General features: G+C 34.7%; 1 protein-coding gene across 1 annotated transcript; it reads right to left on the bottom strand.

Annotated features, from left to right (window-relative positions):
• Nucleotides 1-39302: 39302 nt before the first annotated feature.
• Nucleotides 39303-71336, bottom strand: LOC149561353 (GDT1-like protein 4). The gene is made up of 6 exons (XM_089827804.1): nucleotides 71190-71336; nucleotides 70963-71061; nucleotides 70725-70797; nucleotides 70073-70158; nucleotides 53294-53352; nucleotides 39303-39495 (listed from the first exon to the last, which is right to left on the bottom strand). The coding sequence occupies exons 1-6, from the start codon at nucleotides 71334-71336 to the stop codon at nucleotides 39303-39305; spliced, it is 657 nt and encodes a 218-aa protein (XP_089683930.1).
• Nucleotides 71337-72089: the final 753 nt, after the last annotated feature.

The following is a 72089-nucleotide window of genomic DNA, read 5'->3' as shown; positions in this document are numbered from 1 at the left end:
AGATATTAAACCATTTGATCTTTTTTTTGGAGGAGGCAATTGGAAGGATTGTAAGAATAAACCTCTTGGAGGTTGGATCTAGGGTATTCAATCTAATTTTCTATTATAATTAGACATGTATGCCAAAAGTTTTTAATTTTCATGTTACAAACCAAATTGATTAACACTTTGGTCTTGTGATAATGAAAATATTTGTTGTAGCATGTTGAAAGTCTATTCTTTTGTATGAAGTTTCTTATTCAACTATGTTGATTCATGTCGCATGGCTTGGGTCATCTCCTCAGGGGAAATTCATGCCACGACTATATAAATTTTATACATAAGATTAGTATTATGTGGAATGTAGTGGAAGAATAGAGCATGTGACTTAATGTGCATTAGGTGAGACATGAGAATGTGTCAACATGATAGTAATCTAGAAATATCCCATCATTCGGCTTTACCATGCAACTAGTTTTTGCTAACATGGAGTCACCATTATATACCATGATAGTACACCATTGAGTGTGTGGAAGTTAATTTCATTTAAACAATAATGATCCCTTGAAATTTAGATTTATAACTTCAAATAATAAGTTATTCAGCTAGAACAAAAATGCCAAAAGTAGATTTTTATATTGATTTGTAATGTGAAGACATAGAAGCCACTAACATGAAGTAAGAAAACAATATTTGAAAAAAGAAAACTAGAAACAAAGTTTGCATGAGCTCAAATGGACCTCTTGAAGTTTCAACATTATGAGATGCTTAACAAAAATATGCTACAAAATGTTGTTAATCTTAGATTGGTTTTGACATATGAATGACAATACACTTAAGTCATTTATCAGATAGAACCTAGTTCATGCCAAACAAGTAATGTATGGAAAGCATAAATTTTCAAATAGTATATGTCGAGCGAGATATACAGTATGTGTTGAGTAACTAGTAAGTGTTGAGTCACTCAAGTGCCAAGCATACACTTGATGCCGAGTGATTTAGATGTCGAGTGATCAATAGATGTCGAGTCATTCAGAGGCCCCAGTTATAGCATTGAAGATGAAAGGATGCCAAACATTAGAGACTTCAAGTGCCGAGTAAAATAGTATAAGACATAGTTGTTTGTAGTGGCACAAACTTCTATGTAAACCATTTTTGAGCTGACTTAATGATTGTTTTGAGATTCTAGGTGATGATTTTTAGTTTCTGGATTTAATTGTGTGTAGTTTTTTACCATCAAAGTTTTGGATCATACTACATGATCCATCATCAGGATGCCAGAGAAAAGAAGAACAAAAAATGATGGATCATTTTTTTCTCTTCTTTTTCTTTGGCATCCCGATGATGGATCATGTATTATGATCTAAAACATTGATGGTAAAAAACTACACACAATCAAATCCAAAAACTAAAACTCGTATTCATGGATTGTGGAAATCTCATAGATCTTATTCTAGATGATAATAAAAAATCTATATTAAGGATCCCTATGTAGTGCATGCAACCAATCAGTGAAAGGGATGGATTAAGTGGCAAAATGGGTGAATCACAATTGTTGATTCATGCCTAACCCTAAGTCACCTAGGTCTTCTTAAGGAAGGAAAACCCTAAATCATTGTATGTGCAGAGAGAGAAGTTTGCATGTGCAAAAAGAGTATTCATGGTGGCTAAGGAGTTGTGAATTGATATATACATTGTAGAATCAGTTAAAGGAGAATAAAGAAAATAAGTTAGAGGAAAGAAGTGACACATATGATCAGAGAGGATCCAGGAAACATGAAAAGAGGTGACATGTTATCTAGTAGTAGAGTGCTAACCGCATGATCATTGTTGAGACATTCTAACAAGTGAATCAATTAAATATCTTGATAGAGTAGTCTTAATAGGCTACTGTAAATCCTTTAATAGGGTTCTTACTTCATTGTAAGTTTAAGTTATTTAATCAAGAACACTTCTAACTGGGTGTTGCAATCCTTTAACAGGGTAAGATCTAACAATCTTGTAAGCCTTTAACAAGGCAGACCTTTCACAAGGTAGATCATAATTTATGATCAAACATTATAACCTTCATTGGATACACTTTACAACTATAGTAGTGAAGATTTGTGGCATCATCCCCAACCTAGTTTAACCTTCTCATTGGAGGGTTTTTAGGTAACCAAGTATCTTGTGTCATATATGTGTTGAATGTTATTTTCTTTCATGCTATGGATGAATATGTTTAGTTAGCTATTTCAGTTTACATGCAAATTGTGAGATGGATGTGTGCTGAATGATTTTATGGTTAAAGTTTTGAAGGATTGATTCACACCCTCCCCCTTCTCAAAATTTACTTTTCCTAATATATTTCCAACAATTTTCTTCAAAGCCTAGTTCTTTGGGAAGGAAAGCTTTGCAATTTTGAGGAAAGATATTGAACATGGAAGTCTACAAGTTGGGAAAGACTATTGAGAATCAGAGGATTGAAATCCAACTTTCCCTACTTTAGATGAATAAATCAAGAGATGAGCTGAAGCACTCATTGAAGAGAAGGAAAGAGATAGCTATTGAAAAGAATGACACACATTACCAAGAGGAAGACACGATTGAATTGTTTTCAGATGGAAACAAAAGTGAATTTGATGCAGCAGTCGCAGATCTGATGGAAAAGAATGGTGCCCTAACTAAAGAGGTCATAAATCTTAAGATATAACAAGAGGTCTAATCAATGTTGCTATGTGAGGTGACCAAGTAGAAACATAAAGTTAAGGAAGACAAAGTCATGATTGAAGATGAAAAAGGGATACTGACAAATAGACAAGGAAGAGAAGACATCAAAGGTGAATAGGATTGCTCACATGCATCTAGAAATAATGAATCAAATGATGATTATTAATCACGAATTGAATGGAAAGGATATTGAGATAACAACTTTGAAGTTGTAGAATGAACAACTGAAAAATTATCTAAGAAGAGAAAAAGATTTTGCTAAAAGTTTCAACAAACCTAGTGAAGTCATCAAGTATTTTGAGCAATTGATGAGATCTCCTAGATCTAACAGTAATACTATTGAATTGGGTTACACTAGCACTGAAGAAGGAGAATCATCTAAAAGTGGTGAACAAAGAAGCAACAAAGGTAAGAACTACAAACCTACTTGTCATAATTGTGGAAAGATAGGTCATGCAACAAATGTTTACAGAAGCAAAAATGCAAATCAGAACCCTAAGAAGAAATTCATGGGTAATTGTCATAAGTGCAACAATCAAGGACATCATGCACATGAATGCAAGACCAAGACATCAAGCACACAAAGATTTGAAGATTACTACTACAAATATAAAAATAATGGACATAAAGCATATGAATGCAGATCCAAACCTAGCTAGTCATCAAACAAGCAAGCTAAGGTAAACCATACTAATAGATCCTATAGTTGGGATTCCAATACAAGGTATAGTTGTCACTAGTGTCAAGAGTATGGACATGTGGCTAAAAATTGTATTAGAACACATTTTAGAAGTGACTATAGTAGATGGTTAAGTCAAAATATATGTTTTAGCTGTTTGAAGACTAGCCACATTAGCAGAAATTGTCTGACAATGTCAAAAGCACCTAGTAGTGAACTCAATAAAGGAAAAGGAAAGATTGATGTTGAATAAGTCAAAGTTTAGATGAATAAGACATGGAAGAAAAAGGAATATTGCAGCAAATCAAGCTCATATGGGATTACTTCATCCAATGGATTAGGTGATCACACCACCCCCAACTAGAAAATCAAGAGGTATGTGTGGGACTGATATTTCAAAGCTCAATTATACATCAATTCCAAGAATTTGGTTCTAAGAAGATCATATATGCATGAAGTAAGATGCAAAGTATTGGTTAGAACTTAGAAGAAATCTATAAGTTACATTGTTGCTACCAAATGAAAGTTTAGGTGTTGCCAAGCTATCAAAGGTGAGTGTGTTGGCCAAGCTCATTGTGGTTGTCGAGCATGGTAGAAATTACATGGAATATGAGTGAGTCAAAATTTCTATTAGAGTCAAGCTTACAGCTTTGTAAGCACTAAGAATTTATTGCGAAGTTTCAAAGGCTATATGGTCAATATTTGACTCATTTGCAATTATTCAAGATTGAAGAGAGCATTAAGAGAATAAGGTGAATTGGAGAAATTGATTCAAGTGTTTGCATACTAAATTCAACTACTACTCGACACCAAACATCAAAATTTTCAAGGTATTTATCGTGTGCTGAGCCACGCTGTTTGAATTTACGCAAACCCTAGATAGTTTTTATGGTGTCTACCTCTCTTGCTATTGTGGTTAAGAAAGGAAAAGAAGTTTTAAATGTTCAATTGATTAGTGATGAGATTAAATGACCACATTTTTGGGAAATTCTTGATATTGCTGATGCAGGAGCATCCAGAGGTATAAGGGTAATCCTGTGTCACCCAAAAAAAATGTACTTAGACTTAGTTTCTGTTTCATGTCTTTACATTTTTGGATACCCATTTGGGTCAAATAAAGGTTCCAACTCTCACAGTTCCACTATCAGTGTGTTTGAAAATCCCAAAAAAATAGGAGCATGCAATTTGGCCATCATTTTGGTGACCTAGAAGGTGTGAATTGGCCAAATGAACATAATTGTGATTTAGAGCATTCTAGAAAAAGAATCAGGTCAAAAGGCCCCACAGTTTGAAAGTTATTGCAGTTTTTAGAGTTTTGGAAACCTCCTAAGAATGCTTCAAAGTCAGGTTTGGGGCATTAAATGACTTCGAAAAGGGTCAAAAAAATGGGGGATGAGCGAAGCTCCTCCATAGGGCTATAGAGCGCTTCGAGAGCTTTCCAAAAATGTAAACGGTTCATCAATCAGAGCTACGGTTCAAAAGTTATTCCTCCCGAAAGTTTGGCTACCGTTTCTAGATTCTTCTAGATTTGCACCGACTTCTAACACAGCTTCTGGAACCTTCTATTTTGTCAGTGGATGCCTACTAGCATTTTCTAGAATGTACTCCTAGTCCTTAACCCTCTGGGGTCTATTTAAGGAGATTTTTGGCATTGTAAAAGGCAGTTCGGAGTGGAGTTTGAGAGGAGGTGCTAAAAGGAGAAATATTCTCCAGATTTATGCTATTGTAAACCCTTAGGGCATGTTCTGAAGTTTATTTTCTCTATACTATTTGTACTAGCTTATTTTCTTAGTTAATATAATTTTCCTTTTCTGTTGTGTCCATTCTATTCTTGGGTTGTGTCCCCATCAAGTGGTATTAGAGTGGGTTTTCCTGAGTGTGTAGACAGAGCACCGACTGTGAGGCAGTTTGCACCAGGACTGTGTGGTTGTGGGTTCGAGTTAGAAGATGCCTCCATGAAGAGAGCATGGCAGAAGGGCTAGAGCTATTGGTCTTGAGGAGGTTAGAGCCCTCCAGAGGCAGGTACAAGCATTGCAAGAGGAGCTTCATAGAGGAGCAAATGTTGCCGCAGGTGACAATAGTGAGGATGACAATGAAGAGGAAGTAATGGGACCAGAAGAGGAAGTTGACGGGGAAGTTCTGAATCCTGTAGAGGAAAGGCTTTTTAGGGCCATTACTAAGTTTGGGAAAAGACCTACAATTGAAGTGGGTATATTTTTAGGAAATCTGAAACCAGATGAGTTGATCGATTGGATCAATGAGCTGGAAGAATACTTTGAGTATGAGGATATAAGGGACCCAGATAGGGTTAAGTTTGCAAAGGCCAAACTGAAAGGCCATGCCAAAATCTGGTGGCAAGAGGTTCAACTAGAAAGACTTAGAAGAGGAAAGGAGAAGATCACAAGATGGGATCGCGTGGTGGACAAATTGAAGAAGCAGTTCATTCCTGTGGACTACGAGCTTGATATGTTTAAGAAGATGCATGGGTTAAAGCAAGCAGGAAGATCAGTCCAAGAATATACAAAGGAGTTTTATCGACTCTTGATTAGAGCAGGGCATCCAGAAGAAAATAAGGAGAAGGTTGCTTGTTATATCAGTGGGTTGCGACCTAGCATCCAGGAGGAATTAAGTCTGGTAAGAATGACCAGCGTTGAAGAGGCATACCAGTTTGGCCTACAAGTTGAAGAGAAGCTGAATAAAAGGTTTTAAGGAAGACAAAGAGGGCACGGTCAAGGAGGAAGGAGAAGCAGTAGATCATCTGGAGGCCGCAATGAAACCCAAAAGAAAAATGAAGATGTGGGTACTAGCAGAAACTAGAGGAATGAGGGTTTCAACCGCTCCCATGATCAAGACTTTGGAAATCAAAGAGGAAGAGGTAGAGGACGTGGACAAAGAAGAGGAGGCTTTCATGGTACCTGTTTCCATTGTAATGAAGAAGGTCATCGTGTCTTTGAATAACCTCAATGACAAGGAAGGACATATAGGAGAACTGAGGGCCAAGCTAGGGTTTCTCATGTGGATGAGAATGCACAATCATCATATTCAAAGGATGTAGAAAGAGGAGAGACCTTGGTAAATGAAAGAGTCCTACTAAGCGGTGAAAATGAACCAGGATAGCGGAGGAGTTTGTTTCGTACTAGATGCAAGTGTGAGGATAAATGTTGTGATGTGATCATTGATGGTGGTAGCACTGATAACTTGGTATCAGAAGAGATGGTCTCTAAGCTGAAGCTCAAGAGGGAGAAACATCCCCAGCCCTATCAGATTTCTTGGGTAAAAGATGATCATAAGGTCTTGGTAAGTGAACAATGTTTAGTAAAATTCAAAATTGGGAGTTACCATGATGAAGTTCTCTGTGATGTTATTTCGATGGATGTTTGCCATCTATTATTGGGTAGACCATGGTAGTTTGATAGACATGTAGTGGATGATGGACATGCAAACACATACTCTCTGACAAAGGATGGAGTTCGCCACAAATTGAAGCCCATGAAAAAGGAAGGTGAAAAGGTATGTAGCAATGCTAGGATTTGTCTTGTTGATGGAAGGAAGTTTTTAGATGGCATGAAACATCAGCATATGTGCTATGCTTTGATTCCTAGGAAAGATAAAGAAGGTAGTAGTGAAATACCATTTGAAGTTTCAAATTTACTAGGGGAATTTGGAGATATTATCTCTGATAATGTTCCAGATGGATTGCCACCAGTAAGGCAAATCAGTCATCAGATAGATCTGATTCCAGGAGCTAGTTTTCCTAACAAGGCTCCTCACAGGATGACTCCTACTGAAACAAAGGAGCTAAATAGACAGGTTCAGGAGTTATTGAGGAAGGGCTTGATTCGAGAGAGCCTGTGTCCATGTGCAGTACCTGCAGTACTTGCACCAAAGAAGGATGGAGAGTGGAGGATGTGTACAGATTCTCGAGCTATAAATAGGATAACCATCAAGTATCAGTTTCCTTTACTAAGGATGGATGATCTTATGGACTGCTTGAGTGGAGCTCAGTACTTCACAAAGATAGATCTGAAGAGTGGCTATCATCAGATACAGATTTGAGAAGGAGATGAGTGGAAAACAGCCTTCAAGACCAAGGAGGGTCTTTATGAGTGGTTTGTCATGCCCTTTGGATTGACGAACGCCCCAAGAACCTTCATGCGGCTCATGAATGAGGTACCTAAGAAGTTCTTGGGAAAATTTGTTATTGTTTATTTGGATGATATTTTAATTTTCAGCAAGACTTTGGAAGAACATTTATTGCATATTCGTAGTGTCCTTGAAAGGATAAGGGAAGAGAAACTGTTAATTAATCTAAAGAAGTGTGTCTTTGCAAAAAGGGAGTTAGTCTATTTGGGGTTTGTTATATCACCTGAAGATCTCAAAATGGATCCAAAGAAGGTAAAAGCCATCTTGGAATGGCCTACTCCAAGGACTGCTACTGAGGTAAGATCATTTCATGGTTTGGTTAGTTTTTATAGAAAGTTTATTAAGAATTTCAATGGCATATGTGCACCCCTAACTGATACAATAAGAGGGGATAGAAAAGAGTTCAAATGGACTGCAGCAGCTGCGAGAAGTTTTGAATTGCTAAAGAAGAAGGTGATTGAATAGCCTGTGTTGGCACTTCCAGATTTTAGAAAAGTATTCCAGGTGGATTGTGATGCTAGTGGTAGCACTATTGGGGCTGTATTAAGCCAAGAAGGTAAGCCTATTGCATATTTTAGTGAAAAATTAAATGATGCAAAGAAGAAGTATTCTATTTATGATCAAGAGTTCTATGCAATAGTTCAGGCCTTAAAGAAATGGAGGCATTATTTATTGCCAAAGGAATTTTTTTTGTATACTGATCATCAGGCATTACAATACCTAAATAGCCAAGGTAAATTGAATCAGAGGCATATGAAGTGGGTAGAATTCTTGCAGAGTTATACATTTGTGTTGAAGCATAGAAGTGGAAAATCTAACAGGGTTGCAGATGCACTAAGTAGGAGACAGTTGTTGCTTACAACAATGCAGGTTGAAGTAGTTGGGTTTGATGAACTCAAGAATTTGTACCCTGAGGATCTTGATTTTGCTGAAGCATGGAAACCTTGTAAAGAACCTATTGCTGTAGATAGAACCAAGTGGTTAGACTATTTGATTCAGGATGGCATGTTGTTCAAAGGTAGTCAATTGTGCATTCCAAAGAGTTCCATGAGGGAAAATCTGATTAAGGAGAAACATAGTGGAGGGATGGCAAGACATTTTGGTCAAGATAAGACCATTTCCATTCTTAGAGAACATTATTTTTGGCCTCAAATTACACAGGATGTGAAGAAGTTTGTACAAAGTTGTCAGGTTTGTCAAGTTTCCAAGGGGTTTAGTCAAAATACTGGCCTATATCAGCCATTGCCTATTCCATCAAAGCCATGGGAGGACATAAGTATGGATTTTGTTCTTGGATTGCCAAGGACACAAAGGGGTAATGACTCAGTATTCGTGGTGGTTGATAGGTTCTCCAAAATGGCACATTTCATTCCATGCCACAAAACTCATGATGCTATCCATATTGCAGACTTGTTTTTCAAAGAGGTGGTAAGACTACATGGTCTTCCAAGGAGTACAGTTTCTGAGAGAGATACTAAATTTGTGGGGTATTTCTGGAGGACATTGTGGAAGAAGTTGAGAACAGACTTGAAATTCAGTTCCACACATCACCCATAGACTGATGGCCAAACAGAAGTGGTAAATAGAGGTCTGGGCAATTTGCTAAGATGTTTAGTTGGAGAAAAGCCCAAGGGATGGGATTTGATTCTACCACAGGAAGAGTTTTCTTATAATAACTCTATAAATAGGAGTACTGGAAAATCACCATTTCAATTTGTATATGGGAATGCCCAAGGACTGCACCAGAATTGAGGAAGATAGAACAAGGGGAGAGGACAAGTGCTGAAGCTGAGGAATTTGCTGAACACATCAAGCGTCTACATGAGGAGGTTCAAGCACACATTATCAAGATGAATCAAGAGTATAAAGCTAGGGCTGATCAAAGGAGAAGACATAAGGAATTCCAAGTAGGGGATCTAGTCATGGTGCACTTACAAAAAGAAAGATTTCCAGTTGGTACTTACAACAAGCTGAAAATGAAGAAATTTGGCCCCTGCAAAGTTTTGAAGAAACATGACTCAGGAAATGCATATGAGGTGGAGCTTCCAGATGGTATTCACATTTCTCCCATTTTCAACATTGTAGATTTAACAGAGTATCATGATGATGGTGCAGATGAGGAGCTGGTTTTAGAGCCATGTCCAATTCCTGCTTCTAAGAAGGAGGAGATAGAAGACATTCTAGATCATCGTGTGGGTAGGAGTACCAGAAACAGGCAGTATGAAGAGTATTTGGTCAAATGGAAAGGATGGCCGATCAAGGACTCAACTTGGATTTCAACAGCTGCGGTTTCCCATTTGGGATTTCCTCTACCATCCATAAAGTGACAGGGTCACTTTTCAATCTACCCTGGGTGTCTGATGCAGGAGCATCCAGAGGTATAAGGGCAATCCTGTGTCACCCAAAAAAAAATTTACTTAGACTTAGTTTTTGTTTCATGTCTTTACATTTTTGGATACCCATTTGGGTCAAATAAAGGTTCCAACTCTCATAGTTCCACTATCAGTGTGTTTGAAAATCTCAAAAAAATAGGAGCATGCAATTTGGCCATCATTTTGGTGACCTAGAAGGTGTGAATTGGCCAGATGAACATAATTGTGATTTAGAGCATTCCAGAAAAAGAATCAGGTCAAAAGGCCCCACGGTTTGAAAGTTATTGCAATTTTTTGAGTTTTGGAGACCTCCTAAGAATGCTTCAAAGTCAGGTTTGGGGCATTAAATGAACTCAAAAAGGGTCAAAAAATGGGGGACGAGAAAATCTGGTCCATAGGGCTATAGAGCACTTCGAGAGCTTTTCGAAAATGTAAACGGTTTGTCAATCGGAGCTACGGTTCAAAAGTTATGCCTCCCGAAAGTTCGGCTACCGTTTCTGGATTCTTCTAGATTTGCACCGACTTCTAACACAGCTTCTGGAAGCTTCTGTTTTGTTGGTGGATGCATATTAGCATTTTCTAGAATGTACTCCTAGTCCTTAACCCTTTGGGGTCTATTTAAGGAGATTTTTGGCATTGTAAAAGGCAGTTCAGAGTGGAGTTTGAGAGGAGGTGCTAAAAGGAGAAATATTCTCCAAATTTATGCTATTGTAAGCCCTTAGGGCATGTTCTAAAGTTTATTTTCTCTGTCCTATTTGTACTAGCTTATTTTCTCAGTTAATATAATTTTCCTTTTCTATTGTGTCCATTCTGTTCTTGGGTTGTGTCCCCATCAATTGCATATAAAGGAAACCTGTCTGGTGGATTCTCTATGATACCACCACAAGTTTAAATGATACAAGATGTAAGTTGTTGCTATACTTGTAAGGTAGGAAGTACAGGAGACATGGAAATTAGACTTGTATGGAAAATTGTGTGAAAATAGAGTGCTAAAAGAGAAAAAAAATTGTAGAGAGCAAAGGGTTAACTCGTGCCCTAGATTTTCCTGACATATTCAAGACAGAGTAGATTAAGATAGTTCTCGGAAAAATACATGACAAATCTATATGGTTAGAAGACCCTATCAAGATCACAAAGAGAATTATTCAAAGGGTAACAAGGTATCCTACCCTAGATAGAACAAAGACTATGAGGAGTGATGCAAAAGAGGCAATTAAGAAGAATACAGGGGCAATGTGGAATAAGAGAGGGATGACTATAGAATATCATTGATCCCCTAATTGTATTTGCAGTTAGAGTCATTGCACACAAGTTCTTTCAATATAGAAGATTGAATAGTGTACCATGTATAGCTATGGATTTAGGTTATAAGATAGTAAATGTAACACTACCACTAACAAAACCAATAATTTGAATCCAATAACAAGTACAAAGAATGCAATATTTTTTTCACTTAATACAAGTACAATAACATAGATTGAATCACTCTCAATCTGAAAACCTCAAAATACAAGTAATTATCATCCAAATATGATTCCATAAAGATTATAATACATATTGTGTTCAGAACAATAATGAAGTACAATCTCATCCTTAAATGCCTATGTCCAAAATATGGACCTTACAAGCAAATAAATAATGATTCAAGAAGAACTTCAATAAACATCTTTAGCTACTTGTAATCTCGAAGCACCTCGAAACACACAGAATGCAACACAAAACAAAAGAGGGCTCAGTACACACTGAGTTGAAAAGCGTAATCCACCTGCATGCATGTTAGACCAAACATATACAAAACCATAATGTAGATATCTAATTCACTTTAACATAGTGCAGTTTCAAAATTAATATGCAAGAAGTAAACCTTTAGTCATTATTGCAAAATTAAACTCGTACTAAGAATAACACGTAAATGAAACATATATATACTGAGGTGTCATCATTATGGCACTAAGATACTGCATCCATGTATGGTATGCTCATAGTCAACACATAACGGGTTTCTCTACTATACTTGTCATTGACAGAATAGAGATATGCCTTGTTCTCCGTACTTAACCATATAGGTTTTTTCCATAGGTAAGGCCAACTATCTTTTGTATGTAATTAACCCACCCAATTCATTTTATAATTATCACTAAATTAATTAACTAAATAGGATAAACCAAATTCAGCCACCTCGATATACGTTCATCACAGCTATCCTTAAAATACACATCAAACAGATTTTCTAAGAATGTTCATGCTATAGAATATAACTCAGTTTTCAACAGGATACTACATCCTTTAATCTATTCGAACACATCTTAACTTTGCCTATTTCCAAGGTAAATTTAGACTACTATAACAATAGAAACAAATACTATAATAATAGAACCCGTAAATACAATTAAACTGACATTCTAACTTAATGATATTTACTGATCCTAGTACTATACTATTTATCCCTGTTGTCATAACAATCTTTACTTATCCTTTGAAAGAGAAAGATAGTAAGATCAAGTACAAAAGATCCTTTCATTTAAAAAAAAAGAATTTCATCAACATATTTCATAATCGAAACTTAAAATGAAATCAACTTTCCATTTCAATAGAATCTGGAAAATAGCTCTGATTCTCAATCAAACAGAGTATAACTTTTAAAATATATATATAATAAAAAAAAATTTCCTTTTTATTTCAACATTATGACTGTATTGTAATACTTCAAAACAACATTCTAACACCATTGACAGTTTTCTTACATGTTCGAATCCCATCATTGTTTGAACAAAAAGACCAATAACAATATTGTCATACGTTTTTGACTATAAATTCAAATCAATATGACTTCTTTTTCTAATCATAGTCAAATTTCTAAGTTTATAAAAACTTTTACTACAGAGTCTTTATTCTATGTAACTATCAACTAAGACCATGTTTTCCAAATATGAGAATGTTCTCTTTTGATACTTACAACTCCATTATTCAGCAATACGTGTTGTTTTCTTAATAACTAATTTATTTTTTTTGTCTTTTTCAATACTATCCATTTTACTATATATATAAGAATAAAATAAAAGTAACCAAAGAATTGTTAATATTCAATTAAACAAAATCTACTGTTATATCAAAGTAAATCGATTATTGGCATATTATCATTAGTTCTCGAATAATCACAGTCAACTTAAAGTTTTCCCATTATCATAGGACAGTCATATATGGTCATGAACCATTTTATATCTTATTTTATATAGAAAGTGTTTGGTTGTCAGCTAATGATTCAAGAACAGAAAAATAATGAAGGTATGCTATTTCGACAGCAAGTTCAAACATTTTAAATCGATAGTCCCTTACAAACTATCACAACCAAATCACAAGTTTCCTTATTCCAAAGATAGACTATAAATGTTTATTTAAAACATCACATATCGAGTGAGAATGGACTGTTTATCAAAAACCCAAGAACTCGCAAATATATGCAAATTGTTTACCAAAATAACAACGTCAAATCCTCACTACCGACTGTCAATAATCTATTGGTTAATGCAACCAAAATTGATACTATACTGTCAACCATCAGAAGTATGAACTATGAAAATAAAATGATTGAAACCTAAGATATTTTGAATTTTCCAAATCTAACAATCCCATGTAGCATCTTATACTTTACTTCATGCAAACTGTTTGACGAAATGACTATGCCCCAAGTTTCATTGACAACCCTTAGAATTAAGACTTAACCCTCAGTCATGAAATGTCATACAATGTCAAACATAACAAATTTATAAATACAGTATCTACATATAATCTAACAGCATATCCAAAACATATCACCAAGCCTCCCATTTAAGTATGGGTACACACAGAGTTGTACAATAACATAGAGCCCAACTTTGTCTATGCCCATGCTTAAATGACAGATTCTTCTACATCTAAACTGAGAACCATACGTTTACAAACAAATCAAAATGTAATTATAAATAGAGAGTGAGAAGGGTAAGAAATTGCCCCTACTTGCAATTTAGTAGAGGGTAAATGAACTCTCCAGCCACTCACTGCCAAAGACCAAAACCCAAACCAAAAACCACTTTTCCAAATTGCCCAAATTGCAAAGCTAGAAGAACTTGCTTGTAACAGAGGTTATGATGATCAATAACAAAATCTGAGAGAAGTACATCAAAAGGACTGGCTATGAGCAACACCTCAATGCTTGGCCTCAAAAACTTGAAATCATTTTCAACAAACTCTTCCATGAACCCAATTCCACAGCAACAAGGGTCACAAGTGTTCCTCAATCAGAGCAGTGCGGCCAAATCTTTGGCCCTATCTCAATAGGTAACCAAACTAACAACACGAAATGGTCAACTATACTTACAATGCCATAAAACCTCATTACTCTGCATTCAATGAACTGTCACTCAAAACAGAGCCATGTATACAACAGTCACCAAACCACTGCCATATTTGTCTACAAAAATGCAATAATATTGAACCATCTTCAAATCATTTGAAACTCATTAGTGTTTTAGGGAAATGAAATCTTCATTTCCAAACATTATATATGAATAAAATGATAGCCTCATAAATCATAACAGCCACAGGTATAACTATTCTTACCAATTCAATTTGCTTCACTTCACACTTTAATTCATGTGAATATATGTGTGAATTTTCAAAATAACCACATAATATATATAAATATATTTGTGGATTAATATTCACACATATGTTTATATATTTACGCAAATCGAATACATAAACGAGTGAAATGAATTTCTCAAAAATAATATTTTTTTAAACAAAACACCAATAAAAATAAGAAATTCTCAATCTTAAGAGTACCAGAATGTATTTACCATACACATTAAATGTGTTTAATTCACATCAATAAAATAAAGGATTAATATCTATGCAAACACCCACACAAATACATATATACACTTGAGAGTTTTACAAACATCCAAGTAAACATCATAGTCACAATAAAATATAACTACTGAAGAATGTAGAATTCAAGTATACCAACACATAATTCTAAATCAAATAATCCAAATCTGATTTTAGTAATCATAGCAATAACTAGAAAATCCTGCAATTACAATCCTACAACAAGAATTCCTTGCAAACCTCCATACATATCAAAACCTGATTTAGTTCTAAGATCAAATCATGCACTACTAAATTGACAATACAACTAGACCTGATTAACTAAAATCTTGAGTAAAATCAAACTGTACTTCAAAAGTAGTATGTAAACAAAATATAACTCCTAATCTGAAACTAATATGTTTGATCATAAACAAAATAGTGTTCAGTGTTTACAATATCCCAGCAAGAGAGCTAGTGTCAAATGCAAAAACCTAAAGCAAATAAGGAGAAACAGAAAGTAGTAAGGTCAGGCATGACATCCTCCCCCACTAGTTCCTGACTTCCTCCTGGAAGTCAGCAAATAAGTATGGATGCACTGCTCTCATTATTTCAGTGTCTTCCCAAGTGGCAGATGTTTCATCATTGGGGTCCCATAGGACCTTTACCTATCTTATTTCTCTTCGTCTTAAACTCATAGTTCTACTTTGCATGATCTACACTGGTTCTAGCATGATTTTCCCATCCATAATCTGCAAATGTTTCCAATCAAGCACGTAAGCAATGTCAGGTATATACTTACGTAATACAAAAACATGAAATACGTTATAAATGCATGAAAGACTTGGTGGTAAGGAAAGTTTGTAGGCAACAGGTCCAATCCATTCTAGAATTTCAAATGGACCTACAAATTGTGGTGCTAACTTGGATCCCTTTCCATAATGAATTAGACTTTTACGCGGCCTAACACGGAGAAACACTTTATCACCAACCAAGAATTGATGATCAATTCTATGCTTATTAGCATATTTCTTCTGTCTATATTGAGTAGTAATAAGGTGCTCTCTAATCCTCTTAACCTACTATTCTAAATCTAGCAACATACCAGGTCCTAAAAGAGTCCTATCTTCCAAATTGTCCCAGCTGAGAGGTGTCCTACAAGGTCTACCATACAAAGCTTGAAATGGTGCCATACCTATGGAACTGTGATATCCATTATTATATGAAAATTCTACCAAATGTAGATACTCCTCCCACTTATTCTGTCTGTCCATTACGTACATCCTAAGCATGTCTTCCAGAATCTGGTTGACACATTTAGTTTGCCCATCTGTCTCTGGGTGATAAGCTGAACTAAAATTCAGCTGAGTACCTAACTCTCACTGCATGGATTTCCAAAGCGATGAAGTAAACACTGGATCCCTATCAAAAATAATCTTTTTAGGAATTCTATGTAACTTAACTATCTATTCCATATATACTTTGGCAACCGTTGTTGCATTATAGGATGATCTAACCGGAATAAAATGAGAAACCTTCGAAAATTGGTCTACTACCACCATAATAGCATCGTGCCTATGAGCTGTAATAGGAAATCTAGTTATAAAATCTATAGAAATGGTGTCCCATTTCCATTCTAGAATACTATGTGGCTGCAATAGTCCCGTAGGGTGCTGATGTTCAGCTTTAACTCACTGACACTCCAAACATCGAGCCACAAAATTTGCTATGTCTCTCTTCATTCCAAGCCAATAATAATGCTGCTTAAGGTCAGCAAGCATTTTCTTGACACTCAGATGAGCTGAATATGGTGCTTTGTGAGCCTCCAACATAACTAGATTTCTCAAATCACCCAACTCAGGAACGAAAACACTCCCTCTATACAACAAAAAACCTTTAGGATTCACTGAATTCCCCTCAAATCACCCTTCTAAGATGCTTCCACTATCAATAACAGCCTTAACATCCTGAAACCAATGATCTGCAGAAAGATTCTAAAGAATCTTATCCTTAAGATCCACTGTTAGGATCAAAGAAGATAATTCATGTCTTCTTCTACTAAGCGCATCAGCAACCACTTTCTCCTTCCCTTGCACCTACTTAATCTCAAAGTCATATTCACACAGGAACTCCATCCATCTTTACTACCTAGTGTTGAGGTCTGGTTGTGTGAAAAGATACTGAAGGCTATGATGATCAGAATGTAACTCAAATCATTGACCCAAAAGAAAATGTTGCCACTTAGTCAAAGCATGCATAATCGCAGCAAGTTCGAGATCATGAGTAGGGTAATTCACCTCATGACTCTTTAGCTTTCTAGAATCATAAGCTATAACACATCCCTCTTGCATCAACACTACCCCTATGCCATCCAAGGATGCATCAGTGCAAACCACAAACTCCTTAGCTCAATCATGGACTGCCAAAACTGGTGCACTGGTCAAACATTCCTTAAGTTTTTGAAATGCTTCCTTGCACTCCTCTATCCACACAAATTTTTTCCCTTTTTTCTGAAGAGATGTGATAGGATGAGCTATTCTAGAGAAATTTGACACAAATCTACGATAATAGCTTGCTAAACCCATGAAACTTTGAACCTCAAACACATTCGTAAGTGATGACCAATCAACAATAGCCTGAGTTTTGGATGGATCCATAGAAATTCCATCACCTGAAATGATATGTCCTAAGTAGAAAATCTCCAATTTGAAGAATTTACACTTCTCAAGATTGGCATACAGTCTGTTCCTATGAAGGCATTCCAAAACTTGGCCTAAATATTGCTCATGCTCCTCAATAGAGTAAGAATACACCAAAATGTCATCGAGAAATACCACTACAAACTTGTCAAGGTAAGTTCTAAATACACCATTCATAAGGCTCATGAAGACAGAAGGTGCATTTGTTAACCCAAAAGGTACTACTGTGAATTCGTAGTGTCCATACCTAGTGCGAAAAGTTGTCTTATGAATGTCAGCTTCCTGGATTCTAAGTTGATGATACCTAGACTTCAGATCAATCTTAGAAAAGACTCAGGAACCCTTGACTTGGTCAAACAAGTCATCAATTCTAGGTAAAGGATACCTATTCTTAACAGTGACCTTGTTCAACTATCTATAGTCTATGCAAAGTCTTAAAGAACCATCTTTCTTCTTGACAAAAATTATCGGAGCACCCCAAGGCGAAACACTAGGACAAATCAAACCTTTCTCCAAAAGCTCCTCCAACTAAAATTTAAGTTCAACCAACTCTTGAGCTGTCATTCTGTATGGAGTCTTGGAAATTGGTTCTGTTCCTAGCACTAAATTGATTCGAAAATCAATTTCTCTTCTCAGAGGTATTCTCGAAATCTCTTCAACAAATACATCCAAAAAATTTTGCAAGGCTGGATGATCATGAGAAGAAACTTTATCCATGGAATCATTTAAGTTGTTTACCGATATGGCAAACAAATTGTAGCCTTTTCGAGCACACCTTGCCAATTTCTTGGCAGAAATAGTTCGCAAAGAGATGGGTCTCTTGATTCCCACAATAATTCTAGCTAATCCAAGATCATCTACACAACTGGTTGTCTTATCCTTGCAATCCAAAATGGCTTGATGTTGTTCTAACCAATCCATATCCAAAACTATGTCATACGATCCTAAAGGTATAACCCTAAGGTTCACTGAAGTAGTGAAAGATTTCATATAAATCTTACAGTCAAGAGCAACAATATCAACATTCACCTTGGATCCTGATGCTAACTCCACTTGTCATCTGTCCCTTTCCCTAACCATAAGAATTCTACTATTTTCAACTAAAGTAGAAGAAATAAATGAGTCTATAGCTCCAGAGTCAAATAAAATAGATACTTTCATACCTTGAGTATTACCCTGAGCTTCAATAACTATATTCTGGTGTTCGACTTGCTTCTGATCTAGGGTTGCAAAGATATAGTGGTTCCTGGAAAAATCACCAACTATTGCTTCAAACCTAGCTAGCTTAGGTCCAACCTTCAGCTTGTCCCAGTTAGGGCACTGAGACTGGTAATGACCCAACTGACCACAATGAAAACACTCAATAGATTTCTTGAATCCCATGTTCTGACTAGAAGGATTAGGAAATGGCTTATTACTTTGCACACTCTAAGGTGGTTGAGATAGTTTAGGCTGTTTTGAACCCTTAGAGTTCTTACCAAACTTTCTCTTCTTGAATTTCCCACTTGAAAATCCTGATTTTGAACTGCCCTGTGGAGGCTTTTGGTTCCTACTGACATCCGAAGTAGGTGGATTCATGCTAGTTTTGTATGAAGCCCCATGATATCTAGACTTCATCTCAATCAGCTTTGCTCGCTCCAAAGCTTCCTGCATAGTCAAAGGTCGAAAAGTTCTCACGTATTCCCCAATCTTGGGCATAAGTCCTCTGATGAAGTGTTGTATCATGGCCTTATCATTTTCAGCCCACCCAAAAAACTTCCTAAGCTCGTAGAACCTACATTCATAAGCTTCCACTATAGAGCCAGACTGCATAATCTGAAAGAACTCCTCTACACAGGCCTGACGCCAATATTCTGACATGAACCTCTCCTTAAAACCCTCAACAAAGAGTTCCCAAGTAACTAGAGAGATATCAATGCCCAGCTTCTCCAACTCCTGCTCCCACCACAAGGAACCAAATCCTCTCAAATGCATAACTATCCATCTTACCTTCACGTTACTCAAGTAACGGTGTAAGACAAAGCATCGCTCAATGTTCAACAGCCAAGCTTCTGTCATTGTACCCTATTCCGTAACATAAAATAACAGTCCTTTCATCTTGGAAAGATCCTTGAGCTAAGCTATTGCCACTAGATCTTACTCAACAGGAAGGTTAATACCTAGCACAAGAGGTCTCCTATCATTCGCTCCCCCACTAGGAATCTGGTTATTAGCCACAATATTATCGAGACGTTCTAGTATCCTCTGAAGTACCATAGCTTGATCTGCCTAATTATCTTGGTTGTTTCCAACCCCAGCATTCTGATCAAATTGATCATTCCCAGCAAAATTCTGGTCCCTAGGACCTCTACCATGGCCCCTGCCCCTGCCTCTGCCTCTGCCTCTGCTAGCAAGGTTATCCTCAAGAATACTGCATCCTCGAGTTCCTCTAGTGACGGGAGGCATGATAGCAACCTACAAACAACAACTATTAATACGCATTAATGATGGGTTAAACCCTATAACCCAAGAGTCCTGGTTATTCTATCCCTAGGCTCTGATACCAAATGTAACACTACCACTAACAAAACCAATAATTTGAATCCAGTAACAAGTACAAAGAATGCAATATTTTATTATTATTATTTTTTCACTTAATACAAGTACAATAACACAGATTGAATCACTCTCAATCTGAAAACCTCAAAATACAATTAATTATCATCCAAATATGATTCCATAAAGATTCTAATACACATTGTGTTCAGAACAATGATGAAGTACAATCTCATCCTTAAATGCCTATGTCCAAAATATGGACCTTACAAGTAAATAAATAATGATTCAAGAAGAACTTCAATAAACATCTTTAGCTACTTGTAATCTCGAAGCACTTGGAAACACACAGAATGCAACACAAAACAAAAGAGTGCTCAGTACACACTGAGTTGAAAAGCGTAATCCACCTGCATGCATGTTAGACCAAACATATACAAAACCATAATGCAGATATCTAATTCACTTTAACATAGTGCATTTCCAAAATTAATATGCAAGAAGTAAACCTTTACTCATTATTGCTAAATTAACCTTGCACTAAGAATAACACGTAAATGAAACATATATATACTGAAGTGTCATCGTTATGGCACTAAGATACTGCATCCATGTATGGTATGCTCATAGTCAACACATAACGGGTTTCTCTACTATACTTGTCATTGACAGAATAGAGATATGCCTTGTTCTCCATACTTAACCATATAGGTTTAAGTCATAGGTAAGGCCAACTATCTTTTGTATGTAATTAACCCAACCAATTCATTTTATAATTATCACTGAATTAATTAACTGAATAGGATAAACCAAATTTAGCCACCCCGATATACGTTCATCATAGCTATCCTTAAAATACACATCAAACAAATTTTCTAAGAATGTTCATGCTACAGAATATAACTCAGTTTTCAACATGATACTACATCCTTTAATCTATTCAAACACATCTTAACTTTGCCTATTTCCAAGGTAAATTTAGACTACTATAACAATAGAAACAAATACTATTATAATAGAACCCATAAATACAATTAAACTGACATTCTAACTTAATGATATTTACTAATCCTAGCACTATACTATTTATCCCTGCTGTCATAACAATCTTTACTTATCCTTTGAAATAGCAAGATAGTAAGATGAAGTACAAAAGATAATTTAATTTTTTTAAAAATAATTTCATCAACATATTTCATAATCGAAACTTAAAATGAAATCAATTTTCCATTTCAATAGAATCCGAAAAATAGCTCCGATTCTCAATAAAACAGAGTATAACTTTTAAAATATATATATAATAAAAAAAAAATTCCTTTTTATTTCAACATTATGACTATATTGTAATATGAAATGTCCCTTTCTTTGATTCTATATGATATTTCAAGCCTCTGATCAGATCTTTAAGATCAAACAACCAATATTTCAAAGATCCACCAATTTCTCAATAAACCCCAAATCGGGTATGTCGAAAATAGTGCCAAAAACTTCATAGCTTCACATATTATTAATAAATCTGAAAATGGGCATCTTTATAGAAATTTCAGCAGCATAAAAGCCTACAAAAATTACATTTCAAGATCTATATAACATTTACACAATAGCTCCCAAATGGACGACCAAAACAATGCTCATCGAGCTCCCGAAAACAACACAAAATAGCCAAAAACACCACAAAAGCACTGATAATCTATCATAGAAGTATAATCATAACCAAGTAAATATATTCAGCTCTATTTTAACATCTAAAAGTCTGAAATACAGCAGCAACCCAAACTGATATGAAATACTCAACCGAAAACACCAAACTCTTACAAAAACACACTCAAAAAACCAAAAATCTGCACTGTTCAGCACAAAGGCAAACTCTGCATGAGCATGCACATGTAATGGCTTCAAAATCCCATCCTTAGCCTTCCTGAAAACCTACAAACTCCCATTCTTGGGTCTCCTTCTCCACAGGTTTGGCAACCTCTGAAGAATAACAAAGAAATGAGCAAAAATCAAGTTCTGGAATGAGCCCAAAATGCCTCCAAACCCCTTAAAAGAGGGCATAACCCTAACTCACATCCAAGAGGAGTTAATAAAACATATTTTAATAATAATTTTCATTTATTAGTCCATTAGCTTCCAAATATTATCCCCTTTTTTCTGAAACTTCACCTTTTTGGGCCTACCTGCCTTAGAAAAGATTATTATTTTTAATTATTTGAAAAGGGGACATGACAAGTCCTCCCCTCCCAAATATTTCTTGTCCTCAAGCAATGGCTGAACAATAAATTAATCAATCCACCTAGATCCCAAATGTAGTCATGAACTATACTACTGCCAATTAACACATGCTCCTACAATATCCTCTGCAATATGACCAAGAGGAATCCATAATCAAACTGACAATTATAGCTCAACCAAACTCCAAAATCACCACTGCCATAGTTAGAAACCCTTGAGACACAAACTCTTTGAACATCAGAACCCAAGTAAAATGGACAAGTCAAACTGCCAACACAGTAAATACCATCAACGTATCCCACTGGCCTATATGGAATGTACAATCCAACTCTGCAACAATGGTGAACGCTCTCGAATGAAACTATAACAAGTATGGAGAATCCACACAGTGTACAACTCCTGCAGTCAACACAACTCTGCAAATCACTGGCCACTGTCTCATAACCATAACTCCCATGCATTGTTGATGGTGAAAAGAAATTACAAGATAAAGAGCAAGAAATGGAACCCAAACCAAATTTTCCATGAACAAGTGATATAGCCCACTGTGACTAACCACCAGCTAAGTCAGGAGATGTCATAGCCAAAGGAGTAGAATCAATAAAAACACCTATTGAAGCATCACTCCAAAACTCTTGCTCTAAGTCATGTATTATCAAGTTGTCAACTGTAGAACCTATCACCATGTTGTACCCATCACAACTCTCATCTCGAGGCATTAAACTATCCCATAACTGATGATAAGCACTAGGAACCAAAGTACATATCTATATCATCATCTCATCAACATGGTCATCAAAGGTAAATTGATGAGCATACCTCACAATGCAATGCTGATAGAATGTGCCAACCTTAGTCAGTGGCTCAGACTACAATCCAGATGTAACTAACTGCAATCGATCACTAACCAAGTTGGAACTGACTACTACCTCTAAAGACATCGCCAAGGGAGTAGTATTACTAGTAGTAACCATTCCATCTATTAGCTCACCAACATCACACATGGTCTTTGATATAGCATCTCTAGTCTTCGTGCCATTAGTGCTAGAGCTCACCACCATGTCAAGCATACCACAAGAATCTACTGCAGCACCCAACTCAACTGAACCTGACTCTAGTGGGGATGAACCGGATATGCCAATGTTAGTATCAAGGATGGATGCATCCCCATCTCCACTATCTTTGACAATCTTGACCATAGACATCCTCAGATCATCAGACACCACAGCTTGTGACTGTACAAAATCTAGTAAAGACTGTAGTTGCTTTGACTCCATGGTCACCTTAGCCAAATGAAACTGTGACTCCTTGAAAGCCAACTGTGTACTCTCAAGAATCTCAGAAGTCACCTCGAGTTGCTGAGTAAGCTCACTCACCTCATCTTCCTTGGCCAATAATGTGTCATATGTTGTACTCCCCCACTCCATAAGATAATCTCTGTCAGCTACCAACTACATATAATTCTATCTCAAAATCCGAATAGCCTCCCATAAAGAGTGGATCTCTGTCAAGGAAAGATACTTGCCTTCCTGCTCATCACTAGTAGGAGAACCCCATCCATAAACTACTAACAACTGACGAGTAGCATTGAAATGCTGGCAAGTGATAGTAATGTCTCACTCACTAACTCTCAACTGATTAGACACATGATGGCACTGGCTAGATTGTCTCCTACAAACCTCCTCTGATGCACTATCTAAAGGAGTATCCTCATAGTTACTAGTCTCTAGAGTATTACCATCCATATCCTTTGAATCAACTCCAAAACTCATATCAACATACGGAGTATCAAAAATTGTAGCATTTTTGTCCAACTCCTCTGTACCAAAAGAAACTGCCAAGGAAACTAAGTCTTCAAAACTGCCCACTGCATCCTCCTGGATGTCATCAATGCCAATATGATCCTCAAACTCATCTGTACACACTGCCAAATATGAAATATCATCAACACCAGCAAGTATGGTTGACTAGATATATGAACAAAGCCCAACACCGGTGTATAAAAACTAATACCAACATTGGACAAGCTGTTGGCACAAGAAAAGACAACACCGTGCAATCTGCTAATAAAATCCATGATACCACCCAAACAAACATTGCTACCAAAAAGTGTTAAATATCTCCAGTTAACTGAATCTCAAATGCCAATATAACAATCTCGAGTCCATATCCGTAAACTAGAATCAGCTGGTAACTCAAGCAAACTCCTCACTTGAGTAATATGACCAATACCAACTAACTCCACATACCTGTCATGACGAGATAATGAAGTCACAATACTGTCTTTGTTCACTTTCAACTAGCTAGACAAATCATGTGAAGTACTACCAGCCTCAACCTCATGTGATGAAGCATCTAATTGTGCAGCAAATTCATGAATGCTCAATGTCTGCTCATCTCTACTAGGTATCTCACCATCATGCAAAAAAACATCCTCATAATCATCATCTGAACCCACTATGCTGTAGTCACTGCCTATTGTAACTATACCATCCTGAATACTTGTGACATCACCCTTTGATGACCTGTATACAATTGTCTCATTTGAGTATCAAGTTGACCATTACTATCAATCTGTGTAATATCCTTTCTCACTACCTCCTGTGGCAGAGTAGAATTTGAGACCTCGGATTGGCTATAAGCTAGTTTTTCAAACTCCTCATGCAAGTTCTTGGTAATTATGTCATATGCCCTGTGAGAAAATCTGCCAAATAGAAATCTAGCCAACATATCAACCTTAGCTAGGTCGGACAACATGGCATTAATCATACGATGGTGCTCAACCAACTATTCAAACATGTCATGCCTTATTTTCCTAAGTTTATCTCGAATGTCTAAATAACCATCCTTTCTACTATTCTGACTCTGGATATTAATTGTCCAAGATTGTGTCCTCTGAGACTCTGTACTATACCTATCCATTTTGGATAAAGTAGAGTGTAACCCCAATAGGTTATAACTTTTGCAAACACCAAGAACTAACATGAAATTGATTAGAAGTAGCATGCAATCATAGATTTTGACATGCAGCTAATTAGAAGCAACATGCAACCACCAAATTCACCAAGAACTAACATGAAAATGATTAGAAGTAGCATGCAACCATAGATTTTGACATGAAACTGATTAGAAAAAACATGCAACCACCAAATTCACCAAGAACTAACATGCAAATGATTAGAAGTAGCATGCAACCATAAATTTTGACATGCAAGATTTGGGTAGTTGTCAAAACTGACATGCAAACTTCTACAAACCCTCAGGCTGGCAAGATCATAGCTCTAATACCACTAAAATGTCCCTTTCTTTGATTCTATATGATATTTCAAGCCTCTAATCAGATCTTTAAGATCAAACAACCAATATTTCAAAGATCCACCAATTTCTCAATAAACCCCAAATCGAGTATGTCGAAAATAGTGCCAAAAACTTCACAGTTCACATATTATTAATAAATTTGAAAATGGGCATCTTTATAGAAATTTCAGCAGCATAACAACCTACAAAATGAAATTTCCAGATCTATATAACATTTACACAATAGCTCCCAAACGAAGGACCAAAACAATGCTCATCGAGCTCCCGAAAATAACACAAAATAGACGGAAACACCACAAAAGCAATGATAATCTATCATAGAAGTATAATCATAACCAAGTACATATATTCAGATCTATTTTAACATCTAAAAGTTTGAAATACAGCATCAACCCAAACTGATATGAAATACTCAATTGAAAACACCAAAATCTTACAAAAATACACCCGAAAAATCACAAATCTGCACTGTTTAGCACAAAGGAAAACTCTGCATGAGCATGCACATGAAATGGCTTCAAAATCCCATCCTTAGCCTTCTTGGAAACCTGAAAACTCCCGTTCTTGGGTCTCCTTCTCCACAGGTTTGGCAGCCTCTGAAGAATAACAAAGAAATGAGCAAAAATTAAGTTCTGGAATGAGCCCAAAATGCCTCCAAACCCCTTAAAAGAGGGCATAACCCTAACTCACATCCAAGAGGGGTTAATAAAATATATTTTAATAATAATTTTCATTTATTAGTCCATTAGCTTCCAAAGATTACCCCCTTTTTTTCTGAAACTTCACCTTTTTGGGCATGCCTGCCTTAGAAAAGATTATTATTTTTAATTATTTGAAAAGGGGACATGACATAATACTTCAAAAAAACATTCTAAAACCATTGACAGTTTTCTTACATGTTTGGATCCCATCATTGTTTGAACAAAAAGACCAATAACAATGTTGTTATACATTTTTGACTATACATTCAAATCAATATGACTTCTTTTTCTAATCATAGTCAAATTTCTAAGTTTATAAAAAAATTTACTACAGAGTCTTTATTCTATGTAACTATCAACTAAGACCATGTTTTCCAAATATGAGAATGTTCTCTTTTGATACTTACAACTCCATTATTCAGCAATACTTGTCTTTTTAATAACTAATTTTTTTTTTTTTGTCTTTTTCAATACTATCCATTTTACTGTATATATAAGAATAAAATAAAAGTAACCAAAGAATTGTTAATATTCAATTAAACAAAATCTACTGTTATATCAAAGTAAATCGATTATCGACATATTATCATTAGTTCTCGAATAATCACAGTCAACTTAAAGTTTTCCCATTATCATACGACAATCATATATGGTCATGAACCATTTTATATCTTATTTGATGTAGAAAGTGTTCGGCTATCAGCTAATGATTCAAGAATAGAAAAACAATGAAGGTGTGTTGTTTTGATAGCAAGTTCAAACATTTTAAATCGATAGTCCCTTACAAACTATCGCAACCAAATCACAAGTTTCCTTATTCCAAAGATAGACTATAAATGTTTATTTAAAACATCACATATCGAGTCAGAATGGACTATTTATCAAAAACCCAAGAACTCACAAATATATGAAAACTGTTTACCAAAATAACAACGTCAAATCCTCACTACCGACCGTCAACAATCTATTGGTTAATGCAACCAAAATTGATACTATACTGTTAACCATCAGAAGTATGAACTATGACAATAAAATGATTGAAACCTAAGATATTTCAAATTTTCCAAATCTAAAAATCTCATGTAGCATCTTATACTTTACCTCACGCAAACTGTTTGACGAAATGACTATGCCCCAAGTTTCATTGACAACCCTTAGAATTAAGACTTAACCCTCGGTCATGAAATGTCATACAGTGTCAAACATAATAGATTTATAAATATAGTATCTACATATAATCTAATAGCATATCCAAAACATATCACCAAGCCTCCCATTTAAGTATGGGTACACACAGAGCCGTACAATAACATAGAGCCCAACTTTGTCTATACCCATGCTTAAATGACAGATTCTTCTACATCTAAACTAAGAACCATGCGTTTACAAACAAATCGAAATGTAATTATAAAGAGAGAGTGAGAAGGGTAAGAAATTTTCCCTACTTGCAATTTAGTAGAGGGTAAATGAACTCTCCAGCCACTCACTGCGAAAGACCAAAACCCAAACCAAAAACCACTTTTCCAAATTGCCCAAATTGCAGAGCTAGAAGAACTTGCTTGTAACAGAGGTTATGATGATCAATAACAAAATCTGAGAGAAGTACATCAAAAGTATTGGCTGTGAGCAACACCTCAATGCTCGGCCTCAAAAACTCGAAATCATTTTCAACAAACTCTTCCATGAACCCGATTCCACAGCAACAAGGGTCAAAATTGTTCCTCAATCAGAGCAGTGAGGCCAAATCTCTGGCCCTATCTCAATAGGTAACCAAACTAACAACATGAAATGGCCAACTATACTTACAGTGCCATAAAACCTCATTACTCTTCATTCAATGAACTATCACTCAAAATAGAGCCGTGTATATGGCAGTCACCAAACCACTGCCATATTTGGCTACAAAAATGCAATAATATTGAACTTTCTTCAAATCATTCAAAACCCATTAGGGTTTTAGGGAAATGAAATCTTCATTTCTAAACATTATATATGAATAAAACGATAGCCTCATATATCATAACAGCCGCGGTTATAACTATTCTTACCAATTCAATATGCTTCACTTCACACTTTAATTCATGTGAATATATGTGTGAATTTTCAAAATAACCACATAATATATATAAATATATGTGTGGATTAATATTCACACATATGTTTATATATTTACGCAAATTGAATACATAAAAGAGTGAAATGAATTTCTCGAAAATAATATTTTTTTAAACAAAACACCAATTAAAATAAGAAATTCTCAATCTTAAGAGTACCTGAATGTATTTGCCATACACATTAAATTTGTTTAATTCACATCAATAAAATAAAGGATTAATATCTATGCGAACACCCACACAAATACATATATACACTTGAGATTTTTAGAAACATCCAAGTAAACATCATATTCACAATAAAATATAACTGCTAAAGAATGTAGAATTCAAGTATACCAACACATAATTCTAAATGAAATAATCCAAATCTGATTTTTGTAATCATAGCAATAAATGGAAAACCCTACAATTACAATCCTGCAACAAGAATTCCTTGCAAACCTCCATACATATCAAAACCTAATTCAGTTCTAAGATAAAATCATGCACTACTAAACTGAAAATACAACTAGACCTGATTAACTGAAATCTTGAGTAGAATCAAACTGTACTTCAAAAGTAGTATCCAAACAAAATATAACTCCTAATCCAAAACTAATCTGTCTGATCATAAACAAAATAGTGTTTAGTGTTTACAATATCCCAGCAATAGAGCTAGTGTCAAATGCAACAACCTAAAGCAAATAAGGAGAAATAGAAAGTAGTAAGGTCAGGCATGACAGTAAAGAAGGACCATTCTTATGACCTTGCCAACTTACAACTCTAACAATTATCATAAAACTTGGAAGCCATAAGAAAGACAAAAAGTGCACAATGTAAACTTGGTTCAATACTTGTTTGTATATTTTTCTATGTGTAGAAAACATTTCCCTCATTTGGAAAAGTTTCTTGGAAGACCAACAGGTCTATTATAGTGCAGATTGGAGAATACATAGATCAACTTGGAGATAATTTTGAGATTGTGACTACAATTTATTTTGAAGACTTCAAGACTAAGGATACCAGTACCACTAGTAGAGAAATGTTTCCATGATGTTTCTTTTCTATTTGATGTTGATTTCACATATTTTCAAGCTATTGTTCCAAGGGTTAGATGGCTCAGGGCATTGCCTCATGAAATTAATGTGGATGAGGCATCTGTGGCCATCATTGCTCTATTGGCAGAGGAAGTAGATAAGAAGGCTACTTCAATTTGGAAATTATGATGTAGCAAAGTCTAAAAGCACAATGGACTTGAAGAAATCTTCTGTGATGAGGAAGAAGAACAAGATTGTGAAAAATCTCAGGGAACAATTTGGTGAAGAGGTAGACGGAGATGAAGAACAAGAGACTAATGAAGATGATGATGAAGATTTACCTACTCAAGCACCATTTTCTCTCACACAGGGTTAAGGTGAGGACCAAGGAGAAGAAGAAGCAAAATTTGATGAAGGTGTCAAGGGAGAAAAGCCAATGAAGCACCTATTGCTATAGAAAAAAAGTAGAGAAAAGAAAAGAAGCTAGTAGCAAGAAAACCCAAGAAAGTTATGAAACCTTCATAACAAAAGCTTACAGTTCCTGTCGCCAAAGCTAGCACAAGAGCTATTGCTAAGAAGACTCAAGAAGTTGATAAGCCTAAACGCAAGAGAGCTATTGTAGCTACTAAGGAAGATGAACTTTGTTAGCACTTATAGCTTTAACGCATCCTGGTGTTTTGGTATCATGTTCGTCATTGAAGTTGAACTTGAAGTTCTATTTACTTCAACTTCAACTTCAAGTCAGCATCAATCATCATTCGCCAGCCCAGTTTCTTTCCTCATGTCTATCTTATAAAAATCGAAGTAGAGGTTGAATCCCACCCCTCCAAAACTTCAACTTTAGGTTCAGTGTTGATTTTGTGCACTAACGTAAGTTGTATGCAGGTTTTAATTTGCCGAATCAGATCAAGGTGGGTCCCAGTACAACATCTCCAGAGGCATGTTAAGTCATGAGTAGAAAATCTAAGGTGGTACGTGCTCAAGCTACGATAGAAATTGGAAAAGACTAATATTGTCATGTCATGATTATCCAGTTGAGCTGCGTGCATGCGGATTTGATGGAATGTGTAAAACAGAGCACACATGGCATCCTTCCCAGTACATGCCTCATTAATGAACAATTATTGCCCTTACTCGCTGAATCTTCCCTATAATCTTTTGCACAAGCCTATCTTTAAATGCATTAATTTTTAGCCATTTTCCCACTCTTTCTATTTTCTCTGTAGAAATTTCGGCATACTGGATAGGAAGGGCGAATTGCAGGCTGTGTCTTTGTCAAGCTATAAGTGCATTTTTCATTCCCTTCTGCATTTCAAATTATATTTTCTTTTTTTTAGGCCATTTCTAGCCTTAGGTTCTTTTCATAATCATGACGCTTTTTCACCCAAAGTTGCCTAAGTTAGAAAAACCACCTTTGCTCAGCTCGCTCCCTGAAATTTGTGACACATTCCTGGTAAATAGAAACCTACCTGAAATAGTAGAGCAAGCCAAGAACACCCCATCAAGTCTCATTTACCAAAGATTAGTGGAGAGTGGAAGTCGTTGCTTTTCCCGCCGCCATCCAATACCCTGAATGTATCCTTGAATGTGCAAATCATTTTGACCCTATTTTTGGGTGTGTTAAGAAAACCTCGGGGGAAGTAGTTGTCAAAATTAACAGAACTAGTGTAAATTCCACCCTCAGGATCCCTCATAAAGAATCCTATGAGCCATGGACATTCGAGGAGGCCGGGCACTTGTATGCAGCAAATAAAACTAGCTATGACACCAAGATTTCTCAGTCCTGGCTCTTGAAGCCTGCTGATGGGGGTTCTAGGCTGCCTAAACCATTGACTATCGAGCATTTTATTAAAGAGATTGTGGATATTGTCCTCCTGTTGAATAGAATTAAAGGGAACGAGCATGCTTTCCACTGGGAATCCTGGATGTATTTCTTTATACAGAAGATAGTTGAGGGAGTCAATTTCATTAATGTGACCAACTATGGTCGGTTCTTCTTGTCTTGTTACCTGATCTACATCCTAGCAGTGTCCAAAGATTGGGACTGTCTCCCACATTCACCTTGGGTAGATGACATGCCTATCTATCAGTATTATAGAGATCTCCAAGAAGACACAGTATGCAAAGAGTTTAAGAAAATCAATGATGTCTTTTTAGGGAAATTGGTTTTTGAACTACAAGGTCGAGAGAATGATAGGATGTCAGAGGAAGCCATGCAAGCTATTCAAATTTATGGTTGCTATTTTATTCAGTTTCCCAGATTTACCTATATCAGAGTAGGTGGTTTTCCTGGTGAGCCCTTGAAGTTACCATGCTACTGTTCAGACTCTATGGTGTTATCAGAGATGTGTAGACAGTTTGCCTCTCTTGTTGAGTCCTTTCAAATTTCAAAAAAATCCTCTTCAGTATTCTTCCTGATTGAAATTGGACATTATAGATGCCCTAGTGTGAAAGAAGCTCTATTGTCAGCCAAGTCATTAACCCGCTTGTGTCTTAAACCTTTCACCTCTTGACTAGATTTTGATTTCACCGGCTTTACTAAAAACAATGTCCAAAATGCATTTGCTCTATTTCACTCCCCACAGCTAGAGGATTTCTAGGCAAATTGCCATAATGAATTCGAGGTAAGGAAGAGGTTTTGGTCACGCCTAACCATTAAGCAGGTCATCATGTTCAATGTGGAGCTGAATACCTATGGGCTAAAGGATGATGATTCTGAGGAAATAGTTGATCAATTTTACATGGATCAAATTGAATGCATGCCTATTCTGAAGATTGACTGGGAGAAAAGAGAAGAAAATGATGTGTATGCCCGTACTAAGGATGTGATAGTCAGGACTGCCAAATGGATAAAGTCAAAGGCGGCAGTTACTCCAAGCTTTTCTAAGAAATCTTCAAGGAGTAGAGATAAAAAGGTTTCCCAGAAGAGAACTAATCAAAGTGTCCCTGAATTCGTTGCAGGTCCACTTGAAGTCAAACTTGAAGCAGCTCTGAAAACACTTCAACTTCAAGTTCAAGAGGAGACTCCAAGAAGTAAAAGGATAACTCGCTCAAGTATGAAGAAGGCACTGATCGCTAAAAGCAAGAGCACCATAACTGTGGACCTCGAGGCAGCGGAAGACCCACCCATGGCAGACAATTTATCAGAGCCTCAAAGCTTGTCAGCAACAGCCGACAATCAATAGGGTAACCTCACTCTGGTCAATACTTCCTCTACTGCAGAAAAAGGATAGGAAACTCCCAAATGGTTGGAGACATCAATGGAAAAGAACAGAAGCATGGTTCCCATATCCATGCCAATTGACGACCTGGTTAGCAAGTACCTTGGTAAGATGCCTAAAGTGAAGAAAGTGAGAACAAAGTCGAGGATCAACTTTGACAAAACTTCAAGGCGATGGGTGGCAGAGATAGCCACACCACTTGATGGAAGTGCTCACGACTCCATAGCTCCTCAGGATTACCAGATAACCAAGGTCGACCTTGGAAAGGCAAATCATGAGACAGATATGAAATTCTTCGAAGTATCCAACAAGAAGATTGCAAAAAGGGTATGGAAAGATGAGCAAGCTAAGCAAGAGATGAAGGAAACGATTAAAAGCATGGCTCAATATATCAATGCTATCCTTCATCCTGAGGCTAAGCCAATCAGTGAAATGTCAGCTATTGTTGACGTGTCTTCCCTAACCAACCAACAGTCACTGGAAAATTTGCACAAGTGTAAGGCGGTGGCAAAAATAGCAGGTGAGTGGGTGTTGGATGTTCTGCATAACACTATCAAACACATAGGTCACCTAGACCAAGCATCAAAGGAAATATTGAATATTTCCAAGAAGGTGGAAACAAGCAATGACGGGTTTGAAAAAGAGAGGAATAACTGGTCCAAAATAGTTATGTGGTTGGAAGACATGCAGGAACTTGTTCTACAAAAGTTTCAGGTTGAATGCCCTGTAGCCGGTCTTGATGACAAAGCCTTGTATGTCATTAAAGATTGTATTGAGTGGAGAAACGAAGTGCTAATGCAGGGGATATCTGAGATCAAAGAAGCTCTGCAAGAACTCAGAGTCATTCAACAGATTATTCAGAATGATCTCAAATGGTTCGTCAAGCAGTTCATGGAAAAGAATGATGACTCTGTTGCCCAATCAAAAGAAATAATTAAAGAAGTGCAAAGGAAATTTCAGGAGTGGCAGGATAAAAGGACACCGGCTAAGCAAGACTTCTCCAACATGGTGCATACCGAGGCAATGCTGATCATTAACTTAAAGCACCTTGAGATGCAAGAGGAAAAGGTCACCGAGCTGAAGAAGATAAAAGAAGTCTGGAAACAAAGATTCGCCTACATTGGCTTGCCCCATCAGTGAGTTATCTTAGCCTTTTTGACTGCTTATGAAACATGGAAAATAGCTAAAAGCACGGCTAGTGGAGACAGCACTACAAGCGGTTACACTTGCTAATGTTTTTGTTATCTTTCCTTTGCCATTTTCATTTTCAGTTACTTTTCATGAATGACGGTTTTCTTGGCAATAGATGATTAACTCCTAGTAGGGTAATTTTGGCTTGGATCCAGCCCCATGCCTATAAATGTAATAATTTGTATTGTTTTAGGGATCTTTTTCTTTCGGCAGACTGATAAATAGAACTATTTTTGTTTATGGTTTTATTTCCAGTTTAGAGGTAGCAACTTAGAATTTATGAAGACATATTGAAACTCTACAGTTTGAATCTTGGCTAAAGGTTTTTGTGAGTAGATACTATTATCTGCTTATTTCATTTAGTATTTCTATAAATGCTAGTTAAAGCTTTTAGATGTGTCTGTCATCGATTCTGAACTTGTGAATTCTGAGCATTGGGAATGCTGTGAGAAACTAATGGTTTTATTGCCTGCTCGATGTTTTAATTCTCAATTATGTGGATCATTTTGATAGTTAAAATCGAGTGTTTCCTTTTCATTAAAGTTTATTTCATATTGATGAACTGAAATAAATTGTTTCAGCACTTTCAACGGATCGTTTTGTTGTAAAGATCTTTCTGTTGAATCATTTAAACTGAAAACTTCAATTGCAATAAAGGTAGTTGCGCCTGTTTTCATTGAGGAAATATTAATCAGAGAATTCCTAAGCCTCTTGGATAGGAATTCATTTGTTAGTTTACATTCTTTTCTCTGTTTATATATATAAACTTTCATGGGAAAAATCATTTACTAACAAAGTTGAGCAAAGGAAAATGATGAAATATATAGCTCTAGCTGAATCAAATGAGGAGAGGGTCGAATTAGATGAAAACAACCAATTCAAAGTGGTTAGTCACAGTCCCTCTTTTGATTTGGAAAACTTGTGTGATAATATCAAGAACAATATTGATTTATCAGGGTTCACACATAGTGAGTTTGATAAACTTGGGAAGATAGAAATGAATAAAGTAGAAAAATATATGTATGTCATGATGACAACTTTTAAGAAAACTCCAATTGATATTGCCAACTTTTTACCCAAAGTCTATCTGACGGAGTTGAGCAAAGGTGGCAATATAGTCTCTCAACTGAAAGGAATATCAGAGAGACTACTCTAGCAAGAGTGATGCCAGACTTGGACAAGTCTGCAATAAAAAAAACCATTAATAAGTAAAAGGGGATATTTGCTCCAAAATATAGAGCCTTAAACATTTTATAGAACAAAATTGAAGATGTTGTCCAAAAGACCACCTAGCTGTGGAAATTGATATATGGGGTAACAACAAATGAGTCAAAAAAATAGACACCTATGGAAGTAGGTGAAGAAAAAATTGAACAAGAGGAAGTTGAGGTAACAAAAGATGAATGTGTAAGGGAAGGTCATGAGGAAGGGACTATAAAAGAAGCAAATACAGAGGCTACAACTAAGGAAAAGAAATAACAAGATCAGAATGTACTAGATGTGCATATGTCCAGTGCCAGTCCCCCTCATGTGGACAAAGTAGATCAACAAGTAGAAATAGTCAAGATTAAAGATGTCTTTGACAACACCACTCAGAACATCAATCCCTTAACGTAGGAAGATATGAAGAAGATATTGATTGATACCACCACCAAAGAAGAACTATGTAGCCATCTTGTTTTGGTGAGTGTGGATGAGATTGAGAAGATGGAATTGGCATCTGCAAGGGAGAAAACTCAAGAATTATCTAATGTCCCCCCTCAATCTACAAAAGTGCAATCTACCATGCCTATGGTAGTATATCAAAGGAAGGACACAATGTCCTCACATGTCAGCACATTGGTGCAAAATGTTTTAGTACATGCAGTTTTAATAGTTGAAAAATATGGGAAACAAGTCCAAATAGGTCAAGAAGCAAGTCTTGCACCTACAACACAAGCACAGGGTGATAAAGAGATCATAGAAAAGGAGAAAGATAGGACTGAAGATTTAGTCTTGACTAAAAAACTAGAGGAAGTGATAGAAATTTAGACATTGGTTACCCTACTAGATATTGCTACTCATATTCCTAGTCAAGCACTTCATAGGCCAAGTGTAGAAGCTACACCATTGTAGTCATCAAGTGTGAGGCCTCACCCCGACCCGTCATAGCATAGACATGTTACTAGCATTTTGATATTTTAGACTTGATATTTTGATAGTTATTTGAGACTTAGATGGGCAATGGATTGCTCTATTTATTGATTTTGATATTTCAGTAGTGTTTTACATTTATGATATGTACTATGAACTTAATATTGTGAATGGAATGATTGAACACATATGGATGCAAATTTATGACAAGATAGTATTAGATTATAATGCAATGCGAAATGTTAATTTGATTATGATGATTTATGATATGTAGACAAATGTTTAATTGATTTTGATAATTTATGTTATGCAAATGGATGTTAAATTGATTATGATGGTTTATGATATGTAGATTTTATATTCTAGCATTCTGAATGATTTATTTGAACTGATTAGGAAAGGAAATTTAATTTGAATTATGTTAATATGGATTTTGTTATATATATATATATATATATATATATATATATATATATATATATATATATATATATATATATATATATATATATATATATGACCTCCTTGGACTACTAATGCTCAAGTTTAATGTGCAGGAAGTCGAACCATGGAAATTCTTGGTGGAAACAAGTTCCAAACCTTTGTGAACACCATTTAACCAAGGTGAATCTTTGGAAGATTCAAAAACCTCATTGTGAAAGTCTTTTTTTTTTGTAAATGGGAGTTTGTTTGCATGTGGAAAATGTTTAATCATTAAGATGCATTAGGGACATGTCATGGTGATGTGGAATGCATTTTTGTGTCACTTGACACTTGTGAACTTGTGTGCAATTTGACATGTCATTTAGGGTTTTGGATCATGGTGGCATTTTACCCTAAAATTAATTACCCTGATAATAAGTAAGTAAGCCCACTTGACAAGGGGTAGGATGGGTCACAATAAAAGGAAATTCGAATTTGGACTTGGCTAGGGTTTTGAGGGGTCATTAGGTGGTCCCAAGGTGTCTTTTATGTTAAAATAAGTTACCCATATGATAGTATATCAAGTTAGGGACCTAATTTTGATCATGTGAGTGCCTAAACAACCTAGGGGGCCCCTTTACCCAAGCATTCTTCCATCAATTCGAATTTGGAGTTGCCACATGTGTTTTCTCCCATGTTCCCATTAAGTCAAATATAGAAAATTTAGAGGAGACAAGTTTGTAAGAGGAAGTGGCTAGGTGTCTTTGATAAAATAGTTAGTGAGAAGGCCTTATTTGAGAGTCTTGGACAAACTAGAGGGTTGTTCACCACTCTTTAAGTTTAGAGATAGTTACGGTTTTGGAGGGAGGTTAAGGGAGCTCTACTACAACTATCATTGCCTTTAGCTTGGGTCAAGGTTGGTGATACAAACCATGTTCATTTTCTTTCCTCTTTGTATTGCAAAACAAATCTACAAGTAAGGAGTATGTGTCATGGAATCATGCATTTTGTGGTGAATCTTTGGTTTGTATATTTGAGTTTTGTCTTGTGAAAATTTGAATGTGTATTGTGTTCATGTAAATTTCTTGGCTTTCCCTCTTGATTTTCTTATTTGATTTGAATTTGGAATGTGACCATGGGTGTGAAGGCTTCACTCACCCTTGGGAGGGAAGAGAAGCCTTGGGTGAAGGGATTAGTTGGGCTCAACAATGTAGTAGAGAGCCTCTTCTCTTGGAGGGAAGGGGGAAGATTTCATGGAGTGTGGGTTCCATTGAAGCCAATGTCTTGATGTTATGATTGGGGGTGATAAGTGGAAATATGAATTTTGGGGTGATAAGCGTAAGATTGTGATGAAAATCATGTATGATGCAAGCCGTGTAGAGGCATGGTGGATTCAATGTGTGTGAAAGGTATTGACATGGTAAATCTCTTCTTGAAGAACGCACCTTCACCTAATGTTCTTATGATTCCTATGGTGAATCAATGTGTAAACCTTGGAAGGGAATATTATGTGTTGTCTTGTGAGTTTCTCATGCATTATCATATGTTGTATGTGTGTATAACGTTTGGATCTTGTTCCCCTACTCAGTGGGTGGCTTCATAGAAGCCTGGGATGGGAGGTGGGCCTCCATGGTTCCTAGTTTATGTGTGTTTGCAAGTTTTGAGAAGATGGATTCCTTGAAGATATTAGGGTTCACATTGGATATGTTAAAGAACCAAGTTGTTGTGAAGAGATTAATCTTTTCCATGTCATCTCATATTGAATTGTGATGTTGAAGTTATCAATGGTGTAATGTGAAGGGAAATTATTTCCCATTGCCCATTATTGCAAACTGCGTAAAGTGAAATTTGAGGATTTTGCATTTAGATATTTTGCAAGAGACTTATTGTAACACTGTCATAGTCATGTAGGAGAGAGAGAGAAAGAAAATCAATTCATATAGGATCATATCCAAGGTTGTGGGGAAACATACTAAAGTTATATATATTTAACTCATTGTTCTTGAATAGATTTTTGGTATAAGTTTATGGAATTTTCATGTGAAAGGGAGGAATATTGTAATGAACTTTCATTGTAGCTCTAAGTGGTTTCATCTTAAGATTTTCTGACTTTAATTTCAATAAAGAAAGTAAGAGATCATGCTTTTAAAATACATCATATGAAATGGTTCAATTTGTTCTATAACCACAATACCACTTTTAGTCCAAACTATAGCAGTAAATGTCATGACTATCATATATATGAATGTGTTGAAGCTTGTTAGCTTAAAATAATAAATCCCTAGATTAGATGACACCATCACAACATCAAATATGTTCCCTAGAATTCCATGGTAGGAATAAAAGAAATTAGCTTGAGCAAAATGCTCAGTACCAATCTATGAGAAAAAGTGTGCGGAAGGTGCAGTGAGAAAATAAGGGAAGGTCTATTACAGACCATTATTTTATTTAGGAAGAATATATTGAGAATCTTGTGTTTAGAAGGCTAATAAAATGAAGTATGTGTTAAGGAAAGACTCAAATATAAATTAAATACCTAGACCTAAAAAGAAAAGACTCCTAAATTCATGTGTCCTTGTATTATAAAGCAACACTCAAAAAAAGTATATATAATTATTGGTGGGGTTATGTCAAGCCAAGTACCCATGGTCTTAGTAGTAGCCTAGAGAACAAAACTTTGCCCCTAAACCAAAGAAAGATAATTATGCCGTAGGCATTTTCTATATGAAAGAGGCCTAGAAAATGGTTCAATCAAAGGTCCATAATTCTTAAGAGCTCTTGGACGACCATGTAATTCATCACATACGTACACGTATTATCTGCTTTTCATGGAGGAAATGTAGCATCATTGATGGTATTAACTCCACTTTAGGGCATCGTTGACATGGCATACACCAACTACCGATTCCTGATTAGATGCATTTACTCACTTCCGCTCCTATTATGCTATTATGACTAATTTGATTAGATTCCATGGTTGTTTACTCTATCCACCTGTGTTGTTTGCGCCGAATTCTCGAGTGTGTTGTTTGCGACACACTCCATGGCCAAGCTCGATCACATACTCTCGTTTCGGGAGTTTTAACAAAGATGGTAATGCAAGTCGAACAAAACAACGATGAGACAATTTACCTCGTCTTCCTCTCCCGCACCCTTGCACAGGTTCGAGACTCGAACCCCTGAACTCAATGACTGGGACATAACGACTATTTTTAGCCTCGTGGACGTTAAAATTTTATCTATCTATCTATCTATCAATCACTTAGCAAAAGGCCTCCACCACCAGTCGTTCCTACAGGCTATGCTCCAAGAAACAATGATAGAAGAAGTAAAGAAAAAAAAGAGCTCTCAATTGAAAAGCTGCTATTGTCACTTGTGCTCTACTACTACCCCATGAGAAATAATGAAAGGAAGAATCAGAGGAAAAAAAGAATTTTGAGAAAATTAAATGTTACTGGAAATCATGTTCCTCCACTGCCAGACATCACTCCAAGATGCTCTCTAAGAAACAATGGTGAAAAGTACACGAAAGTAGAAGACGAAGAAAAAGAGCAAAATTTTCAAGGACACACTATATACAATAATGAAAAAGGTAGGGAGAGGAAATGTAGAATGTATTCTTAAACATCACATACTAAGAGAAAATTAAAGTTGGAAAAAATAAGTCAGCTTTGATTATTTAACACTTATAGTCTTGGAATGAAGCTTAATGTGTGATGTTTAAATCGTCCCATACCAAATTAATGTATATTCCATTTCTTATTAATTATTTCTCTTTCATATTTTAGAAATAAAATTGTCCAAGAAAAATCATATCCAGAATAATATGAACAAAAATATCTAAGCCATGCAACATATACCAATAATTATAGCATCTTAAATATGGGTTTGAAGAATCTAGTTAGATGGTTAGCTCCATAATTTTCATAGAAAAATGAAATGAAATTTAATCTTATTGATCTTAGATAATATAATATAATATCAATATCCATATTGCAAAAGGGCAGATAATAAATTCCAATAATATGATATAGTCATAATGGAGCACAACCACATTTGTACAAATCTAAAAAGGCATACAACCTTAAGAAAGATTTTTCTTTCATTGCTTTATTTTATGATAATGTGCAGTATATGAGATGACCTTGAAATGAGGTCCTCTGAAAAAATCTTTCTCTTAACAATCTTTCATTCTTATTTCCTAAGATTTCCACAAATTAAAATAGAATTAGGGTTAGTTGGGCGTGAATTCTATGTGTGAATAGATAGAGGAAAAAAAACTTAGATGCTGCTTATGCAGTCCAAGAACAAGATAATAGTAAGATGTTATTATAATTACTATTTTTTTAATAAAAGAACACCCTGTCAAAAATGGCTACTTATCAGATTCCACTTGGTTTTTCATACTTAAATAAGAAACTCTTTATTTTTGCCTAATATTCTCAAGGTTGAAAGAGAAACAACAATCACCTAACAAATATGGGTAGTTAGGATTTTAGCATGTTAAAGTAATTCTTGGAGGATCCTCTCATTTGCCTTATATATTAAAATCAATGATAATCTACTTTTGGTGATAATCAATCCTCCATAGCTCTGTGAAATTTTGTTTAACATTTTTGTTTTGAGAAAGCTCCTTTCATTTGATTTCTTATCTTAGTCTTTATATAAATCTGATTGTCATGATATTGCTATTTTATTTGAAAATCATGTGTCAGTTCTGTGATAACAAATCTACTGTGTTTATAAAATAAACAAAAATAAATGGAGAAATGTTGAGAGATATAGATAGAGGTTTTGTACCAAAGTTATAATAAGAGTGTACTTAGTACATGAAAGAAGTCTTAAATGTAAACTGTACTTTCTCTATTTATACTCTCTCATTCTCTTTCTTTTGAATTTCCCTTCTATTTTTTAATTTGTCTTCCTTCATTCTCCTTACACTTTTACAATCCCCTAGAAAAAATAACAATATATTAAGAATAAACACAAATAAATTTGTTTCTCCAAATTAATTTAGTAAAGCAACACCTAGGAAGATTTTATTTAAGTTTTCTAATACCTAGATTGCTCTTATTCATAGTTGAGTTAGTTTAGAATGCATACACACATTGGGTTTCTTTGGGCTAAGAGATATTTGAGTTTTTAGGATTTTTTTTATTCTTAAGGGTTTAAAATCGGTGAGAAACATTAGCGACTAAAGGACAAAATTAATGAGAATGCACCCAACTTCATTCATGTTCTCAATTTTGTAACACTATTTGTGTGTTTTTCATGTGTACCTTCCTCTTACCCATTGTTCTTTGAATTGTTTCATGTTGTGTGTCATAAGATCATCCACCTTCATTCATGTTCTCAATTTTGTAACACTATTTGTGTGTGTTTCTTGTGTACCTTCCTCTTACCCATTGTTCTTTCAATTGTTTCATGTTTTGTGTCATAAGATCATCCAATTATTCACAAACACCTTCAATAAGATTTGGTCAATTCTACAAATTAAAACGGGTTCTCAGGATAAACATCCATCATTGCAACACCATCTTCTCCTGTCATCCTGCATATTCACTTGGTACTTTGGTGTATTCAAAGTTGTTTTATTGTGATGTATTCTTTACTTTGGATGCATTTGATATCATATTTCGATAATGATTAGTATGTTACTTGATGCATTCCTTTATCATTATGTTGTATCATATTGCTAGATGATGTTTCTTACCACCACTTTGGATTACTGATGTTATTGGTAGATTAGCATGATCGTATCCAGAATAATTTGAACAAAAAGATCTAAGCTACACTACATACACCAAAAATTATAACATCTCAAATTTGGGTTTAAAGAATCTAGTCAGGTGGTTAGATCCATAATTTAATAGATAAATGAAATGAAATTTAATCTCATTGATCTCAAATAATATAATATAATAGTAATATCGATATTGCAAAAGGGCAGATAATAAATTCTAATAAAATGATATAATCATAATAGAGCACAACCACATTTGTACGAATCTAAAAAGGCATACAACCTTAAGAAAGAGCTTTCTTTCATTGTCTTTATTTCATGATAATGTGCAATATATGAGATAATAGTACTTGATGTTATTATAATTACTATGATGTTATTGTAATTACTATTTTTTTAACAAAAGAACACCCTGTCAAAAATGGCTACTTGTCATATTCCACATGGTTTGTCATACTTAAATAAGAAACTCTTTATTTTTGCCTAATATTGTCAAGGTTGAAAGAGAGACAACAATCACCTAACAAATATGGGTAGTTAGGATTTCAACATTTTTGTTTCATTGGTTTTGGTCATTTATATCAACATTATTTCAAATATTGTTATGTTACAATTTTTATCTTTATGATAAATATGTATAGATATAGTTCTTTTTATTTGTATATTTATTAATAAAAAGTAAATATGAAAGATAATTAAATATATTGATTGATAAGATTATTATTCCTAATATTTAATTATAAGGAAAAGAGTTATGTCATGTGTATTCAAATTTTAGAGAGGATCTTTCTTAAATATTTTTTATTGTACAATTTACAATTGTTATGAATTTTAAATATTTAATTTTTTCAAAATTTTGTTTGGAGATTCATGAACCTAGGAAAACTTCACTTTATCTAAAAAATGTAGACAAATGCTTATGATATTGTTATTGTTTGTTTACTGATTTCGTTAGCTTCATAAATAGTATATGCATAAATATAAAGAAATAAACTAATTACCACCAGAGGAATTCTACAAACTAGAGTCAAAATTAAAATTTCCATCTATTGCAATTATTATGAAACTTTATGAAAATAATAGTTCTAACACTATTACAATTCCATCTTATTCAATGATTATCAATTTGGATTTGCAAATAAAAATGTACATCGTAGACCAAATAAGATTTCTGAAATTGTAATAGATTGAAGATTGAATTAAAAATTATTAAACTTTTTGTATTACAAATAATTACGGCGTACCTATTGCACACTAAGGTGCGATTGGTAGTAATAAAATAATTAATAAAATAGAAAGCATGAAAAAAATAACATGAGACAAAATTAAAGCATACAAGACAAAGTATTACCATAGCATGGGAAGTCGAATTCCCCTCCACCCATCATACAAATCAATTTCCTAACTATTCTACACACGGTCTCCTACTTCATGTCAGGTACGCCTAGGGCCACAAGCCTCGCCTTAGTGGAATGTCTAGCACGGCCCAAACACTGACATGTATTCAAGCTCCTTTGAAATTGTTTTTACAATGTGGAAAAAGTGATAAGATGGTCTAGTTGGCGTAAAGAAGTGGGCAGCCAAGTGTTTAGGAATGGAATTTAGATGGTAAGTAGGAAGTAGTGAGCAACCATATGTTTTCCACTTTTTCTTTTATGGGTTGGTTAGTATCTAGTTTAGGGGTCAAATATTAGTTTTGTTTTATAATAGTAAGTATTATTAATGAAATATATATTTATGTATTTTTTGTTAGAATAATATTAGTAATAAAAAAGGTAAATATATTAGTTTAGAAATTAAGTTATAGGTTAGTGTGAAGTCATTGTTAGGTTGGGGTGGCATAGTTGGTACTAATATAATAAAGGTGTTTGATAATTCATATATAAGATATTATTTAATTGATTTTCTATACAAAATTTTGTAGTGAACTCAATCTTGTGCATAGGATAATGTCACTTAGTAAATGGAGATTTAATAATGAAATTTGGTTTGGATTTGGGTTAAGGGTAACATTAGTATTAGTGGGTTTAGTTAGGCATGTAGTTGTTTGGGGATCATGTTATTAAATAGAGTAGGGGTATTAGTCAGTATTAGTCAGTAGAAGGTTTATTAGATTTATTCATTGTAATTATTATGGAGTAGTGTTTGGGTAAAGACGATTGGTTAGTAGTTCTTTATTGATTTAATTTTTAGTTAGTAGATTTTTCTAAATTCCTTGTGATCTATATAGAAAAGTGGTATGTTCAACCATTTGAGTGATTTTAGTCTTTTCTTAGTTATGGTTATATGGATATAATTAATTAATATAACAATATAGTTAAATTAGTTAGTAGATAATGCAATTAGTTTTAATTTAGGGATATGTTAGTAGGATAATATGGAAGTTAGATATGGGATAATCTAGGAATGTTATTTTGTAAGATAATTATGTTTAAAGAGTACAGTATTGTCCTACCTTAGTTGTTTGATAGTTTAAGCTAAATTTTTACAAGAGAGTTTAATGTTAGTTTAAATAAATGTTTAAATTTAGTTAGAGTAGTGGTACTTCTCCTAAGAGTGCTTAGTTACTACATGCATTCAATAAAATGAAGATGTTAATACTTGTTTTATGGTATAGTTTTATTAAATATTATGAAAATTTTAAGGTAAATAGAAGGATACTTTCATAAGGTATTAAGGATAGTATATGGTAATGAATTTAATCGTAATAAGACATTCATGGATACTACATTTTGCTATGTTAGTTGTATACATATATACATATACATATACATATACATATACATATATATACATATATGTATATGTATATATATGTATGTATGTATGTATGTATATACATATACATACATACATACATATATATACATATATACACATACATATACATATACATATACATACATATGTATATATATGTATATATATATAGATATATAGATATATATATATATATATATATATATACATATATGTATATATGTGTATATATATGTGTGTGTGTGTGTGTGTGTGTGTGTGTGTGTGTGTGTGTGTGTGTGTGTGTGTGTATCAGATTGACAAAGTATGTTATATATAATCATTATATAATTACATGCACGCAATCTTTACACAACAATGCATCTAACAAATCTTAACCAACACACTTAATACATAAGATGTATTAGGATGCTTTAAAAAATATTAAATTGTGGACACTTTTATAATACATGATCATTGAGTTAGTACTTTGAATTAGCCTTCAGATTTTTTAGGAGTCTTTCATGTTATGTGCTTAGTGAGTCGTCATTATTTATACTATGGAACTATTTCAAATATTAACATACATTGGTAATAATATATGCATATGAATTATGTAATATGAAATGAGTAAACATCGTCCTGAATAAATAATATAGGTAGAACCTTGATTGTTGGAGAATAAAATAAGATGTATTATTTTCAAGGGCTTAGAGGAGTTGATTAAAACCCTAGAACTCTAGTAAATTATTCATGCAACTTCAAGACTCGAACTCAACATCACCTAGTTGTCATCTTTCCACCCTGTATTTGATGTTAGTATGTGATAAACTTATTTATTATTTCCCTTTCAAAAAAATTAGTGTATTTTGACCTGTTAAATTTAGGGCATGACATCAAGGCCTAGTCCTAGCACATCTAAGGTTGATGAAGTTACATCTTATGGTGATATGAACTTAGATGAGGTGATTGAACTACCAAAGTTTGATCTTGCATAAATCACCATAGAGAAAATGAGCATATTGTGATGTAGAGGATATCAAAACCTTTAGAAAATCACCATGCAAAGACCACTCTCAAAACAACAGAGAGATCCGGCTGATAGGAAATGAAAAATAAGAAACTATTAAACTATTAAGATCTGATTTTCAGATTTCTTCCAAATTGTTGATCTAAATACAAATAGAAAAATGTATGTAGAATACTACACAATCACATCTATACAACACTAAAAACATAAGAAAATTACAAGAAAACTCAAGAACTTCATTCTATTCACTTTCTCCCAAAAAAAATCTCTCTTCAAAAATCTCTCTTACAATATGCACTCTTTCTCTTTTTGAAAAACCTTCTAATGTAACTCCCAAAAATCCATAATAGCTTTCTTGTGGCAGTTACATTTTGAATGCCTACACATGGTGCTTTAGGAATATTCACCTTCTAATGTAACTCCCAAAAATCCATCATAGCTTTCTTGTGGCGGTTACATTTTGAATGCCTACACATGGTGCTTTAGGAATATTCACCTTCTAATGTAACTCCCAAAAATCCATCATAGCTTTCTTGTGGCAGTTACATTTTGAATGCCTACACATGGTGCTTTAGGAATATTCATCATTTTCTTCTTTTTGATTTTTCCCATAAACATTTTCAAAAATTAGAAACCTTTAACACACCCAAAATAATATAAAATAAACTCATACTAAGTCCTAAGTGAATAATGTTGGGTAGGCTTATAAGAATGCCACCTAAACATTTCCACCACAAAAAAAAGGACATTTATTTTAAAACATAAAACTCTAAACTCACACACACAAACATTTCAAATTTTAGATTTTAAACTCAAAACTTTTTGATATTTGCTTTGTGCCCTGCATTTTAGTCATATTGTAGGTTGTCTTCCTGTCACAGACGTGCTCCTGCACCATACTCCCAAATTTCAAAAGTTTCCAAGTCCCTTGGAAACACCTGCAAAACAAACTATTAGAAAAACATATGGATCCCTTCATCTTGACTTTTGGTTTGTACTTTTCCTGCATTAGAAAACTTGGCCTTTCTTGAACTTGTATCATTTGAATTTTCTCTTTCTCCTTCATCTTTACCTTTGGTTTGTTTTCCATTGGTAAGATAAAAATTATTTGCTGCTCACTATGCATCCACTTCATCATATTCTGAATTTGTATGGCTGCTACATACACTTGTAACTTCATCACACTCTGAATTTTTATTATTGTTGCATACACTTGAATTTTTATTCTGAATTTTATGTCCTAAAAATAATTTGCTGCCCTGTCATAAATATATTCAGCCTCATCTTCTTTGTCCATAACATCATCTGATACCTCTTCTTTGGAAACTTCTTCATGCTGAGTCTCCATACTACCACCATTCCTTTGCCATTCTCCCATGATGGCTGTAAACTCTTCCCATAAATCAAATTCTTCTTCAGAACTTGCTGCTACACAATCTTTATCTCCATCCTCATGCCATTGCTCTTGACATTTCACTACACCATGCATTTTGAAGGCTTCATTATTTTCCTCCAAACTCTCTTTCATAGGAGTACCTTTCAGCATTGTACTCATCTCTATTTTCAAAGGGCACATTACTGTTCCAACCATAACTGTATCACACTCAAATCCCATAGGACTTTCTTCTTTATTCTTCTCATCAACATTTACTTGCTGCACTGCTTCTTGCTGCAATTTATCTTCTTTCTGCTCTTCATGTTCTTTCCCTTCCAAAGGACAACTTACATCTATCATTGTTGAGATTTCTGTATCAACTTCACATACATCTGTACTCTTTATGGCTGCCTTCTTTGTAGTTTCATTTGCCTCTACCAAAACTTCTTTCACTTCCTCTTTCACTTCATCATGCATTGGAAATGTTATCCTATCAATAAGACCTATACTTCTTGATTCTTTCCATGTTTCATCATCCTTCAATGGAAACAACACCATCTTCTTTCCATCCTTATTGACGGTATATGTGTTCTCTCTACAATCATATATGGTTGACCTGTCATATTGCCATGCTCTTCCCAAAATCAAGTGACAATCTTTTAAAGGCATAATATCACATTCAATGGTATCAAAATATGGTCCAATATTAAAAGAAACATATGATTTTTCAAAGACATCAATCCATTGTTCATCTCCTAACCCATAAGCTCTGTAAGGTAAATCATGAGGTACTCTTGGAAGATTCAGTTTCTCAACCATTTCTATTGAGATTATATTTTCAAAGGAACCACTGTCAACTATAACTTTGCATACCTTATTCTTGCACTTGCACTTTGTTCGAAATATTGAATGTCTTTGGCTATAGCTTTGTCTTTCTACTTCTTCTTCTTCCATTATGATGTAGAGCTACACTCTGAAACCTTTCATGGATATACTCAACTCGAAGGGTTGCTTCAAAGGCTCAAACTCATCAATCTGGAAACTTTCACAATTTGCACATTGTATTTTGCTACAGTAACATAATCTGCTACATGAACATAAAATGCTTCAGCAACATAGGACACTTAAACAAAACAAATCTTTTTCCACCCAAAAAATCAGTCTTGTTCTTTCACTCATTGACTCCAAGTAGTGGTAATTGTGTCTTCACAATGACAAGAATTTTGTCAAACACTTATCCCCTCAACTAAAGAAAACTAACCATACTTTAACCATGACCAAAACAAATTTTTCAACTCAATGCTACTGATTTTAGAGCTGGAAATTTATTTCCAAATATTAAAATTGAATTTCTCTCAAACAAATTCCTTCCTGACACCATGAAAATCAAGAAAGAAAAGACTTTCCAAACTGCTGCCTTCCTGTAGTAACAGTGATAGTAAATAGGACAGTTTTTAGAAACGGGTTTGTTTGACCCCTCAAATCATGAGATAAATTTTTTTGGAAAGAATGAAAATTGTTCAAAACATAATGAACTATCCTCCCACCAATTGTTGGGTCTCTATGAAACCATACGTGACTGTTATAAATTTTTCTTTGGACTGTAAATCTAAAATCTGAACAGACCAGCTTCACAGAATTGTGCATAACTTGCTCATTTCTATATGAAAATGAACCAAAATTGAACTAGATGAGAGTATATTCAATAATATTTCCAAAAATATATCATGCATAACAAGGAAATACTTCATGAAAAAATAAGGAAAGGCTTTCCACCACACTACCCGAAATTAGGAAGCTTCAGATTTAAGGAATCTTGACATGCATGCAATAGTTTCAACTTCAGATATTTCTCTTTCAAATGATAGTGATTTTCTTCCTTTGATTCATCTAAGTGATTTAATAACAAATCAATCCAAAAATCCTTTGGATCCCTTCTCCTTCAGCATTCATAAACAAATATGTGATTTGATTCTTTCATCCATGGAACCCCATATAACTTCAAAATCAAATACCAAATCACCTTTCCCTACCCAGATCTTTTTCTGGGCTCTGATACCAAAAATGATGCAGAGGATATCAAAACCTTTAGAAAATCACCATGCAAAGACCACTCTCAAAACAACAGAGAGATCTGGCTGATAGAAAATGAAAAATAAGAAACTATTAAACTATTAAGATCTGATTTTCAAATTTCTTCCAAATTGTTGATTTAAATACAAATAGAAAAATGTATGTAGAATACTACACAATCACATCTATACAACACTAAAAACTTAAGAAAATTACAGGAAAATTCAAGAACTTCATTCTATTCACTTTCTCCCAAAAAAAATCTCTCTTACAATATGCACTCTTTCTCTTTTTGAAAAACCTTCTAATGTAACTCCCAAAAATCCATCATAGCTTTCTTGTGGCGGTTACATTTTGAATGCCTACACATGGTGCTTTAGGAATATTCACCTTTTAATGTAACTCCCAAAAATCCATAATAGCTTTCTTGTGGCGGTTACATTTTGAATGCCTACACATGGTGCTTTAGGAATATTCACCTTCTAATGTAACTCCCAAAAATCCATCATAGCTTTCTTGTGGCGGTTACATTTTGAATGCCTACACATGGTGCTTTAGGAATATTCACCTTCTAATGTAACTCCCAAAAATCCATCATAGCTTTCTTGTGGTGGTTATATTTTGAATGCCTACACATGGTGCTTTAGGAATATTCATCATTTTCTTCCTTTTGATTTTTTTCATAAACATTTTCAAAAATTAGAAACCTTTAACACACCCAAAATAATCTAAAATAAACTCATACTAAGTCCTAAGTGAATAATGTTGGGTAGGCTTATAAGAATGCCACTTAAACATTTCCACCACAAAAAAAAGGACATTTATTTTAAAACATAAAACTCTAAACTCACACACACAAACATTTCAAATTTTAGATTTTAAACTCAAAACTTTTTGATATTTGCTTTGTGCCTTGCATTTTAGTCATATTGTAGGTTGTCTTCCTGTCATAGACGTGCTCCTACACCATATTGTAGGATGATCTAGCTAGAAAGAAACACCAAGAACTACTCATAAGGGAGCATAGGTAGAAACAAACACTGCATGACATCAAGGACATATTTCTTGATGCATTTAGCCTACTTGCACCTGATGAAGCCAAGCCAATCATTGAGCAATTGGAAAATATTGTGGAGATGTTAAAAGATGAAGACTTCAATGCAAATGTCAAATTGTTAGAATGGTCTATGAAGAAATTTCATGACAAGATAATTGAAAAGATAACAAGTGTCATTGCACTTAGTTAGGTTGAGTTAGCAACCAAAATTGATGGTGTGAAGAAAGTGTTGGAGAACATTTCTCTCTTTACACCAAGTTGCATGATGCACCTTTGTTCACACAAGAAGTGCAGAGACTCATTGACCACTTGGAGGGAGATTTGAAGTCAACAGGTAAAATCCTACAACAATCTCCTAGTCAAATTCGGTCTCATTTCAAAAATTTGTTGTCAGCACAAGGTCAGTTGGTAGTTTTGCAAGCTCAAGATGCCACATAATGCCCCACTCGGAGATCCTTGGAACAAGGATAAAATAAGCCAAGACAATTTTTAAAATAAAAACAAAGTATGGATGTATGCAACAATCAACATATGAATATCAAAAGATCGCAATAGAAGACTAACTAAACATCCAAACATCAACAAATCTCCAACTGCCAAAACTGACACAACCAAACTGAAGAACAAAAAACCAAAGACAACATTAAAACACAAAATCTCTGATCTATCAATGCAAGGAAACACTAGCATTCCTAAAGGGTACTCAAAAGTCTAAATTGTGTTCTCTGAAAAATAATGGAGATGCCCCTTATTTTTTGTGCAAGAGAATTAACAATTAACAGTCTTGTGCGAGAAAGTACCTCTTCGCGTGAGAAAGTACAATGAATCATGCAAGGAAACACCATCTCGTGAGAGGAAATGCCAAGATCAACATCAAAAAATAACTACACTAGTGTTGAAGTTCACACAAGGAAGTGCCAGGAGCTACACGAGGAAATGCAAAGAACTACATGAAACTTTCACACTCTCGCATGAGGAAGTACAATCTTGCACGAGGAACCAAAGCAATACACTAGAAAAAAAAAAGGATAAAAAGATGGGAAAGATAATTCCTCCACACCTGGAGATCCACAATCGAGGCATAGATACTCGAATCATAACCACTGAAAGATGAAAACTAAATCTAACCATCTAAATATAGCAGTGAAGGAAATGAACAAAAAGCAACATCACAATGAGCTTAAAACAACCAAACTAAGTGTGTGGTTCCTCCCAACCATAATAGCATCATGAGACCTCAAAGATCATAGCCATCCCCCATGTGTAACATCCAAAATTGCTAACTAGATAGTCGAAGTTGTCTTATGAGGACGTCACTACTAAAGTGTAATAACATCATAAGAACAAGGAAATCTAACATGTTAACCCAAAAAGAAATGGATACTCCAACTAAGAAAATCACATTATCTAATCATATGCTAAATATCATAATAATGGAATGCGTCAAATAAACTAACATCATCTAAACATGATATCCAAGCATTCCATTGAAAGCATAAATCACAAGTAAGCATATTCTAGAACCCAAAGTATCAAGTGAAAACATCAAGCAAAGGTCACACTGGAATAATAGACTATCTTTGTACATCAATCCCTAGTAGTGGTATAGGTAGCTACACCTCCCAACCATGTGAAACTCGTAGGTTCACTCCCAATGTGCTAATGGAGATAATGATCCAACCAAAAACATACATAAAAAAAATCCATGGCTAACACTCATGCTAAACAATAATGATGAATAAAACTAAGAACATGAGACAATGCAAGTACTACAGGTCCTAGTTAGACACTCAATGGGTTACTATGTAGGAGCTGACAAGATGGAGAGTCACTTGGCATCGAAAAGCCCAAACTAGTGTTGGCAGCATCAACTTCCCAATGGAAAGTGCACAATCCAACTTTTAATTATCTTAAATTTTATTACCACCTAGTGTTTTATTTAATTATCACTTAATTAAAAATTCCTCTGCCAACCCACTAGGAAATGGTCACCAGGCTATGAGATAGAAGCCCCTCCATGGTGATACCCTACCCATGCCCATCCAATGATGAGTGTCTATAGGCATGCACATTCCCAACCCAACCCCAAATGATCATAACTCTTGGAAGTACCACGAAAGATCAGGCCTCACAAGTCACCTAAAAAATGCATGTGTACATACTCGTGTGTAGCACACCACCATCATGAAGATCATAACACAAGGAATGGCTGGCAACATGGAGAGTCACTTGGCATCAGAAAGCCCAAGCTAGTATTGAAAGAATCAACTTCCAAATGGAAGGTGCACAATCGAGGTAGTATCAACTTCCTAACGGAAGGAGCACAATCTGACTTTTAATTATCTTAAATTTTATTACCACCCAGTGTTTTATTTAGTTATAACTTAATTAAAAATTCCTCTGCCAACCCACTAGGTAATGGTCACCAGGCTACGAGATAGAAGCCCCTCCATGGTGCTACCCTACCCTACCCATGGTCATCCAATGATGAGTGCCCATAGACATGCACATTCCCAACCCAACCCCAAATGATCATAACTCCTAGAAGTACCACAGAAGATCAGGCCTCACAAGTCACCTAACAAAGATCATAATACAAGGAATGGATGAGAACACTATGCAAAAATAACACTCAAGTGAAAATAGACTCTAGAGAATAGGTGTGGCATGCATCCCAATGCAAAATAAAAGTGTAGCACTAATCTAACTGGCATCCCAATGGATGATTCAGATCCACGACCAACATCATGCCAAGAAAACTTGAGAAAATAGAGCGGCGTGCAAAATGGGGTAAAAATCCAAAAACTAGAAAACTTCAAAAATAAAACCCATTTAGTCTTAGGGCATAAAAGCCTCAAAAATCTAATAAAATACAAGTTTGGGAACTGTATGCAAAAATAGCTAGCATAACAGTGTGAAACTCCAAACCCTCATCTTGAAAATAGGAAAAATGTTCATACCTGACCAACTGGGCAGAACTAACAAATAGAAACGGAAGGAAAAATAAATTCTTAGCCTCCTAACAAACAACAAAAATGGAGTTGAAACACAAAAAAAGGAGAGCCCTACCTAACAATAAAAGGGGTAGAAATAGGAAACAACACAATAAAATAAATAACCCACAAAAGTTGTTGAAATTCACAAGAAAGCAAGGTCTCACCAAGATGAATCCAATGAGACTAACCTCGCAAAGATCCCATTCCCGCTACTCTCACAATGAACAGAAACATAATCCTCTAAAAGAGGATTTTGGAAAAAGCTCTCAAATTATCAATTTCCAAAAGTGAGAAGTGAGGAATTAATTTCCTCTTTCAATACTTATTCACTTTTTGAGTGAATCATTGATTAGAGCAAATGACTAGCCAACCTAGTTAAACCTCAAATCAACCCAAATGAAAACAGGCTATTCCAAGTAATTGGAATTCATCTATGGAAAATTTGCCAAAAATTAAAAATAAATTAAATAAAGCCCAAAAACCCCAAAATCATAGAAATTTCCTTAACAACCTTCGTGACAAAGAGAACCTCTAAATGTACAGATACGTTCACAAGTATAGTCACATAATGCAATGAGTCCAGATTTATCAAATCACTAGAAGGTTTAAGTTAAACATTTAAATAAGATATGTCAACCATACATGGACAACATTGGTAAATATGAATAGTTGAACCACTAACTCCATGTGCCACTGCCAGGGATATAAATCCTGCACACTAAAATACATGATCAAGTGCAATTGCATATAATAACATGGCCAAAGCAATAAATGCATTAAATACCTAATTTAACCATTAATTTAATTATACTAAAATAATCCATTTACATCACTCATATTTGCACAAAGCATAATGAAGTAGAATGAAATAAATAACCATAGCATTAAATCCATCACATAACATAATGAGGGATATGTCCAAATGCTAGATAACCAGACATTATCATAAAACATACTAGCATCTCAAAATGGCATCAACATACAAATATGATCAACTACATAGCATAGTAGTATAGCATCTATGATATTGAAATCAAAGTATAACATCCGACCCTTAGGTCATCTCAAATGTAGAAATAATAACATGAGTACAAGTGTCTCTCGAATCAAAATATAATAAGGTACGGACTACAAACATGAGAGGCACTACATACCAACATTCGGGCTACACTGATCAGCATCTAGTTCATGTTGACCCCTCACATGGAGGTGTTACACAAGGAACTAGCCTTTGCAGAAACATTGATGAAGAAAGATCCTCATCTTTCTACTCATGAAGGCCTAGTTAACCTTGTTGTCAAGTTAGCCATTCAAATCAAATTTCTAGAGGTAGCATGTGACAACTGGGATGCAACACTAAAGTTCATAATGAAGGTCCATAAATCATTCTTGGACAAACACATTATTTGTGTACCACCCATGACATAAGTGTCAAAAAGGGGGAGAATGGGATAAAAAGGGGAGAATGGATTTTGACTGATACAAAAGAGAATGAATGTATAAGTTTTGGAGGAGACCCAAAAAAGGGGGAGTCAATACAGAGAAACAGAGCCAGCACAATAGTACATCAGATCTACTTTGGAGGAGTACTCATATTTAGAAAAGAACAATCAACTCAGGCAGAGTTATAGAATTTTTAGGTATGACTAATAAGTCACAAGTTTTGCAAAATTTTGAAGTTTTGAAATTGTGTATGTAAGCCAAGTACAGAATAGAGATTATTTGAGTTATGCTCATAAGATAAGGTTATTCATGCATGACCAAGTGTTTTTTTTGCCACTCATGTCAAAGTAGGAGATTGTTGATTTCGGATTGGTTTTGATATATGACTGACAATATACTTAAGTCATTTATCAGATAGAAATTAGTTCATGTTGAACAAGTAATGTATGGTGAGCATGAGTTGTCAAATAGTATATGTCGAGTGAGATATACAATATCTACTGAGTCACTCAAGTGTGAACCAGATAGTTAATGTCAAGTGATCAATGGATGTCGAGTCATTCAGAGGCCGAGTTATAGCATTGAAGATACAGTGGATGTCAAGCATCAGAGACTTCAAGTGCTGGGTAAAAAAATATTAGACATAGTTGTTTGTAATGGCACAAACTTCTCTGTAAACTATTTTGGAGCCAACCTAAGGATTATTTTCTAATTCTAGATGATAAGAATGAATCTATATTGAGGATCCATATGTAGTACATGCAACCAATCAGTGAAAGGGATGGATTAAGCAACAAAATGGGTGAATCACAATCATTGATTCATACCTAACCCTATCTTATTAAGGAAGGAAAACCCTAAAATATTGTATGTGTGGAGAGAGAAGTTTGCATGTGCAAACAGAGCATTCATGGTGGCTAAGGAGTTGTGAATTGAGATATACATGAAAAAATTGGTTAAAGGAGAACAGAGGAAAGAAGTTAGAGGATAGAAGTCACACATTTGATCATAGAGTATCAAGGATACACGCAAAGACGTGATCTGTTATCTAGCAGCAAAGTGCTAACTGTAAGATCATTGCTGAGACATTCTAAAAGGTGAATTAGTTAAATCTCTCAATAGAGTAATCTTAACATGTTGTTCTATTTATTCTTTAATAAGGTGCTTACTTCATTGTAAGTTTAAGTCCTTTAGTCAGGAACACTTCTAACATGGTGTTGAAATCCTTTAACAAGGTAAGATCTAATAATCTTGTAACCCTTTAACAAGGCATACTTTTCATAGGGTGGATCATAGTTTATGATCAAACATTGTAACTTTCATTGGATACACTTTATAATTAAAGTAGTGAACATTTGTGGGTGTCATCCCCACCCTAGTTTTACCTTCTCATTGGAGGGTTTATGGGTAACCAAATATCTTGTTTCATGTATGTGTTGAATGTTATTTGCTTTCATGCTATGGATGAATATGTTTAACTAGTTATTTCAATTTACACGCAAATTGTGAGATGGATGTGTGGTGAATGATTTTATGGTTAATGTTTTGAAGGACTAATTCACCCACCCCCCCCATCCTCTCAAATTTTAATTTCCCTATTGTATTTCCAACAAATACAAATTATAAAAATTAAGAGTGTGGATGCTATGAAAAAGATAACACAACATAGTGATAATTTTTTATAAAAACTAACTAAAGAATAAGGGGCAGGGGTCCTAGTTTTTTTGGCTAAAGCATATTAGTTTATGTATAATGCCTACCCCTAGTTTACTTTTCATGTTGGATTGTCAGATTCTTTTCGGTCAATTTTATGATTAATGGTACTTGGTTACTAGATTTGATTAGATGTTATTTCATACTCAGATGATTTATGTGATGAGTTACTTATTTCATGTGTTCATGATTATTTTCATTATGATATAAGTATGTTCATCCAATGATTACAATTATTTCATGATGATAGTTAGATGGATTATTTATATATAGTTCTATGGTTACTTACCCCATACTTGCATGTCTCAGTGTACTTATATGTTTTACCTTATGTTTGGTTTCTGATGTGATTAAAAGAGGGAGTCATAGTCACCTATTAGTCAGGATCTATATAATACACCACTCCCCATCATTGCCTATTTATTTATATTAGATGTGTGTGTACATGTTCAAATTTTATGTAGATTGCAGGTACCGAGCATCAACTTCCCAGAATTGCCAAGATGAGTGTGCCCTATCGCAATATTTCAATGGTAAAAGAGGGGAGATAATTCTTGAGTCCAAATCTTAACCCTAAGCCAATTGTCCTAGAAAGTAAGACAAGTACCTAAGTTTTACCCTTATGAATTTGTCAAGTGACGTGAATTTGTGATTTTGACCCTAGATTTTGAATATGTGTCTTGTCTTTCAGTTGAGTTTTTGTATTTGGATTTGTGGGTTTGTTATGATTTTCAACTATAATTAAATCAAATTAAGAGTATTAAATGATTTAATTTAAAATAATAATAATAATAATAAATCATTATTTAATTATATTTAATTATATTGAAAAATTAATTAAATAAAAGAATTAAATTTAAAAGATTTAATTAAGTCTATTTTTGGCGTAATTATATTTATTTAATTTGATAATTATTATGTAGGAGTTTCATTTTTATAATAAACTCTAAATATTATTATTAGTTAAATTAATAAGTATATTATTAAAAACTTCTTATGATTTAATAAGAGAGAGAAGGAAATAAATTTAATAAAGATTATTTTAATTAAATTGTAAAGAGAATGCATGTGAAATTAAAATAATAAAATAATAAAGGAAAATATTTCATGTGATTGCAAAATCGAAGCCCTAATTGGGGAAAGCTCTTTATTAAGGAATTAGAGCTCATTTCTCCATACCAAGATTTTTAGATGAGCCAATTTCTGAGAAGAGGGTTTTTGAAAGAAAAGGAAATTACTTGCAAGCTTTGTGCATCTATTGTTTAGCATCATATCCAAGTAGGATCTTGTGGGTTTTGCATAGTAGTCTCTTTCATTTAAATATTTGTCTTCTTTGTGTTTGAATGGAAATTGTTTTCAAAATTTTATTTGGGTTGAAACCCTTGTTTGTTAAATTTAATTGTTCCTTGTTTTTGAAAACATTTGTATATGATTTGAAAATTAGAAACCCTCATTTTGTAAATGTACATAAATGTATTTTATTTTAGGTAGGGTTTGGAGAAGAAAATAAATTTAATATACAAAATCGATTGGTTTTTCTTATTTTTCCTATCAGATCTATTGTGTTAATTGATTAAAAAAATTGTAAATTTACCAAAGTAAATAAATTTATTGTGATAATTTTATACATTAAAATGGTGTTTCAAAATTACCCATGCAAATTCAAACTGTGTGAATTTAATATGAAGGAGGTACTATTTTTCATGTTTTTATTAAATTAAAAATATATATGCAAAAGCAACAGCTGCCATAGCAATGGATGCTACTAAGGTAGTGGTTGTCTTTGGCAACCAAGCCACTAGGCAGCTTCCCATAAATGAGATGTGAGATATGAATCGCAATATTTTTGTGTTTTTTTAATATATAAGTTACTTTATATTATTAATATTAGTATAATTATTAATTATTAATATCATTATTATTAAGATTGTTAGTATTATTATTATTTTATTAATATTATTAGTTAATTTAATAATAATATTTAATTATGAGGTTGTTTTAAATATATTTTAATAATGATCATATTTAATAATAAGAAGTCGTTAAATAAAATGTCGGTTTAAATTTGATTAAACATTTTTTTCCTAATATTGTTATTTAAAATAACTTTTCATTTAAAATTTCAAGAAATGTTATTTTTGGAATAATCATGGATCCAAAAACCTTAGCAAACATGAATTTGGATACACAAAAACTAGAACTCTATGTTAAATCAAATTCTTATCTTTTCAAAACCAAAAAAACTATAAACTACACTGCTATAATGTATATTTTCTTTTGTGTTGGTGTTCGGGTTTGACTTAGTTCTTTGACCAATCAAGATGTTTACCAGAGGTTTGGGGATTTTTGTTATATGATGATGTTATCTATATGATCTTTTCTACCCAACCATTGTGATGTAGTCACATGTCTTCTAGGATGAGTTTTATCTATTGTTTGTTAATGCTTTCCAATTGCTTGTATAGAACTGAGGTGAATGGTATGATTTTCCTGGTGTAACCTTTGAGTTTCGATCAGTTATCTTGTGATGCTTTCTAGTTGCTTGTATAAGACTGAGGTGATTATTATGATTGGTCTTTAGGTGCTTTCCAATTGCTTGTAAAGGACTGAAGTGAATATTGTGTTTTATCTATAGGTTCTTTCCAGTTGCTTGCAAAGAATTGAGGTGAAAATTATGATTTTATGAGTTGTACTTTTATGAGCCTAGGGTAGGTAATCTATGTGTATGTTGGAAAGTGGCTTGCAATGGAGGTCAAAGGCCTAAAGCGGTTGCTTGGGTAACCCATTGTAAGTTGTTTTAATAAGTGATAAAATTTGATTAAATGGGTTTTAAAATGAATTAATAAGAGATTGTATTTTTCCTTGCCCATGCCTTGAGTGCTAGTATAGGCTAGAATTGGAGTAGATAGGATGCTTGGTTGCAACATTTCTTCATTACTATGTCTTGTCTATATGAAAGGATACTGGTACCACATAGAGACACTAGGGAAGCAGAGTCTAGAGAGGCTTTCATAACCTTAGAGTTGGCTCATGTGATGACACTTGCCCACATACATAGTAGATTTCCTACATGTTTCTTTTGCTTATGGGTTTAGATTTCATTTGTGACTTGGTACCTTTGAGATAGATTTCTCTTAGTTTTTCCTTAACCTAAATGTTGGATTTGACATTTGGGATTGATATTCACATGGGAGTTGAGACTATCTCCTCACCATGGTGGGAGTGGGCCATTTAGGTTCCACGAGGTCAGGTGGTAGTGTATTTTTCTTATACCATTGAGATCTGACAATTGGATGTCGTTGCTAGAGTTTCCTATATTGTATTACCTTTCTTTTTTATCTTGTGTTTCTGATGGATGGTTATACTCTGTTGCATTGTATTTGATTTCAGAGATCTTACAAGATGATGTAATTTATTTTATGATGTATATTCTTTGAGTTTTTCATATCATGTGACTTGTACAGTGGATGATTACACATTCTGATTATTTCCAAGTGGTATTCAATATAATTGTATATTATTAAAATAGATTTGTAATTGTAGTTATTCTTTGATGTGGATTTGTTATGTATCAGATTTAGTATTAATTAATCTTAAATGTGATTTAACATCATGGGACCCTTAAGAGATGTAATCTATTTTATGGATCACTAGTACATTTGGGTTCATTTTTTGACCTTTATTGGTCAAATTTTCGACCCAATTTTTGACCAAATTTTGACTAAATTCAACCAGCCCATTAGTCGATATTTTTTCGATCAAAATTTTGACCAACTCACTAGTTGGTCAAAATTTTGACCAATCTATTGGTCGAAAACCTTCCACAACTATTGTCGAAGTTCAATAAGGAATTGGTCAAAATTTTGACCAACAAAGGTAGAAAAAAATTTGGTCGTTGGTGGAAATTTCGACCAACAAAGGTAGAGAAAAATTTGGTGTTGGTGGAAATTTCGACCAATGAAGGTGGAAATTTCGACCAACAAAGGTGGAATTTTTTTTTGGCATTGGTGGAAATTTCGACCAATGAAGGTGGAAATTTTTGGCATTGGTAGAAATTTTGACCAATGACAGGTAGAAATTTTGACCAAGAAAGGTGGAAAAAAATTGGGCGTTGGTGGAAATTTCCACCAACAAAGGTAGAAAAAACCTAGGCGTTGGTGGAAATTTTGACCAATGAAGGTGAAAATTTCCACCAATAAGTAGGTGTAAATTTTTTTTAGGCATTCTATAAAATAGTCACATACCTTGTGTATGATATGACATTTTGCATGCATCCTACACTCTCTCATCTGACTAATGATGGATTACGCAGAGTGATATGAAACCATGATTCTAAAAAGCACACAATCAAATCCAAAATGAACTTGCACTACAAATGGATTGTGGAAATTTGATATTGTTAATTTTTCATGCATGTCTACCAAGACAAATAAATGTTTAAGTTGTGATTTTCCTGGTAGACATGCATGCAGTTTTACCAATATCAGATTTCCACAATCCATTTGTAGTGCAAGTTCATTTTGGATTTGATTGTGTGTTTTTTAGCATCATGGTTTCAGATCACTCTACTCAATCCATCATTGGCCGGATGAGAGACAGTGCAAGATGCATGCAAAATGTCATATCATATGCAAGGCATGTGAACTGTTTTATAGAATGCCTGAAAAACATTGACGGTAATTAATATGAAAATATATAATTAGTTATATGATTGAGACAAATCATGTACCAATGAGTTGGTCAAAATTTTGACCAAAAAATTTTTGACCAATGGGTTGGTCGAATTTGGTCGAAAATTGGGTCAAAAATTTGATCAATGAAGGTCAAAAAATGAACCCAAATGCACTAGTGCAAGTATGCTCACCAAGTTGACTCTTTGAGTTTGGTCATCAAGTCACCCCACCAAAGTGCCTCATCAATGTTAGTCTTTAGGTCTGCTCATCGAGCTTGCTCACCAAGTCAGCTCGCCATGTCACGTCTCTAAGTGGCCTCGCTAAGTCGGCTGACCAACTTGCCCCAAAAAGTTTCCACTTTAAGCCTACTCACCATGTTAGATCACCAAGTCGACTCCCCAAGTCAGCTCGCCAAGCTAACAATTGAAGTACGCTCACCAAGTCGACTCTCTAAGTTTGCTCACCAAGTCTGCCCCCTAGGCCAACTCTCTAGGTCAGCTCACCAAGTCAACCCCACCCTATCACCTCAATGAGTTGACTCATTAAGTCAACTCACCTAGTGCTTTTACCACCTTGCCCCAGCAAGTGGGCTTATGAAGTTACCCCATAGAGTTGCTTCTCTAAGCTCGCTCACCATGTAAACTCACTTGGTCGGCATGCCAAGTAGACTTTTCCAGTACGCTCGCCAAGTTAGCTAACAAAATCACCACACCAAGTCATGTCACCAACTCGTCTGTTCAAGTACGCTCATCAAGTTGACACTTTAAGTTTTCTCATCAAGTCACCCAACCAAAGTGCCTCATCAAGGTTAGTCTTTAAGTACACTTAGTAGGTCGGTTCACCAAGTCACTTCGTGAAGTCACCTCACCAAGTGGCCTCGATAAGTCAGCTCACCAACTTGCACCACCAATTCGCCACTTTAAGTCAACTTGCCATATCAGCTTGCCAGGCCGACTCCCATAGTTAGCTCGCCAAGCTAACAATTCAAGTACACTCACCAAGTCAACTCTTTAAGTTTGCTCACCAAGTTTTCCCCCTAGGTCAGCTCTCCAATTCAATCCACCAAGTCACCCCCACCGAGTCACTTCAATGAGTTGACTCTTTAAGTCAGCTCACCAAGTCTACTGTTCAAGTATGCATGCCAAGTCAGCTCGCCAAGCCCACCAAGTCATGTCACCAAGTCGATTGTTTGAGTATGCTCATAAAGTTGACTCTTTAAGGTCAGCTCAACAAGTCAACCCACCAAGTCACCTCACCAAGTCAGCTCGCCCACATGTCCCACCAAGTCCCCAAGTTTGCTCGCCAAGCTGACAATTCAAGTGCACTCACCAAGTTGACACTTTAAGTTTTCTCACCAAGCCCATCCCCTAGGTCAACTCTCCAAGTCAGCTCACCAAGTCACTCCCACCCAGTCACCTCAATGAGTTGACTCTTTTAGTCAGCTCACCAAGTCTACTGTTCAAGTACGCACGTCAGGTCGGCTCGTCAAGCTAGCCCACCAAGTCATGTCACCAAGTCAATTGTTCGAGTATGCTCACAAAGTTGACTTTTTAAGTTCGCTCATCAAGTCACCCCACCAAAGCACGTCATCAAGTTCAATCTTTAAGTCCGCTCACCAAGTCAGCTCTCCAAGTTGCCGTACCAAGTTGACTCACCTCTTGCCTCACCAAGTGGACTCGCTAAGTCGGCTCACCAACTTGTCCCACCAAGTCGACTGTTCAAGTATGCTCGCCAAGTTGACTCTTTGAGTTTGGTCATCAAGTCACCCCACCAAAGTGCCTCATCAAGGTCAGTTTTTAGGTCCACTCATCAAGCTTGCTTACCAAGTTAGCTCGCCATGTCGCATCTCTAAGTGGCCTCACTAAGTCGGCTCGCCAACTTGCCCCACCAAGTTGCCACTTTAAGGCCACTCACCATGTTAGATGGCCAATCTGGCTCCCCAAGTCAACTCGCCAAGCTGACAATTGAATTACGCTCACCAATTTGACTCTCTAAGTTCACTCACCAAGTCTGCCCCCTAGGCCAACTCTCCAGGTCAACTCACCAAGTCACCCCCATTTGCCCCACCAACTCGCCACTTTAAGTTGACTCGCCATGTTAGCTTGCCAGGCCGACTCCCCTAGTCAGCTCGCCAAGCTGACAATTCAAGTACGCTCACCAAGTGGACTCTTTATGTTCACTCACCAAGTCCACCCCTTAGGTCAGCTCACCAAGTCACCCCCACCCAATGCTTATTGTGAACAAACCAATCTGGATCATAAGAGAAGTGATTAGAGATTATTATGAAAGGGTGCGACTAAAAAGAGATATAACTCACGTCATTTACAACATGACTAATCATTTCTAATGAAAGCTGTAAAAAGGTAGTTCTATCATTCAACTCAGGATGATTGGAAGAACTTATTATATTTTGTATCTCATAATGATCGCTCTGTAAGAGAGCATATTGCCTTTGGCACCCATTCAGTGCAGGCATATAAAGTCTACCATTAGAAATGACATCATCTTTGAGTATATTTATATTGTCATATTAGACAACTTATCACAATATTTAGAGCATAAATATAAAGTTATATTAGAGACGACCTGCATATTTGCAAATTCTTACTTGTATATCAAACACAACGAACAATATAAGGTACTAAGAATTTCCTCAATCATTGCATGTAATTTCCTGTATATCAGAAATAGCAAATATATATCATCTTGATTGTTATGAAATCATAATTATTTTGATCTAAACCATATTGTATATGCATTTAGAATTAAGAATCATTCAAATATTACTTTAATACAAGAAACTGTTTCTATATTCATTGAATTGTGGAGAATTCAAGTAGTATCTCGTAATCAGAAACATAAGGAAATTACAACCACCAAATTATGTGACTGAGAAGTGAGTCTGTAGAATATTTAGTTGCTCATTTTACTATAGATATCATTTTCCTAAGAAGCTTTACCCCAGTCAAGAATTGATACTCCAATGACACATACTCACAACCACTAGTTTTCTGTCCACCAGGGTCCCTGCCAATATTTGAAGGTTGCATATGATGCATGACTGCTACTAGGATTTTCTCCACAAAAATAAATTCATGTTGTCATAAAAGCTATTGTCTAGTAACATCCTGGCAAATCTCATGCCTCTAAATTTCTAATGATGTCTGTATATGTCGGATCCCAATTGTGACGGTCGCAAATAACACATTACATATCTTCCTAGAATGTTCTTGACAGGAAGAGATCCCCTATTTTAAAATAAGACAAATTAGAGTCAATCCATTTAAAATTTAGATATAAAAATATACGTGGCACACAGTCTATTAGAAACTTAAGCTTCCACTCTACTTACCAAACATGAGAGTCACAGTTGTTCTTCTAGTTATCGCCCATCACAAAAACACAACTAGGAGGCACATGCTGCAAATGGATATAACATGAAATGTAGAGATTTTAGTTAACTTGTTTATTGATCATGTAATCAATGAATAAAAAAAGGATATGTGATGTGTGAAACCTCTATCTTTATGGATGTTGTAACTTTAATTCCCACATGAGTACTGTTTCCAGTGTATCAAATTATGTTAATTTATCAGGATTCAACTACGTGGAGGGTTTGAGTCAAAACTTATACATTTAGCATATTTTTAGTTTTTTGCTTTAGAATGTTTGAAAATAAGAATAAGGTCATGGACATCATCAAAAATGAAAATACAATTTCAACTACACCCCATAGAGTCATTTCAAACGAGGAACTAACTTAACTGTAAACAATTAGCAAAGTGTACTTAATTTTTTAATAATATTTGTTTAAAAAAGCATGCATTCAGGCATGACAAAAACAAAAAAGGAGTTGTGTAAATAAATAAGAGTTGTCAACAATTACTTCAGTTATATTTTGATGAAAATTAGATGATTTAACTAATAGGAAAAATTGACTAGAATGAAGTTTCAAATTTTTGAGGAATAAAGGTGCCAAATTCATGATCATGTAGTAGCACCATAAGCATCAATCAGAATTTGAACTTAGAGAACGTCCCAAGAACAAGAGAAGGAAATCTTAATAGGTGGCTAACTGAAAGGCTTCAAAACAAGGCAAGGAATGCTAACACGGCTAAGAAAGCGAATGAACCAACCAGTATTTCTAGTATGAATGAACAAAGCCTTCAATCCACACAAATTCAAACAAATTATCACATCCAATCCCAAAGTCGAACAACTGGAACACTACTTCCAAATGATACCATTGCAATTACATACATCTTGCCCATGGTTCAAAACACAATAAAACTAAGAATATCAGTTCAAGGGCTCATTAAGTGGCAATAAATGCCCTAATTCATTGCCACTCAGAAGAGATCCCCACTGCTATTTCAAGATCAGAAAGAGGTCTCCGAAGCAATTTAATAGCACAAAAGTGATTTCAACAACATTCTAATGAAGACCAAAATTATACCAAAAGCAATGATAAAATAAGCGATAAAATTCTACCGTTTATGGAAATATCATCTGAAATGTTATAACCAAAGAAAGCCTTGCATGAAAGAAGTTTATCAAGAAATCCAAGAGAGCCAGAAATTGTTCAAGGTATTAAATGTTGGTGGAAAAGGTGGAAGTTTTCTAAAGCAGCTTCAGAACTCAAAGAGATTTCTAGCAAAGAATTTGCAACAAATTAAGAGAATGATTCTGACCATTCGATCAGTATAGAAATTCGTCTACAGTTTTTAGGTCTTATCCTCAAAAATTGACATATTTAATAAAGAACAAATAACTCTTGTAGTAAGAAGTAGAAAGTAATCTGCGTGATACTTCAACATAATAGCTCCCACTATACATTAATGACAAATAAATATGCCAAATTTGTGTTTCTTCTATAGAGGAATATGTCATAGCCTACAACATAATTCAACATTTGTTACCTATTAGTGCCAAGTAGTAACAACTAAAAAAATTTACCGGCATCTTCATGGTAGCTTGAGATTGAAGTAGATATAATAACCTTAAAAAGGCACTAACATATAAACTATTTCACAACATTAATAATTCATATAGTATTAGTGAATAATTTAAGCCAAATGTTCAGAGGAGCATAAAGACATACTTTGCTGGCAAATATAATATATAAAATAACAAAAAATTTAGTCAAAATCAAATTTGACAAAAGAATCCAAATAGGAAAGCTTCTCTGCAAAAAATACACAAAACTGAACCAAAAGAACTTTCATTGTAACTTCAATCAGTCTGATAGGGACTAATTTATCCTCACATTATTGAAATTTTGTCATATCAAAAGTAGTATGCTGATCGATCATTTCTTTGGTAGTACATATTTTGAGTTTTCTACAATTGTTAGTTTACTTGGAGTTAAATTTGTTTAGACCTCTCAACAAATTTTAATATCTTAAATTTGTCTAGACCTCTCAACAAATTTTAATGTCTAACTCCTTAGAAATCTTCTGCTACATTCTCTTCTTGTTATTCCAAAGCTATGTCAATTGGAGTTGAAGGCAAATGACCCAGATATGCTTCAAAAGGTGACTAATTTGTTGAGAATGAACTACTTTATAATAGAAATGTTAAATTTAGGGAAGTGACACACTCCAAGATTGAGGATGCAAATTCTTGTATCCTCTTATGAGTTGCTCTGAGTTCATGTTTATCACCTATGCATGGTCATTTATCTGTGTGTGACAGGCAACACTCTTCTTGAGCCTTGTATCCTTGTGGACCAAAATTTCCCAACAAATTTGATGTCTCTACTTCAAACAATAGACTCAGAAAGCCCAAATTAGACCCTATGCATTAGCAAAGAACATCACTCAGCATCTTTGTTGCTTGATAATCTTTCTTGCAAGGAGATGGCATTCACATTTTGCTAAAATCTAACTACTACCACAAACAAATAATCCTACATTGTCCTAAGATACATACCTGGGTTCTCCTTCAGCCGCTCCATCCTAGGACATCCTAGGAACAGATGTCTAGGAGAATTTGACATTAATTATAGAGGCATTGACAAATTTCTAAACTTTTTCTACAAGCCATAATTTTGTTCTCCTTGATTGTTCTAGTTTTGTCTAGCCCTTGTTCATTTGGTGACACCCAAGTAGTTCCTAAAAGAGATGGCTGATTAGAAATTTGGTCTCAAGGCTCCCATATTTAGCCAATAGTTTAGTGTTCTCATTTTCCTTCACCAATTTTTCTTGTACATTTTCATCTTCTTGTATAAAGTGGGCATAGACAATGAGGATCAACCAACAAAATGTGCCTTATTGTATATAGTTTTGTTGCTTTCTTCTCTATGCACCAATGTCCTACCATTAGATGTGTTATGAGCCATTTAACTCAAATAGAGATCATTATCACTCAACAATCTTATCATGTCTGAAAACATCTATTTTTCTTCTTCTTCACTTGATAATGGAGATTGATCTAACCCTATCATTGTTCTTTTAAATTTCTACAAGCATTGACCACCTTTTCTTTGCATGCAATAAAACCTAGTAGGCTACCAAGTCTTGCAACTTTGATACCACTATAATATCCTAAAATGGGATACTGAAAATTATTTTTGAGCTAGATCAGGTTAGGATACTGAAAACTTGTTTACTATTAAGGACTTAATACTAGAATGGAAATGTTTGATTTTAGCTTTTTTGATTCTTAGGTGGGTTCAATCCTGGACCCTCCCACATCAAATGAGTTCGATTTTAATTATATTATGGTTATTAACTAAATACTGCAAATTCATAGCTATCTTAGCTATAGGATTGACCTAACCTCCTAAACAAGTTCAGAGGGCTACTTCTAACACGATATGAACTAATATGATAAAGTTCAAAGATAATTTGCTAAAGCTAGCCATTCACTTCCAAGTAGTATCATTGCAATCACCACCACACATGTTCACTTGCGCAATTGTGTAATATACCCAATTGTTATTTCTTTAGTTACATAGTGAAAATTATTCAAATCTGCATAGTGATTTCTATGTGAGATCACTCTTAAGGAATTGTGCATTTTCATTCAACTCTAGAGCTAGTTTTTTGTCATTAGCTTGAGTGAACCGAAGCCCCATGCTCCAACAAGGAGTAGATACTAGAATCAGACTAAAAAACAAAGTCTACAAAACACAACCATTTTTGTTAACTTGTTTGCGACCTATTATTGAGATAATAATTTATAAATAAAGGAGGAAATGACAAATGATCTAACACTCTTAGTGCTTCCAACTATGGAAGCTCATTTTTACTGTTAGAGGATCATTTTTACTGTCAGATTTAGACATATCACTAGTTGATTATCATAAAATAGTACTCCATATTTTAATGTATAGGTAGAGGTTATTGACTCTCCCATAACCAACACTCATAATTCCTCATCTTAGATATAGCCAACCTTAATATTTATAGGAATACTACTGGTAGCTACTAAAATTCCTTGCAATTTTACCAATTTAGGTAATTTTGATAGCAATGTTCCATAGGGATACATGATCCCTAAATCTCATCATTTCTAAGAGGAGGGGATCCTCAGAAGGCCAATATGCCAAGGAAATGCCATCTCCTCTCTTGGGATGTGTTCCTCAAAGAGGGGATATTTCTAAGGTTCCCTCCCCTAATGACAATATCCAAAAATAAATCAGCAATCAATATGATAATACAATTGCTTTTGCAAGTGTGTAATACTGGTGCATGGAGCTAGATATGATGAGGAACAACATAGAGAAAAGAATACTTAGGAAAGACTAGTGGAATGCTCAAAATATAGACAAATGAATACTTACTACACAAAATTCTTTACATATAAGGTGCAGAAGAAAATCCAGATAGCTTGGAGTGTTCCATAGACCCATAGAGCTTTGAGTGCATGTACATCATCTTGTACAATGTTTTGGATAGGAAATTTATATAATAGTAATACATATTTATCATTTTTACTAACTATTATTATATATTTCAGATTATAATTTATTTATTTTATTATCATCATTACCATTATATATATAGTGTGTGCCACTGTAATAGTTTACATCTTTGATTCCCCTTCCAACCATGTCCTCATTGAGTGGAGCTCTGCTTGGCAGTTTACCCCTTCTTATAATTAATGGAGAAGTCATATTGAATTTTGTTTTAATAAACGCATCTTGGAGAGATTTCATATTCAAATTTTCATGATATATTGTTGTAAACTTAGGAACAAGTAAGTATATCAATGCATGCATGATTACCAAAATGTAATGTTTACAAAATGATCCTCTAACAATAAAAATGAGCTTCCAAGATGTAATTTTTACAAATGTTTTAATAGTACAATAGAATTATTTAAGTTGAATTAAAGATGCCTTCAAAGAGGAAAACAAATATTTAACCATCAGCTTATCAAGCAAGTATAGCAGAAGTACAACTACTATAAAGTGTAAATAACTAGCAACATGTGAAATAATTCTAAATATTTTTTTATCTAGATCATCAAAAAACATAATGATAAGAGTAAATCCAAGGGACAACTTACTACAATTGTGACTATTTGGCTATGATCTCCCCACTCGGCCAAAAATGTCAAAATAAATGCCTGCACCAAACACATTAAAATTGTAGCTGTCACCAAAGGCAAACCAGTAGAACCCATGAAAGCACATAAACATTGCTAATGATCTCATGAGCCAATAAAACTTATAAACTACATATGTAGAAATTATACAAGATTTGAAAAAGGTTGGATTGCAGAGATGATGTTAAGTAAAATGTGGAGTATATAAATCACATCAACAGAAACTAAGATAAAAAATGTTTTAAATAATCCAAAGTGCTACGAAAACTTAATTTCTTAGAAAATATATTAAAAATGATCCTCTAACCAATTGATATCAAGAGTTCGTAGTCTAGTAAAGAGAGAGAAAACATTAACATACCTCCTGCATCTCTTTTTTTTGCAAATTCTTTGAGTCTGACCTCCAGGCAATATAAAGTAAACTCAAGCCAAAAAAAGCATATAAAACTGCAAAGAGGCATCACTTGTTAACAATCATAATATAATGCATATATTACCTAGTCAACCATAACCACCACATACAAAGGAATAAAGTCTCCATATATCACAGGACGTAAATTTTACTAGACAGGGTCTTCTACATTCTGAGAAAGAATATGAGTCCAACAATTATCCTTCTTAATTTGTTTAAGATCATAAATCAGTCAAAAAGTGTAGTCACAAAAGCATTCTGACCAATTTCTAACTCTGGTTTCATTTCTGACATTTGATGGAAAATGTTTCCTCTATGATTATATTTGTGATCCTCTAACACCCACTACATTCAAATGGAAAATGATGAATACCATAGGACATAGGTGTCTTAAGTTTTCTAAAGGAAATATCAAATAAGTAAGGAACACAGAGTATGCAATCAAACAAATAATAGAGAACTAAGTATCATAGATCTCTGGACGTGGTGAGGTTGTAATTCAGAGCACTAAGAAATTCTAATATGATAAAATATTGAAAAATCTCTATGCAAAAAGAAAGTCGAATAGTATCTCATTCAAATAGTATGTACACTTCCCTACCTATAGCAATACTTTTTGCGTGCTTCCTTGAGATCAAATTTGGAACTATTCGCCCTAATCCATTTGATAGCACCTTCACTCACAACATCATACAAATTAAATCAATTCAGTATTTTCTCAAGCCCAACCCCATATGAATGAGACAAAGATGTCTTTACCAAAATCACTTCCATTAAGAACATTGTATTCCAAAACTGAAGCCAAAAATATACAATGCTAGAGTAACTGTCTTACTTACAGTCATAACAATAAGTGCACTAAGAGCACCAGACAAGACAATGGACTTTGGATGACGCATTGCCATGAGTGCAGTAATAATGAAAGTCTCATCTCCAATCTTGTAGGGAAAAAAACATGTAATTAGCATACTAGAAGTCTTAAAAGTCATACTGCAAGAGGCAATTATGGTGCAATGATCCCAATGAATTCAATTTAAAAGAAAAATGTTCAAAAATAGAATACTACCTCACTAACAATGATCATAGAAAAACTTGCAAAAAAACCATCAAGAACACCCAATCCAAGGGATTCTAAAGCACCGTTAATTATATCTAGCTTCTCCATAATCAAGCCCTTTTCCATAAAGTCTATATCCAATTGCAAAGTATCCATCACAAATCACATTCAAAGGAAAGAGAAAAACAATGGTTTCAGTATATCATCAACTAATATATGAAGGTAAGATCCTTGAGGGAACCTGCTTGTAGTCTATTTCATTCCCCCTTGGCATAGTAAATCTATCATCCTTCTTAAGGTTAGTGACTAGGAAAGAAGTAAGGAATTAGGACATATGTATTATGAATCAATGACTATTCCTTAATTTGATTTAAAAGCATAGTGACATACGATTACTCATTGGGAATTGGAATTTTCTACTAGGGAATGTCACAAAATGTCATTCCAAAGTGATCAAAAGCTTTTTTGTATCTGAGTTTCAATACATTCTATGCCTTTGCTCATGCAAGAGGCAGTAATAGAAAGAACATAAGAAAAATGGGAAACACAATTGCCTTATAGAAAGGTCTTCAATTGATCTAAAATAGAATTGAAGATTTATAGAGAGACCATCAGCCACACAAACACCCTAGAAAACTCTATAATTGATGTAAAGGAAGAAGGCCCAGTCAAGTTTCAACAACTCTAAACAAATATTAGCATACTGTAGATCACCATTTACCATACCCTCTGCGACTTGTGAGGTTCAGTCATGAGAACGTGGTAATGGCTACCTTTGGCACAATATAATGCAGAGGAGGCATCCTCTTATAGCCACCTCAAGTCTATAAATGCCTCCCAGTCAATCCATTTCAAAATTTAAGCAATATGTGAAGATCAAAAGACTAGATACACCAACCAGATTGGTGG

This window comes from Cupressus sempervirens, chromosome 4, assembly GCF_028749045.1.
Source record: "Cupressus sempervirens isolate cs-2001-9-10 chromosome 4, ASM2874904v1, whole genome shotgun sequence".
NCBI lineage: Eukaryota > Viridiplantae > Streptophyta > Pinopsida > Cupressales > Cupressaceae > Cupressus > Cupressus sempervirens.
This window is presented reverse-complemented; position numbering and strand designations above follow the sequence as displayed.

Bases quoted from the DNA above. Each gene is read 5' to 3' on its own strand.
- LOC149561353 (XM_089827804.1), bottom strand. From the start codon at position 71,336: ATGGATACTTTGCAATTGGATATAGACTTTATGGAAAAGGGCTTGATT. The intron at 70,159-70,724 runs GTAGGGAAGTGT...GCCTCTTTGCAG, and splicing joins CGCAAAAAGTATTGCTATAG to TTTTATATGCTTTTTTTGGC. The intron at 53,353-70,072 runs GTATGTTAATGT...GTTGTTTGTTAG, and splicing joins AAAAAAAAGAGATGCAGGAG to GAGGCTAAGAATTTATTTTT.